At 37.5% G+C, this 72089-nt stretch overlaps 4 protein-coding genes across 4 annotated transcripts; 1 reads left to right on the top strand and 3 right to left on the bottom strand.

Annotated features, from left to right (window-relative positions):
* Positions 1 to 13884: 13884 nt before the first annotated feature.
* LOC149836065 (putative nucleoredoxin 2) lies at positions 13885 to 28471 on the top strand. The gene is made up of 2 exons (XM_090010774.1): positions 13885 to 14142; positions 27256 to 28471. Exons 1-2 carry the CDS (start codon positions 14023 to 14025, stop codon positions 28240 to 28242), a joined length of 1107 nt encoding a protein of 368 aa, XP_089866900.1. The 5' UTR covers positions 13885 to 14022; the 3' UTR covers positions 28243 to 28471.
* An 8002-nt stretch (positions 28472 to 36473) lies between these two features.
* LOC149836064 (NEP1-interacting protein-like 1) lies at positions 36474 to 43796 on the bottom strand. Its single transcript, XM_090009698.1, has 5 exons — positions 43664 to 43796; positions 42120 to 42324; positions 38360 to 38414; positions 37426 to 37578; positions 36474 to 36674 (listed from the first exon to the last, which is right to left on the bottom strand). Exons 1-5 carry the CDS (start codon positions 43794 to 43796, stop codon positions 36540 to 36542), a joined length of 681 nt encoding a protein of 226 aa, XP_089865824.1. The 3' UTR covers positions 36474 to 36539.
* A 7120-nt stretch (positions 43797 to 50916) lies between these two features.
* On the bottom strand, positions 50917 to 52144 carry LOC149836063 (putative pentatricopeptide repeat-containing protein At5g59200, chloroplastic). Its single transcript, XM_090009696.1, has 3 exons — positions 51802 to 52144; positions 51483 to 51723; positions 50917 to 51262 (listed from the first exon to the last, which is right to left on the bottom strand). Exons 1-3 carry the CDS (start codon positions 52142 to 52144, stop codon positions 50917 to 50919), a joined length of 930 nt encoding a protein of 309 aa, XP_089865822.1.
* Positions 52145 to 54214: 2070 nt separating this feature from the next.
* On the bottom strand, positions 54215 to 64182 carry LOC149836062 (calcium-dependent protein kinase 33-like). Its single transcript, XM_090010775.1, has 8 exons — positions 63651 to 64182; positions 56055 to 56198; positions 55786 to 55938; positions 55309 to 55424; positions 55059 to 55226; positions 54843 to 54970; positions 54572 to 54671; positions 54215 to 54407 (listed from the first exon to the last, which is right to left on the bottom strand). Exons 1-8 carry the CDS (start codon positions 64177 to 64179, stop codon positions 54348 to 54350), a joined length of 1398 nt encoding a protein of 465 aa, XP_089866901.1. The 5' UTR covers positions 64180 to 64182; the 3' UTR covers positions 54215 to 54347.
* Positions 64183 to 72089: the final 7907 nt, after the last annotated feature.

The following is a 72089-nucleotide window of genomic DNA, read 5'->3' as shown; positions in this document are numbered from 1 at the left end:
TCATACAAGCATGAGGGAGTGCCACTGAGGACACTGTCATTCAAGCATAGAGGAGGGTGTAGTTTGCATACTCAAACTTTTTTTGTCTTTGTACTTGCACTTTTGATGACTACTCAGAAAAAATGGGCTTTTAAGGAATGAGTTTCACCTTATATGAATGCTTTACATAATCTAATGTTTTTAGAAAATTTTTAAGCCCCATTTTTTTTTCTGACACTGATCTAGAAAAAATATGGTTTTTTATGTGGATTTCAAAGTAATGCTTATAGATGCATGTTAGAGTTTATTTTGAATCACAAGTATGAATATGCATAATTTTATTTTTGAAAAAACTAAGCAAATGAACAACATGAAAAATAAGAGCTCAAAAAGTGAAAAAGAGCATACGTTTAGTTGTTTGATATCTTCGTATTCTCTAGTAGCTGGGCTCAGACACAAGTTGAAGTGTTTGATTCTCATGTTGAAAAGGATAATGAAAAAAATACTTCTTGGTCTAAGTTAATATCTGTGTCCTATTTTGTTCAAGCAAGTAGAACCTGATGAGTGTTTACACTGGTGCCCTGAAGCCATCTGGTTTGGGAGCCACCGGTCCGAAAGCCCGTTACATGAACTTTATAGAGAGCCTGATAGATATTGAAATTGCACATGACAGAGAAGCATACTATACACAAACTATAAAAATAGAAGGTCTAGTGACTTGAGCAATTAAGTCTGAGAGTTACTTTATATTTGGTGCCCTAAGGTCGTCTGGCCTGGGTGTCACTGACCCAAAGCTCGTTACACAAGTCACAAAAACTGGAAATTTGCTATAGTGCTCAACAAACGAAAGAAAGAAAAAGGGTAAAAAATTGAAAATCAAAGAAAAAGAGCATAAAAGAAAAAAAAATCATTGCTTAGAAGCAAATTTTAAGAAAACCTGTGCAGAAAATATATGAGTGAGGATTACTAAATGATGGCATGTATATATTTGATTTTCTGAGAATAAAGCATAAATGATTATGATATTTGGAAAAGTAAAAGAAAAGGTTTTATTCTATGGTGGCCTGTAAAAGACTCTAATCATGTTTTGATAGTGTAATGACATAAAATATTTGTGAAGACAAACTCCTTAATTGCCTAATATTTATTGAAGCTGAATTTTTATGCATACATGACAAAGATGTTTGTGGGTAGCATCATTGCAAACCCTCACGAGACCTTACTCGTCCACTAAGGTAACTCAGGGGTTGAAAGGGCTTGTTGCATACATTAAATGCAACCATGATTCCTACGAAAGTGAGTTAGGTTTTTGTTTTGATTAGTTTAACATTTTTTTTTGCTTCAGTTTGCTCGAGGACTAACAAATGATAAGCATGGGGGTATTTGATCATGCATAATATTCACATTTTATTCAGCTTTATTTATGCATGATCCATGATAAAATCACATTAAAACCCCATCTTTATCATTGTTTTTGAGTATTTGCTTTAAAATCGAATTTTTGGGAAAAATGCATTTTTCAATTCGGCCCTACGCTTTTCAGTATTTTTATTAATTTTAGAATTTTATTAATTATAATTTAGTTAGAGTAAGACTTACTTAATTATTTTGAATGAGTTTTAGAAAAATAATTCTTTGAAAAACATGTTTTTCAGAAAGAGACACTGTTTTGAAAATTGGAAAAAAATTATCACTCTTTTTAAAATTTTAAATTTTAACCTAATTAGGGATTATAAATAGTGGTTTTGAGGGCTGAAAAAACATTTTTTCCAGCAGCCTCAAGCCCTCCTCTCTCTTGCCATCTCTTCTCATCTTCTTACTCCCTTCCTTTCTCTCCTTGCCGATTTCTTTACCTCTTCTTCTTCTTCTTGATCTCCTTCTTTCTCCTCTTATTCTTCTTGCCTCTAGCTCTTCTAGTCGTCGGCAATACAATTTTTTTGTAGGGGAGGTACTTGCTTGTAGCCGTGTCCAACCACTTTCTCTTCTCATCCAATCGATCGGAGGTGATCCATGAGGTGAGCCTCTTCTCCTCCATCTCCGTAGATTTTAGACTCATAGCATGCATTGTTTTTTTATTTGTTATTTTCTTTTTTTGGCAGATTCATGGCATGTAGCGTAGTATGAATTATTGCATTTAGTTTAGTATATTTATTTCAGCCATTTTATTAAAAAGAAATCGGTAAAGTATAGTTCAACATATAGCATTTTTTTAGTTGTCTTTGTTTAGTTTTTTTTTTTTTTGCATACAACATTCTAATTTTTTCTTTTCCAGTCAATTTTCAATCACTGCATTTTAGTTTGATTCAGTCACCCTTCACGTTACTGTGTTTATTCTGATTCATCCATTCTTCACGTTTATTAGATTTAAGCATTAGAATTTAATTTTAGCTTTGCTCTCTTTTATGCATTAGGTGTAGCATAGTTGTGATTGACGTTAGTAGGAACCTTTTTATTGGCAACAGACAACAAGTAGACTGAATCAATTAGGTTTTAATATGTCAATAGTCTTAGGATTATAACCTTATTTAGTATATGTCAATTTTTGTTATTATGTTTAACAATTTTTCTTTATCACCTAATATAATGTCAACCTATAGATTTTAATTAATTTTTTTAATAGGTAATGTATTCAGCCAGATCTTGATTTTTATGTGCAACACCGTTTCATTGCTTAGCCGTCTAGTGTAAACCAAGTTCAGCTCATGGTTTGATTTATATAGTTAATATAGAATTAATTAGAAAAGTACTATAGTTTCTTGAATTTGGTCGTTAACATATTTTAGCATTAATAGATTAGTTTCTTGTAGTTTGACATTAGATTAATTTATGTTTAGTTATTTACTTATTCTCTAGTGTTAGTTAATGTTTTATTGTAGTTGGATTGGGTAGATTAATTTTGACATTAGTTAAATTAACAATATTATTTATTTGATTAGAATTAATTAGTTGTTACATGTTTTGTTATTTTTCAGATATATTAGGTTGTTAGAGCATTACATAGTTAGTTTTACTATTTTGTCTTTTAGTGTTTGGTTGTTATTAGTTTGTTCATAATTAGTTCTTGTTTTTAGTTTAGTTTAGTTAATTCAAATCTTGTTTTTGCGGATTTTTTTTTAGTCATTAGTTAGTAAATTCTTGTTTAGTTTTCCTCATACTGCTTTATTTTATGTTTTTGATTTTTGCGAAGAAACGATCGGATGTGCAGTGAACCCCTTTTCATGCCCTCAAAGTGCCCTCTGAGGTCCCCTCAAGCCCTCAAAAGTGCCCTCAAGGCAAAACTCTCCTTCTGATTTATCAAACCATACAAAAGTGTACAAAGATGAAAGGATAAAGGGAAGCAAATCAATTCAAGAAGGGACTAAAAGCCTCAAGCACTGAAGACCTTTTTCCTTTATTTTTAGATTAGAATTTTATTTCTTTCATTTATTTATTCATTTGGGTTTGTAATAAGGCACTTTATTTATTTGTTTAAGCCCTCTGCAGGGGCAACACTCTCTTGTTTATTTAGTTAATTAATCTTTCATTTTTCAAGGCAATAAAACATAGTTTACATTGTGTGATGAAATACAAAGTATTTCCCATTTCCTAAGTTCGACCCAGACTCCACCACTAGTGTGAGCCGATTTTTATATTTTTGGTGTCTTGCTTTCACTTGATTTTCATTAAAAATATTATTTTAAAAATCATTTTCCTAAAACTCACACCAAGATGATTTACAACACCTGTGTCAGGATATCAATAGTCATCGGTGGATTTCTGAAGGGACATTACAGAGAAGGCTTTAAGTATATCCCAACAGCTTTTGGCAATATGACCTCATTTTCTACAATATTGATAAGTGACTACCCCACAACCTCATTGGTTTGTATAACCGAATTACCATTAGGCGAGTTTTGAGAGAAATTTCTCCCTTGGCTCCTGCCACGACCTCTGAAGGTAGACAAAGCAGTATGCTGAGTTTCAGGCATTTCAGTGGGCCTGGTATGGATTAGGAGCATATATTTTTCTTGATTAAGGAGATTATATAAATCTGTGAAGGTGTAAGGGGCCAAATTGGTGGTGATTGAGGTCACAAAACTCTCATACTTGAGAGGAAGACCATTCAAAGTTATCTGAACTAGTTCCTTATCGTCTACGGGGTGGTTGGCAGCGACAAGAGAATTAGCTAAAAATTTTCTACAGTCTAGATATGACAGTATATCCATACTTTCTTTCTTGATGAAGGTCAGGTCTTTCTTTAAAATTATGAGTCTCAAAGGAGATTGAGACCATATACTTTTTCCAAAATAAGCCAGGCTTCACGTTCTGTTCTTGTTCTCATAATTTGATCGAAAACAATCTTTGAAATAGTCATCTTGATCCAACTGAGAGCCAGTTGATCAAAACAAACCCAAATAGAATAATTTGGAATCTCTATTTTACCTTCATCTGACGCAACAATGAATTGGTCTGGTTGAGGTGAGGAGACATCGATGAACTTGAGGAGATCTTGGCTGATCATGACTGATTTGAGCTAAGATCTCCACAATAAATAGTTGTCTCAGTTTAATTTTATCAAAACGAGACTGGCGATAGCATTCCACTGGGTTGTGGGAAAGGAAAGCCACAACGAGGAGGCCATTGAACACTTGTTTGAGCTTGATAGCTCTGATACCATGAAAGATTAATAAACTTGATGGACAAACTCGATAATCACTCTCTAGTCCACCAAGAGGATCGAGCACTCTTTTATATAAGCATAATAATGTTACAAGAGTTCTGTAATACACAGTTTTGATATGACAATAACAACTATTGAAAGATAATAACAACAATTATCATTTTTGATAATATTAAAAAAAATGATAATTCTGATCTCACGTTAACTCATTTGGTTTATCCGAAACGTGAGATCAACCATGAAAGGAGTCCAACTTCATTTGACGCTGGAGTTTCTTTCTTAGAGAGATTTCTTCACAATGGTTTGATTTTTATCCTTATCTCGTTCAGTTGTAACTGCTTGATTGTTATCCTTATCATAATTGTCTAACAAATGGACTCAGGTTAAGGTATCACAACGTCATCATCAGAGAACAAAAGACACGTCAGGCTGATCCTAGAGCAACCATTTCAGTATTCTTTAACAACAAGGAGAGGAAGACACACGAAACCCTGTAAGCCCCTACTTTCAAGAGAGCCCATGAATCATCTTAAAAGGAAACAAACAAGCCGAGTAGGGTGAGGGCCCAATCACAACCAACCAACACAACCCCTTCACAGGGAGATGGCAAGGATCTTCAGTTGATATCATCAGCCATTCTTCAGAATAGGCCATAAAAAGGGTAGAGGCTCAACATTGTCGATGATGGTTGAAGGTGCAGAAGAGGACACTGTGAGTATGGACATAAAGAGTACCACCCCTTGGAGGACCAGACTCGCCATGAAAAGTGTAAAACCCTCAAAATGCCTATCGAGACTTCTTTCTACAACTCACCACATGGCCTTCCTAAAAAAGTGCTTGGAGACGTGTAGATGAAGGATGACTGCTAGGTAACTGTAAGTTACTCTTCTACCCCTCCGCAATTCAAGTGTTCAACAACCCTGGAACCAGTGATTAAGCTGGAATCAAATTCGCAGCCTGGTTTCTCTAACCAAACCCATTCGACCTCTCATCCAAACTGGATCCATTCTATGGATCTCAAGGCAGGTCTATCTCTGAGAGAATCCAATCTTCTGGTTCGCTCCAAACGCTCGTCCAAGCCCTCTCTCAAGGGGGGACATGGAAAAGAGAATGGGAAGGGGGGGGGGGGGTGGCCTTCAAGGGATTGTTCAAGCATAAGGGAGTCCCGACTTGATGTAGTCCCATGAACCGTGAATACTTGGGTGGCCAAGTCAGGAATCAACAATTGATCAGTGAGCAATGGGCAAACATTGAGACATCTCAAGAGAACCTTGAAGGTGGCAGAAAGGAGATTATCATGGCAGACATGTTGGAGGAGCAAACTCCAGGTACTCAAAAAAATTCTACCTCCCCAAACAGTCATGTCAATGAATCTAGTAACATGGAATGTTAGGGAGTTGGGTTGTAGGTGGGCCCGCCAACAAATTGTGGAAATTCTAAGTGGTCAAGAAATAGATGTAGTTTTTTTGTTGGAGACTAAGATCACTAGGTACCAAATGTCTAAAATTGAAAAGGAATTTCCTAGCTTTGGAATCCATGAAAACTTTGATACAATAGAAAACAACATAATTTTTTGTGTATGGAATAAGGATAGTGAAGTTGTAGATGGTGCTTAGCACAAACCAACTCATGACAACAATTGTGGACCTTCTTAACAAGGTTGTGGTGACCACTGGGATTTATGGGTGTAACAAAGCATTAATCAGACATAGAGCTGTGGCATCAACTAATGCATCATCCCCGTGACAACCCTTAGATTATCTTAGGGGATTGGAACACCACACTCTCCCTCATAGAACATACAGGCTCTAGAGTCGGTCACGTAGACAGTGAAACATTTAATCATATGATTAAGTCATGTGGGTTAAAGGGGATCCTAATCCTTCATTCATCAATAACATGGCAAATCATCAAAATGGTCTTTGATTTTGAGTAAGATGATTGGACATATGCTTAGTTAATGACCATTGGATTCAGCGATTCTCCATCACTGATGGTAAACTCATCCCTAGGGTGATCTCAGACCACAACAATCTCTAGGAAGTTGTTGCCCTCTATCGCAAATTGTCTCCTTCATTTAAATTTTTTAAGTGTTGGGCCCTCAAGAAAGACGATGAACAAATCATCAGTGACAGTTGGGTCCTTGAGGTTCGGGGATGCGCCATGTATATTCTTGTATCCTATTTAAAGGCCATAAAGAGTAAGTTGGTTGAATGGGTTAAGTTGTCCATAGGCTAAGAATTATGTCCATTCATGATGAACTTGAGGCCTGCCAGTCTCAAATGGAGAAAGGGGATCCAAAAATCCTAGTAAAAGAACTTCAGCTAAAAGATGACCTGCAACTCTTATGTGAGATAGAGGAATCTATGTGGAAATAGAAAGCAATATGTCACTAGCTAGAGGAAGGAGACTAGAACACATCCTTTTTCCACTCTTTTTATAATAGAAATATCATGAGAAATTGTATCACTTCACTCACTTTGGAAGATGGTTCAGTGATTCAATCTTTAGAGCAAATTAAAGCAGAGAAAGTTAGATACTTTTCATCTCTATTTCACAAGACTGAAATCAACATAAACCCTTTCATAGAGGAACATGATCCAAGGGTCAACGAGAAAGAGAATAGGATGCTTTCCTAAGAAGTATTTGAGGAGGAAGTTAAAAATGTAGTATTCAAAATGGATGCCAATAACGTCCCAGACCTGGATGGTTTTTCGAGATTCTTTTTTCAAAAATATTGGCATATTGTAGGGAGAGATGTCATAAAGGCCATCAAAAACTTGTTTCAGACAAGGAAGCTTCTTAGAAGAATCAATTGTACACACATAGCTCTCATCTCCAAAGCAACATGAGCAAATCGATTAAGCCAATTTTGTCTGATTAGGATGAGCAACTTTGTCTGCAAGATCATATCAAAGATTATGGTCTGAATCACATCATCAGTCTCAAACAACAAGCCTTCTTGAAGGGGAGGAGTATCCAGAAAAGTGTCTTTTTTGCTCATGAATTGGTGGACTCATTGTTCTCGAGCAAAAAGCAAGGAGTGATATTCAAAACGAATCTCACGAAAGTATATGACATGATTGACTGAGACTTTTTGGAAAATACCCTGCAGTTCTTTGGCTTTGATAGGGGATGGTCTATAAAGATAATGACATGTGTAAGAACCCCTTCATATGCAATGATAATAAACAGAGAGGCCAGTAAACAATTTTGGGAAAGTAGAGAGATTAGATAGGGGAATCCAATCTCTTCTTACTTGTGATGTTGAGATTTTTGTAACACCATAATCTTTCAGTATCTAAGGGGCTCATCCTTCCTACATCTATCAAAGATTTCAAGTGACACTCTATGCAGATGATGCCGTTTTCTTTATGCAAGATTACAAACAATCTATTCCAAGTTTTTTGGAAAGCATGAGCTCCTTTGAGGCTACATCTGATCTCTCAATAAGCAAGGAAAATACTGTTTTAGTTCCTTGTAACCTAGCTCACAGCAAAGCACTCACCATTTCCAATTGGAGTGGTTGGCAAATCAAGGAGTCCCCCCTTTCTTATTTGGGCTTGCCACTGTTTAAAGGACACATTAAGAAGGCCATGTGTGAGCCTCTCATCTCTAAGTTTTGAGCCAAGCTAGAAATATAGAATGTGAAACAACTCTCGATGGTAGCAAGAGTGGTACTAATAAATTCAGTTCTTTAGTCTTTTCCCCTATACTGGATGGTAAGGTATAACTTCAGAAAAACATGCTCACCTCATGTGTTGGAAAAAGATTTTTTAGCCCCGTGAGGAAGGGGGCCTTGGCATTTGCAACCTAAAAAAAATATTGTTAAATTAGCTTGGAAGATTGCAAGTAAAATGGATAATCCATGGGTGCAGTCAATTGGTGCCAAATACTTAAAAGAGGAATCTCTATGGTCCCCAAGAACAATAGAAAACTATGACAACCCATAAGAAGAAAGGCCTTTCTTAAGAGAACAGGTTCTATGCATTTTAAAGAACATGGAGGACCCAATAATGACAAGATGGAGAAGGTTAAAATGTTGGTTCCCGCCAAAGCCGAGCTTGATTGAGGCCAGCATTTGCGGGATCCATCATTTAGAATGACGGTATGGGTACACCATTCGATCCCATTCTGGATTTTACATCAATGTAGGTTGTCACTCTAAGCTGGGTCCCATGGAGAACAAAGAGTGGTGTGGGGGGGCAAACATTTTGAAATTATCTGAACAGTGATCTAAAATCATAATAGAAACTGGACACATAGACCTTGCTTCTAGTCTCACTAGATATTTAGAAGGGCGACACCAGGGACACGACGTTCCCCATGAGTTGAGGACCATTTTACAGAATTTTGATAGAGTTATTGTACAAAAACCATAGTGTAACTCTGATTATATAGTAAAATACTGAGCTAGAATGGTGAAAGGGGGATCCAAAAATCTTGAAAGGATCACCCCTAGACTAGTTCCCCAAAAGGTGAGATATATGATTTTGTAATACTATTTATGGAGTGAATGAAACTGGTAAGGTTCCACCTAACCTCAGCTTGCCTTAAAAAAAACATCATCAGTGGCTTTCCCTTGTTGCGTTTTATCGTTCTGATCAACGGTGGCAATGTCATAACATAGGTAAGTGGTGATTTGGCAAATCACCCAATCTGTTTGCACCAATGTTATCATTATTGGTGTGTATCAGTCGATACCCATTGTATTAACATAAATTTGATATGTTGCCGGCCTGAATCAACTATTTTTTAATAATTATAAAAATACCAAAAAATATTTTTTAACATTATTTTAAATTTACGTTAAAGGTTTTAACACGTGTCAGACATTATTATTGATATGTTATATTTTTTTTATTATTTTTGGACATGCAAAACAATTTAGTTGAGTATTGGTATCAGCCGATACAACTGAATCGATGGCCTAATGATTCAGGGCCGATACTGACAACATTGGTTTGCACCTAACTTTCTATAAGTTTATAAAGAAAATGAGCTCTAACATTCTTAAAAAAAATCAGATTTTAGATCTGAACTAAAAGATTCATCTGAGTTAGATATGATTGTAACGACCCAAACATGGGCCTCTCAAGCCTGGGTTCATGGACGTTAGTTCTCAAACGAAAAATACCAAAATAACCTCAAAATACCTATTTTTTTTCATAATAACTAAAGGTCCATACATCCATTAACAATAACTATTACCATCCAAAAAATGTCACAAGTACATAAGCATAATAAATATAAAATATAAAATATAAAATGAACAATACTTTAAATATCGTGTAGTCTGGTGGTAGCTGAGTCAAAAGTCTACGATCAACTCTTTCTATTGACAGCAGTCCCTGAACCTACAGTTGTAACAAAGAGAGGGGGTGAGTATACTTAGTAAGTTTTCATTTACAAATTAGACACGACCGTTATAACTGTAGTGAGCTCTAAGCTCCTAATCTTAATTTAGTTTGCTAACTAAGCACACATGTTGTTTATGGATTTTATCTTTTTTATTGTTGTCTATCATCATTATCAAAGTAGACATTCACATTCTACTCTAATCGGTTATTCCAAAAATAGCTTTCTTGGGCGTAGCAACCCATGTAGACAACTCAGAGTCTACGGCGTTGGCCAGACATATGAACCACTCACAACAACATAATCTAAAATCAGCCTAGACTATGGATACAAGTGTTGCAGCAGCTCGCCGATTGTAAGCCGAGAGCTATAAAGTGCTCATCGATATCTAGCCGAAGAGCTCGAGAGGTTATACCTGCTCCCAAGGTACTCAAGGAGCTATATCTGCCCCCAAGGTTTTGTGGTTCATGCTACATCCTACATGTGTCTAGTGGATAGTGTTTTAACCCTTAAGGGTCACTTAGAAATTTCTAAGCAAATCCCAACGTACGAACAAGATACACACTTTAAATAATGCCCTAGATCATGCCTCACCTAGTAGAGTTTCTTATCATGCTCTATGTTGTTATTCTATTCACATTATTCTTTTAACTTTCATTTGTTAAATTTAGCACCTTATACAATCATCAATGTATGTCCACTAACTACTTTTAACATGTATACATATATTGTATATTTTATGATAACATTCTATTACAGAGTCAACTCACTAAGTCACAACACTAACAATACTCCTCCCAAGGCATAAGCGTGATATTCTCTGGACAGATCCCATACTGAAACTCTAGAACTCTACACTCATTTCTCAAAGTCATACATCAACCTTTAACAATATTTTACATGCAGTAACATCATGATTATCTCTACACATGATACATTCATAATTTAAATTATGTCATAATTTAAGAAACATGCAATATGTATCATCATATTTAAGCATCATACTGAAGAGCAACGTATGGACTCCTAAGCATACTGAACAATTGTTCTATTCAAAATAAAATAAAACTAGCATACTTAAAATACATGGAATCATATTGCAGGATGCCTAAACTAACCAACATGTATTTTGTTTAACTAAGAAGGAATTTGCAAATATTCACCTACCTGGAATACTTAAATTTCAAATTTAAGGAATAACCTTAGCCTTCTTGCAAGTTCTGATATGAAATAGACAAAAATCCTGTATCATCATTTAAAGTCTCATTTTTGTAAAAAATTATGAAAATACCCCTAGAATTTTATGTCAAACTCCGACTCTGTTTACTCAGAGTTTATCATCATATCCTCTGCTAATGGATCCTACTCGAATAGGATAATCCAAGAATCCAAAAATCACTTGAATTTGATATCGGTGTGAAAAGTTATGCCTCATTTACTCATCAGGCATATCAAGGCCAAAATAGTCTTTTTACTCTTCAACCATCCCTGAGTTTATGTATTTTTTTCTCGATTCATTTCGTATTTACACCATACCAAATTCACATTCACTATAGTATAAATTTAGTTTAACTGGATCTTTCAATTGAATTTCAGATCCAAATCCACTCTTATTCTAATACAGATCATTTAAGTTTTCAACTATAAACCTGACTGGATCTTGGATCCGTTACGCCCGATCTAAACCTTTTCATGATGGTTTGGCATAAGTATGACATCAACGATGAAAATGACTTTGATTTGAACTAAACTCAACTGGATCCAATTAGTTTTGGATCATCTTTATGTACACAAGATTCGATATGAGTTTGAATCTAATTTAGATCTAAACTCAGATACGATTCGTATTGGAAAAATCGATGTCTTCACCATCTCGATTTTTACCCCGCTCTGTGTATATGTCCATATATGCTTGCGCGCATGCGCGCGCGCGCGCACACACACACATATATTCTAAAACATGACTGACTTGGTCTATCCCAAACATTGGCCTGACTCGACTCGGTCTGGACCGCGTCGGTCCACCAAAAGCAAACCCGACTCGGTCTATCCAAACTAAGATAGTCTACCACGATTATGGATCCGGCTCGGTCTATCCAGACCGAGTCAGTCTACCAAGAAAATAGACTCGACTCGGTCTCTCCAGACCGAGACGGTATGCCAAAGGTAAGTAAGTCCTAACTCAGTCTGTTCAGACTGAGTCGGTTCGTCAAAACATGTTAGACCTGACTTGGTATGTTCAGACCAAGTCAGTCTGTCAAAATAAGTCAGACCCGACTCGGTCTATTCAGACCTAGTCGGTCTGCCAAAAATGCTCACCCCTAACTCGGTCTGTCCAGACCGAGTCAGTCTGTTATTAAAATTTATTATTTTTCGATCGTCTTCTGACCCGACTCGATCTGGGTCATACCCAGACTGAGTGGCATGGCCATCTCGGTCTGCCGTTAAGCGCAGACTGAGTCTGCCCGATGCTTGGGGTCGGCTCTGTCTCCCTCCTTTACTTTGCAGCTACCTTCAACAACCTTACAGTTGCCGATGGTTACTGTAGGGCACCCCCTGTCATCCACCTGAATACGGCGACACCGTCGCATTTTTTTTTTTTTTGAGATTTGAAGCCACTAGCAACCTAGTTTCCGGTGGTGAGGGCAGAGGAGACGAACCCCTCTGTGCCTCCCACCACGAATGGCAGGCGACAGGGTTCATCCCCAGCCCCTGCCATTTTTCTTTTTTTTTTTTCTGTCACCAACAACCTGTCGATTGTCGGTTGTGAGGGTAGAGGGAACCCCCTATATGCCTCACTACCGACATGAGCGGTAGGGACAGGGTCATCCCTGTCCCTGTGCAAATCGCTGGCAACCGCACAGTTGTCAGCCCCCTTTTTTTTCAAAGAAATGAGAGAAGAGGTGCTTACCTAACCGACAATGGCATTCATCGCCGCTGCTCTTCTCCTTCTCTGTCTCTGCCCTCTTTCTGGGTGCCCTTTTTTTCTTCCCTCTTTGCCAAAATCGAAATGGCATGAAAAAGGAGACCCTTGGCTTTTATAGCCATGGGTGATGAGCTTCTTTATTAAGGGAGGCATTTTCTCCCTCCCTATCCTCACTTTTCATTCGTGAGAGAGAGGGTAGGTAACTGCCCTCTCCCCGTAACTGCTCTAAGTGGGCGTAACCCACGTGAGCAACATTGCAACAGTACAATTGCCACCACCACTACCACACATACACAGCCTAACTTGCTAACCCAAACTGAACTTGACCCAAGCAACATTGACCAACTATCATAGTCAGTCAATAAACACCTTGCTATATCCCCAACCAACACTGCACCACACATGCGGACTTAGCCCACGTCAAGCACCATTGACGAACCACATGTCATGTAGACACTTAAGCCCTAATAAGTGTGAGTTTGGACACCAAGTGCAAAAACAACAAAAATCATGCACTCCCCATAAAAGCAAAGGTCCCAAGCATATTGGGCACCTCATCTTTCTTGACCTAAGATGATATTGATACCATAAAGATATTGAGAGAGAGAGAGATATGTGTGTATGGCTTTTGGACAAAAAAACACCCAAAAGAAACACGGCAACAGTTTCAGAGTGTACGTGTCCACTGCATCAGATGCCAACAAAAGTGGTGCAGAAAGCAAAACAGAGAAAACGCGTCAGCCAGAGGGAAGAAGTGGGGCCCAACCCCATAAATCAGTAGTAGTCTGAGGCCTTATCCTTATGGCAGGCGACACGTTTACACGAGGCCAAGCTGCCCTTGGAATTCCTGCATCTGGTCACTGTCATTGTTTTGGTGACACACGAGAGAGAGAGAGAGAGATGGTGGAGGCTTTCTTTGTTTCCTCATGGGGTGTGCATGATTAAGGCAATGCAAAAGGTGGAGAAAGAAGGCTACAGAGAGTTGCTTTTATTCGTTTGTTTCTTCTACCTTTCTTTTCTGATTTCTGAGAGGAGAGAGAGAGAGACGTTGTTTTAAGCTTGTGGGAGGAAATATCCTGTGTGAGAGAGAAAGAAAGATATGGTGCAGGAGAAAGGAGAGCATGGTGCAGGCATGGAAGGACGGCATATTAATGCCACAGTTGCATCTCTCTTGGCATCCCCACAACGTGACTTCCTTATTTCTCCCCATGGAACCCAGGTCCTCTCTCTCTCTCTCTCATATACACACACATAAAATTGGAATTCATCTCCTTGGACAATAAGTACCACCCACCATATAATTTCTCTTTTTTCTTTTTTGATTTTATACTTTTGTAACTGGGGTTGGCACAACTTCCATTTAAAGAGAAAATAACAATGAACGCTTCAATGGTTGCATGCCTAGTTTGCGTGGAAAAATAGTATCTTGGTATTAGCATCAAAATACCGAGCCAACTAAACAACTGTATAGCTAAGGAACAATATCATAATGATTCTTATATCCCCAAGACAGAAGAAACATTAATTCTCCATGTAGATCTAAACTCTTAAATCCCTTTGCAAAATCTAGCTCCCATGGGAAACAATTCATCTTTTATTTCTTAGTCCATTTTTTAGTTATCTCTACTTATATTCATGGAATAAGCCACTATTGTGTGTGTGTGTGTGTGTGATATGACTTAAAGTCATCAAGGGTCATATATTTTGGAAATATGGATCGACATCCTTGGATGCATTTTGTTCCATGGGATGCTCTCAAAGGGATGAGGGTTTCTTGAATATGGTTCATAAAGCCATATCTCATGCATGGTTTTAGTTGGTCGAAGGCATTAAATCTCCTTAGCTTAGAAGTTTTTGGAAAAGGACTAGAGGCATGTGATGGCTATTTGTCTACATTACTTTGGCTTTCAAAAAAATCCTGAAAGAGGGTAATGAAAAGATGAGAGGGTGGTGTATGTTCGCCCCCGATGATTCACTGAATCCCACGTCTGTGTTCGGGGCTTTGAATGAGCACCACGTATACAAGCACATGGGGCTCGTATTTCCGTGTATGTTGACATAACTTTGCATCGGACTCTGGTGTTGTTGTAAAGACTTAAGTACCCTTTCTTGCTATTCTTCTCATAAAGTGATGGTTTGAGAAAATGACAAAAATGCCCTTCATTAAAAAAAAAAACAGTTCAAAAAAAGGACAAACATGTCCTCCATCTAGAAAGTCGAGGATGATGTTGACTCTTCAAAGTCTTCTTCTTCTTTCTCCGTTCAAAAAAAGGACAAACATGTCCTCCATCAAGAAAGTCGAGGATGATGTTGACTCTTCAAAGTCTTCTTCTTCTTTCTCCGTAAAACACTGTAAAACCCTTTCTCTCTCTCTAGAGAAGAAATCAAGGGAGGCAAAGAGTTCTTCCAGGAGAAGGCCATGAACATCAACCCTCTCACTCTCTCTCCTTTCTCTCTCTACTTCTGTGCACATACATCCAACATACGATCCTACATTGCTCCATCGCCATCTTCTTCTTCTTCCTTCTCCGTAAAACACTGTAAAACCCTCTCTCTCTCTAGAGAAGAAATCAATGAAGGTAAAGAGTTCCCCCTGGAGAAGGCCATTGACATCAACCCTCTCACTCTCTCTCTCTTATCTCTCTAGTTCTGTGCCTGATTTAGAGTTTTTGCCCTTACAGGAAGGGGGTCCGGGGGCTCCCCCCCGGCGCGGATCTCGCTGCGCGGTCAGCGGGCAGGGGTCCAGGGGGGACCGCCCCTAGCAGGGGGCTCGAGGGGCAGCGCCCTCCGGACCAAATTTTTTTTGGGCCTTCCAACAACGATTTGTAGTATTATCGAGCTTTCCTACAACAATTTGTAGTATTTTCGGGTCTCCAACGAAACGCTATAGTGATTTGCGGAAGACACTACAAATCACAAATCGCTATAGCGATTTGTAGTGTCTTCCGTAAATCGCTATAGCGATTTGTAGTGTCTTTCGCAAATCGCTATAGCGATTTGTAGATTCATCCGCAAATCGCTATAGCATTTTGTAGTGTCTTCCGCAAATCACTATAGCGATTTGTAGTGTTATTCAGTAAGCAAATCACTACCCGAATTAGGTCAAACTTGTTAGGGTCATATCTCCCTAATCGGATGTCATATTCCAAATCCGTAAAAAGTGGTGTCTTCGTTATTGAGTCTAGTTTATTTCTGTAAATTTTCATGATTTCTATTGTCATTTCATTCCTCATTTTAACTAAAAACCAGACCCCTATTATTTTGTGTTATTTGAGTTGCACAACACCATTCTTGCTTGACATCCACAACTTGATTCTGGCATGCTCCTTGTTGGATTTTCCATTGATTTCTTCCAATCAGGCTCCACAATAGTCAATGTGCAGGTCAGCCGGTGCTTGATGGAGCAATGTAAGATCTTTCTCAGATAATCCTGCAGTGCAGAGACTGGGTCTTAAATAATCATCTTCGGGGGCATTTTTTGACCACGATACCCTGTGCATTTTTTGACCACGACACCCGGAACCCGTGCCGGGGGGAGCCCCCAGACCCCTCTCCTGTAAGGGCAAAAACTCTAAATCAGGCTCCACAACGAATCAAGTTGAACGATGCTACCCACGCTGGGAGGAGCCCCCAAACCCTCCTCCTATAAGGGCAAAAACTCTAAATCAAGCTCCACAATGAATCAAGTTGAACGATGCTATCCACGCTGAGAGGAGCCCCCAAACCCTCCTCCTATAAGGGCAAAAACTCTGAATCAGACTCCACAACTCATCAAGTTGAATGATGCTACCCACGTTGGGAGGAGCCCTCAGACCCCCCTTTCTGTAAGGGTAAAAACTCTGAATCAGACTCCACAACTCTTCAAGTTGAATGATGCTACCCACGTTGGGAGGAGCCCCCAGACCCCTCTCCTGTAAGGGCAAAAACTCTGAATCAGGCTCCACAATGAATCAAGTTGAATGATGCTACCCACGCTGGGAGGAGCCCCCAAACCCTCCTCCTCTAAGGGTAAAAACTGTGAATCAGGATCTACAACTCATTTAGTTGAATGATGCTACCCACGCTGGGAGGAGCCCCCAAACCCTCCTCCTGTAAGGGTAAAAACTCTGAATCAGGCTCCACAACAGTCAATGTGTAGGTTAGCCGGTGCTTGATGAAGCAATGTAAGATCTTCTGTTGGATGTGTATAGAAGCAGAAAGAGAATGGAGAGAGAGAGAGTGAGAGGGTTGATGTTCATGGCCTCCTCCAGGGGAGATTTCTTTCTCAGATAATCCTGCAGTGTAGAGACTGGGTCTTAAATAATCATCTTCGGGGCACTTAAGTCTTTACAACCACTCCTTTTCAAGAATCATCATTTTTTTTGCACCAATGGAGGAGAGGGTACTTAAGTCTTTGCAATCGCATCAAACTCCAATGCTAATTAATGTTGACAAACATGGGGATACGAGACACACATGCTTACATACGTGGTGCTCTTTGGGACCCCCAAACATGAGATGTAGCTAACTGCCCTGTTCGGGGGGGGGGGGACATATAACCTGCTTTGTGAAAAGATCTTGCTACTTCTGAAAATGCTTAGAAGAATCTTCAGTAGGACAACCATTCTTGTTGGGTGGTTGAATAGTACTGTCAGTATAATTATTAACAGTTGTACGGAAGTACTTCATTTAATTGTTTGCTCTCATAAAGGAGGCATGTGCATATTTCTAACATAATGGCACATCCGATTGTTATATAATATATAGTTCTAGAGAAAAATTTTTGGTATGTTGGAGAAATGGTTATTATGCGCCTTTATTTCGTAATTAACTATTAATGAAGGGATGCTTAGACATACGGAACAAGATCCTTAAGGAGAAGTTTCATCTTTGCAACTTTCATTTATTGTTTCAACTCCCCAAAACAATTAAAGCATTGTTAAAACCCCACTATGAATTATCAAAGTTTGCATTTTCTATGTCCTTGTAAACTTAAAGAGAATCCAGAGTACTGAAGCTTTGGTTCAGACTGTGCTTAAAGAGATCAATTGCTGCAATAGATTAAGAAAAAACCAAATAACTAAAATTGGTAGAGCTTGCTTCAGAACAAAATAGTTCATCCAATTTAGACTACTACATTAAAAAGGCCTATAGCGATAACCTAATGAAGAAGATTTTACAAAGCAAGCACTTGTGAAAATTATGTTAGGTCCTTCCTACAAAAGAAAATTATGTTAAGTCTGTTAGACAAAGAAAATAAAGAGGTTTCCAGTTCTAAGCTGACTCAATGTGACAATTACAAGTATCACTTGGATGTTAGTCATTTTGATGGCACCACGTAAGGATAAAATGATGTGTAAACATGTGATTGCCAGCAAACGCACATGACCTCCATGTTTCTTATAAAACCTTATGTGGGGCTACCAAGGGGCTACCAACCTCTCTTTTATGGTGTTACCAGGTATGTGCACAAAGGTAGTATCCCTGTAATCTTTGTTTATATTTGCATGAAACAACATTAATGATACTTAGGTGGTCTCCGTTGAGATCAAGGGATCGCTTAACTGATCCCTTATGTGCCACAGCCAATCACATTACTGCATTTTGAGTGGTCCTGCATTTTGTTGATGTGGGGCCCATGGAATGCTCTCATTGTTGGAGTCACCCACATACAAGGACTCTCCTAGAGGTGCCCCTATCGAATAAACCTTACCATTTGGAAGAAACAATTATCTTAATTGTTTCCTAATAAAGATTAATGCTATAAAAATGGGTATTGATGAGAGACCCTTGTACAAAAAAGCAGAAAATAATCAACACAATTGATTGCTTTGGGATTTGAATCCTGCTCACCATCGCTGAAGGGCTTGCACTCATTGAGGGTAGCGATCGGCTGGGGAGACGAACATCTCAGAAACGCTCAACCGGTCCACTGTCGGCCATTACCGAACAGTCATGGCCGCATCAGGTATGCTCTTCGTCTCTCCTGTGCGTAGGCCACCCAACATTGGGTTATGGGCCCACGCCATGCTTTTTCGTTGTGCAGGCCTATTGGCATTTTTCTACGACTGTCGCCATGGGACAACACAGGTCGTAGGTTGGCTGCCAGTGTGGGTGCATTGGGAGCATCCTGTTCACGCTCCCATTCAGCTAATCCGAGTACCCCCTCACATGAATGGCTTTCACCGGAACGAAAGGGGTAACTGCTCATACCCGCTGCCGCCATTGCTGGTCGCCGACAACTGTCACCATGGGGCGACAACATTTCTGACAGCGCTTTATAAGATTAAAAAAAAAACACATAAGGATAAGTCGTGGGTTTTATTTATGGCCATTGGGTTGCAGGGGCTTCTGCCGGCATCGGGGTCTGTCGTTGGATCGTTGTCGGGTCGATGGGGGGTTCGCCGGATCACCGACGTTAGTCTGACGACATGGGCAACCAGGGTTTGAAAAACCCCTTTTCTGCTTTTCCCCTTCCCTGTGCCATCGAGGCTCCGACTCCCTATCTGCTGGGAAGAAGGCAACTTTTTGCCGGCCGTTTCACCTATGCCGTCAGACGTCCAGCGACGTGCAACATTCGTAGGGCGAACCAGCCCTTTTCTGAGTTACCCTCTACTGTCGGGCATAGTGGGAGTCACAGTCATCAACGAGCCTCCAAGATGATGTGAATCACCATTACTGACAGCTTTTTCGGCAGGTCGTCGGTGCCGGTGACCTCTGACTGTCGGCAGACGATGTGGGTAGTCAATGGGAGGGCATCATGCAGTTTGGTTTCTGAGGTTTCTTAGAAATCGAATGGGCCTCTTTGTGTTGATGGGTAACCCGGGTTGGATTGGGTTTTTCGACTCGGTGACAAGCTTGATGCAAACTCATTTTCGGTGGTTCAGGTCTGTCGGTTACCGCTTGGATTGGACTCAGACCCATAATTGTTTTGGGTCTGTGTCTGATCCGAAAAAATCAGGTTATGATTGTGTACCGGGTCAGACTCGGATCTAGTTTATACCGAGTTAGACTCGGATCCAGTTTATACCAAGTTAGACTCGGATCCAGTTTATACCGGGTTAGATCCAGATCTTATTTAAACCAGATTGGATGCATGCAGGGTCCAGGCACTATTTGGCTTGAACATGATTAGGAACTGATACCGCCCTTTTTGGGACCAGTTCGAAGCCATTTTTGACCAGTTCTTTCCAATTTTCACCAGTTTCAAAATACTAAGATCCTGTTTTCATAAATATATGAAGATACAAGGATTTTGGCATACGATTATAGGGTTTTATGAACTTTTGTTCATACTTGGCACCAATTTATAAGGTTCAGAACCGGTTCAGACTCTTGGATGACCATTTTGAGGCTGTTTCAGACCGGTTCAGGGTGTTTTTAGACTGATTCCTACTTAAGGACCCCGAGTTTTACCCATTTGAGCTTGTTTTGTTATTTTTCATGCATTCTATTTGTGATTATGCATGCATTATGTGTGACTGATATTGGAATCAAGGATAATTAGATAACTTAGTGAATTCATGTTACCAAAGTAACTGGATGCATGTATGTTGTCAATGATGTTCTATCATACAGTTTTATCCAATATTAATGTTGTACTGAAATTCATGAAATGATAAAACAACCCAAAAGAAGTTTCATCATGTTTGGAATTTAAGTAGGGTAAAATAAGGCAAGTGTGTTGAGATACATCATGCATGTGTACCCAAAGGTGTCATGTGTTGATGGTCTAGCTTTATATGAGTTTTAGTTTTACCATCTATGGTCGGTAGACATAGTGATTACGCGTGTCAGAGCTCTTACCAAAGTAGGACTCCGATGATCCCTACACTTGCCCGAAAATAAGCATATCAAAGGCCTTCTATTTATTGTTTTTTTCATCAGGTTTGTCTCGTATATGCTTTCTTTTGATACATGTCTTTTGCTATGCAGTTTTTGGTTCTGTGATTTTAGATGACTCAAATACTATTCATTTTCTTGATGGATCTAATTTTAGTGATTGAAAATAAACTATCATTTTCACATTAGGGTATATGGATTTGGATTTGGCCTTAAAAAAGGATGAGCCTACTGCCGTGACAGATCAAAGCACTGCTGAACAAAAGAGTGTCTTTGAGAAGTGAGAGCACTCGAATAGACTTAACCTATTGTTTTTGCAATCTAAGGTGGCTGAGACTATTCACAGTGCTATCCCACAATGCAGGACAATGAGGGAATTCCTAAGTGCCATTGAGGCACAGTTTGTCAGTTCGAATAAGGTTAGGACCAGTACCCTAATATCAAAACTCATATCTATGAAATATTTTGAAGGGGGTGATATTCGCCAGCACATTTTGAAAATGAGAAACATAGCATCCCAGCTGAATGACATGAAGCTGATAATTTCTGACTCATTCCTAGTGCATTTAATTTTGGCATCTCTACCTATGGAATATGGTCCTTTTAAGATCTCTTACAACACACATAATGATGTTTGAACGTTCAATAAACTGATGTCCAAGTGTGTTGAGGAAGAAGAGAGATTGAAAGGAGAGAAGGTGCAGAGTGCACATATGGCTTCTCATGGATCTAAGGTAGAACCAAAGAAAAATACATTTAAGAAAAATACTAGGAAGAAGTTAGCAAGAGAAAAGCCATCTCAAAGCTAGCAACCTGATTCTGCTCCCATAAAGTGCTTCTTTTGCAAGAAGAAGGGACACATGAAGACAAATTGCATAAAGTACAAGAAATTGTTAGAAAAGAAAAGTAATTTATCATTTGTTTCTCATGAATATAATTTATTACATATTCTTGAAAATAGCTGGTAGATTGATGCTGGTGCTACTGTTCATATTGTCAACTGTTTGCAGTCGTTCCTGAACAGAAGGGAACCAACAATGCTTGAGAACAACATCTATTTGGAGAACAAGATGCGTTCACATGTTAAGGGTGTTGGGACCTGCATGATCACTTTCGATACAGGCGTAGATTTGGTTCTTCATGATATTTTTTATGTTCTATCATATAGTAGAAATTTAATTTCAATTTCAAGGTTGGATAAATCTGGATATTGTTTTAAATTTGAAAACTCCAAGTTATTCATATACAAAAATTCAATTGAAATTGGTTCTGCTTTTATTTATGATGGTTTGTACAAATTAAACGTGAAGATCCAAACTCAGGAGCCTTTGACTTCTGAATACACATTGGTTGGGAACAAACCTAGCATGATTAATGATAAGTCCTACATGCTTTGACATCGAAGGTTGAGTCATATCTCTAAAAAAAAACTTATAAATAAAGGGATTTTAAAATTCTTAGATTTTTCTGACAATGACCCATGTGTTGATTGTATAAAGGCTAAGCAAACAAACACATATAAAGATGGTGCCAAACATTGTAGTGAGATATTAAAAATAGTCTATATGGATGTATGTGGACCTTTTACCCCTATTACATAGGCAAAAAATATTTTGTCACCTTTATTGATAACTATTCTCGGTATATATATCTCTACTTGATTTATGAAAAATTTGTTATTTTTTAAATGTTTAAAAAATTTAAGAAAGAAGTAGAGAAACAAACCGATAAAGTTATTAAGATAGTCAGGTCTGATAGAGGTGACAAATATTATGGTAGGTTTACTGAGATGAGGCAAAGAGAAGGACCATTAGCACGATTTCTCAAAGAGGAAGGCATTATGTCTCAATATACCATGCCTAATAGTGCCTACCAAAATGGTGTAACTAAGAGGAGAAATTGTACGCTTAAAGAAATGGTCAGGGCCATGTTGAATTATTCAACACTTCCCATCAAGTTGCGGGGTGAAGATTCAAGGACTGCAATACATATTTTAAATAAGATTTCTATGAAATCTGTACCTAAAACTCTCTATGAGTTATTGACAGGTAGGAAACCATCACTGTCTTATATGCACATATGGGGATGTCCTGCAGAGGCTAAGTTGTATAACCCCCACATTAAAGCCTTTGATCCAAGAACAACTAGTGGATATTTTATTGGTTATCTAGAGAGATCAAAAGGATACAAGTTTTATTGCCCATCTTATTCACCACAGATTGTTGAAACAGATAAGGCAAAATTCTTTAAAGATGGTTCAATCAGATTAAGTGCACTTTAAAATCTTGGTTTTGAGGAAATACATGATCCAGTTTCATTACCTGCTCAGGAGAACACTGAGAGATACCATATTGTTATTCCTAATAATGATGTGGTTGATCACCTGGTTGTTGATGCACAAATCCAAAATGAACCTATTGTGGATAATGCAGAAGAACACGAACATGATGAAAAGGTTCAATCTGAACTTGTACACTACAAGAAAAATACGGATCAGCGACAAACATTATCCATCACTAATCCGTTGCTGAACTATTTAGCGATGGATTGACGATGAATAACGTCCGTCATAATTTCTTGGTCGCTAATTAGTGATAGAACTGATCTGTCACTACTTCTATCGCTTATTTACAACAGATTAGCAATGACCATGATCCATCATGAGTTCGTCGCTAAATAAGCACGAATTTGGTTTTGCGACAAATACATATCCGTCACTATGTTAGCGATGGATTACATTCTGTCACAAAACTAAATATTAGCGACGAATAATATTCGTCGCTAATCCATCATAAAATTTTAAAAAATAAAATAAAATAAAATAATTTTGTCGCAATCTGAATGTCTGTGATCGATGGGTCCACTTTATGGCACTGCTTGCAACAAAACTGGCACACTGAGAAATGAGTGGCTCTCAGAGTGCACCTCATGGAGGAGTGCCTACTAACACGAACCTGATGGTGGAGATGGTCGGACGATGCTAGGTAGTTTGATTGAAGTCAGCCTTCTGATCACTAACACAAATTGTCAGTGAATATCACAGTCCGAGCTGAGGCATGTGCGCAAGAGGAGCCGATGAGTCGTTGCTATATGTGGCACCCTGCACGAGATGGGCTGACAGGCCAACTATGCACGCAACAGGAGTGTGCTCTCAGAAAACTATCAACCACATTGGGCATCGTCTGTTGAGAATTCTAGCTAAGTCACCAACACAATAGGGGCAAAAAAATAGAGTACAAACCTCATCGAAATAGAGCCCGATTTAGCACCTGAATATCGACAATCAATAACCGGCGGCGTCACAGGGTGTCTTGAAATCACCGCGGCAATGGAAACTCTGTAAGCTGTAGAGGTGCGCCAGGAAATGAGAAATTCTGGATATCACAGTGAAAACGTAGCACATCAAGAGGAAGGTTGAGAGGCTGCAGAGAAAGCACCAGAGGCGCTCTATCATCGATCTCACTGCAAATGAGGATCATGGCTCGTGGGTTGGCAATATGCCTAACGGGGTCGAGGGGGAGCAGGTTGTGGCGGGATGGCTTTCTTGGCTCACGGTGGTGGCAGAGGAAGCTATCAAAGATTGGGTTCCCTATCGGGCTGATTCGTTCGAGAAATTAGACAAGGTTAACCAATTTCTTCACTTCGTGTACTTATATAGGTTTAAAGTGCACGACGCTTTGTGCTCTGATTGGTAGAACGCTGTCGCACACGGATTGCCAATGTGGCAACCAATATGAATTTTTTACTACAAATTAGCGACGACATAACGAAAAAAAAATCCGTTGCTAATTAGCAATGAATTTTGAGAGATTTTTTCTATCGTGAATCTGTCGCTAATTACCAATGGATTTTGAGACAAAATTTTTTCGTTGCGAATCCGTCGTTAATTAGCAATGGATTTTGAGACATATTTTTTCATCGCTAAATCTGCAACTAATTCCAATTTTAGGGATGATTAGTTTTCTCTAGCTAATCCGTCGCAAATTTGCGAAAAAAATAATCCATCGTAAATTTCTGACGCTAATTAACATTTTTCTTGTAGTGGTAGAACAACCTGTTTAGAGAACCACAAGAGTTAGAAAATCTGCCATACATCTTGATTATGTGGTGTACCTTCATGAGCCTGATGATTTCATAGATATAGATGATGACCTGTTGACTTTTATGGAAGCTGTTGAAAGCAAACAATTTTCATACTAGATAAAAGCCATGAAAGAAGAGTTGGACTCTATGGTTAAGAATCAAGTGTGGGATCTTGTCAAGTTACCTAAAAGAGTAAAACTCATAGGGTGTAAATGAGTGTTTAAGACCAAAAGAGACTCCAAAGGTGACATAAAGAGACATAAGGCAAGATTGGTTGCTAAAAGATTCACCTAGATGAAGATCATTGACTATAATGAGACATTCTCTCCTGTCTCAACTAAGGAGTCAATGAGAATAATTTTGGCCTTCGTAGCTCATTATGAATTAGAGCTACATCAGATGGATGTGAAAACAACATTCCTCAACGGGGATGTGAATGAAGAGGTATACATGAAACAACCTCTTGATTTCTTCGAAGATGATCGTTTGGTTTGCGAACTTAACAAATCAATATATGGACTTAAACAAGCCTCCCGACAATGGTATATTAAATTTTCTCATGTCATCGTGACTTTTGGGTTTACATAAAACATCATTGATCGATGTATATACCTTAAGGAAAGTGGGAGTAAGTTCATCATATTGATGTTGTATGTAAATATACTACTTGCAACCAACGATATAAAGTTACTTGCATAGACAAAACAATTTCTTACATCACATTTTGATATGAAAGATATGGGTGAGGTTGCTTATGTACTTGGCATAGAGATCTGCCGAGACAGAGCAAAAGGTTTTTTAGGTCTCTCCCAAAGATTCTATATAAATAAGATATTAAAGTGATATAGGATGGAGAATTGTTCTCTTGATATATCATTCATATCAAAAAGTGATAAACTGAGCCTAAAGGATTGTCCACAGAACGATATTGACAAAGCACAAATGAGTGTTTATCCATATGCATCAGTTGTTGGCAGCTTGCAATACATGCAGACTTGTTCACGTCCAAATATTTCTTTCGCAGTAGGGATGCTTGGTAGATTTCAGTTTAACCCAGGCATATCCCATTGGAAGGCTGCTAAGAAAGTCATGCGGTATTTGAAAGAGACAAAAGACTATATGTTAATGTATCATAAGGTTGATCACTTCGAGATTATTGGCTACTCAAATGCGGACTTAGGAGGATGCCTTGATAGTAGAAAGTCTACTACTGGGTACGTCTTCTTACTTGCTGGGGGCGCGATCTCTTGGAGAAGTGGGAAATAGACGACCACTGCTGCTCACACCATGGAGGCAGAGTTTATAGCATTGTACGAGACTACTTTACAGGCTATATAGTTGAAGAACTTCATATCATAGTTAAAGGTGGTTGATTCCATCGAGAAGCCACTGAAGGTCTACTGTGATAATGAAGTTGCGGTGTCATTTTCGAATAATAATAAAAGTACTACGTCATGTAAGCATATAGAATTAAAGTACTTTGTTGTTAAAGAAATGAGAGAGAATCATCTAGTGCATACTGTTAATATTGGTACCAAAGAGATGATTGTTGATCCTCTTATTAAAGGGCTAGCACCGAGATTGTATTCTGAACATGTATTGAGGATGGGCTTGTTAAACTCTTTTTTGACATATGCATAAGAATAAAGTGATTATATACAATTTTGATTCTCATTATGGTTGTTTTTGTTAATCTCATAAGGATTAGAGATTCAACTAAGGATCTATAGAATAGATTTTAAAGTTCAATCTATTTATCAAGTCATTCTCATAAGGTATTAAGTTAAGGGTTTATCGCTGGGACAAGTGGGAGAATGTTGGAGTCACCCACATATAAGGACTCTCCTAGAGGTGTCCCTATCGGATAAACTTTGCCATTTGGAGGAAACAATTATCTTAATTGTTTCTTAATAAAGATTAATGCTATAAAAAGGGGTATTGATGAGAGACCCCTATGCAGAAAAGTAGAAAATAATCAACAGAGTGGATTGCTCTGGTATTTGGATCTTGCTCGCCATCGCTGAAGGGCCTGCACTCATTGAGGGTAGCGATCGGCTGGGGAGACGAACATCTCAGAAATGCTCAACCAGTCCACCGTCGGCCATTACCGAACAGTCATGGCCGCATCAGGTATGCTCTTCGTCTCTCCGGTGCACAGGCCGCCCAACACTCTGTGATTGGTTGGTGTCACATAAGGAGTCAGTTAGGAGATCCCTGGATCCCCTCTATCTATGAAGGCTTTTGATGGATTTACTACATCAATTAACTCCTCAAATTGCATTATGCTAGCAATGATCTACTGGTTATCACCACCAAAAAGATACATACACGTCTTTTCTATGCAGGTTGCAAAATGCAGAGGAAGAGTACTACATAATGCAGACTGCAGTGTCGGTCCCCATTAGATAAACACATCTTTTCTGTGCAGGTGAAAGTGGAGGAATTGAAAGGAAAGATATTGGGCATTTACTTCTCTGCAAATTGGAATGTTGCTTCCCAAAAATTCACTCCAGTCTTGGCTTCCCTCTACAACACACTCAAGGAACAGGGTGCCTTGTTTGAGATCATCTTCATCTCCTTTGACGAGAACATGGTTTCGTTCAACGAGTACCACTCATTAATGCCTTGGCTTGCCATACCGTTCTGTGATTTGGAGTCGAGGAAGATGCTGAGTGGAAAGTTTCAGATTGAGGGAATCCCTTCCCTGATTTTCTTGGACACTGATATGAAGACAACACAAACAGAAGGTGTTGATCTTGTATACAGATACGGTGACGAGGCGTTCCCCTTCACCACTGAGAGACTAGAAGATCTAAGGAAAGAGGAAGAAGATGGGCAATCAAAGCAGACCATTATTTCTCTTCTCTCAAATCCTTCAAATGGTAGGGACTTCTTACTCACACACTCATCAATGAAGCAGGTACCGGTTGCTTCTCTAGTAGGGAAGATTGTGGCACTCTATTTCTCTGCTCAATGGTGCCTTCCATGTTTGAAATTCACACCAAGATTGATTTCTGTCTATAACAAGATCAAACAAGCACAGGGTACCAAGGATGAATTTGAAATAGTGTTTGTATCTAGTGACAGAGGCCAGACTGCATTTGATTCGTACTATGAAGGCATGCCATGGTTGGCTGTGCCTTACAAGGATGAGATAACAAGATCACTAGCGAGGTACTTTGATATACAACGAATTCCTTGTCTTATGATTATTGGACCTGATGGTAAGAGTGTAACCAAAGAAGGAAGAAGCCTTATAAACTTGTACAAGATGAATGCTTATCCATTCACTCATGATCATGTCAAGTCCCTAGAGAAACAAATGGATGAGGAAGCAAAGAGCTTCCTTATGTTCAAGCTGCACTCAGGCCATCATCATCAGCTGGGCATACCAGTGCATAGAGTGTGGATATGAAGTGCACCCAAGATGTGTTGTAGAAGTAAAAGAGGAAAATGGAAGAAACCCCATATAGCTAACCCTGTTATCTTTGTCGTATGGCTTGATTTGAATGGTCTAATATGCTCCTCAACTTGGTGATGCATAAACAAATGCGTCACCCTCTCTTTACCATAAATTTTTGAGGGGCCAAGTGAAAAATATGTTTATTTCTTTAATACATACAAAGAGTTCAACTTAGTAGAAATAATGTTTGCTTTGTTTTCTTATTTTTTTGTCCAGTTCTTACCTTTTCTCTGAGGAAAAATGCTGGAGGATAAACGTCACCTTCCATTCAGATAATCAATAATAAAATTTCATGTGATCTCCCTCCTGTGGGAGCCAATCCGGGAGTCTATGCTTCCTAATATAATTGGTCACCCTCACCCTTCCCTTAACATAATATAGAACATCATAATTTGATTCTGTTTGTCTGGATAATAACATCATGAGCCGAAGAATCTCTTTGAGAATATAATCAATAGCATCTTTTCTGAACCCATATGGTCTTTCATTGGAAGATAATCAATAACACCTTTTTTTTACCAACCAGGGGATTCATCCAGTGCACAAGCTGAAGCATAGTGGAAAACGTTTCCAATAAGCAGGGGAAGTACTCATCGAGTTTTATACTAACAATGTCATAATAAGCAAGGTCAAAGTTGCCCCCTTTTATTCCCATGACCTTCAATTGCCGCTTGAACAATAGCCTTCCATTTGATAAGGAGCAACGCGACCCGAAGTCTTTAAGAATATAATCAATAGCACCTCTTTAATCATATAATCTTTGAAAATATAATCAATAACATCTTTTCTGAACCATAAAGTCAGTAGCATTCATCTCAAGATGAATGAGATCATCTGTCAAACAAACTCCACCTGCACAGGCGAATGATCCTTGATCATCATTCCTAGCAATGGTGGAGTACGGGGCTGTGAATAATGTTGTCTGTGTTGTTGGGAATAGGCATACATCTTTGAAAAAGATTTTAAAAATAACTCGCCTCCGTTTTAAAATACAGGATAATTCTGAAGAATGAGACTCGCCTGTCGGTACGAGGTTTAACCGTTCCTGGCACCATAATCAGGGGTAATCGAACCAAGGATCAATATGATGCTTTGCTCAATTTGTTTAAATCGATGTTTTATTCCTAAATGCACAAAGAATCAGACATGTGCTACGACTTAGAGGAATTTTTTATTGAAAAACATGATGTATGCTGGAAATATTTTGAAATATTTATAAATAAAGACATCTTGAAAATCATGAATCAGGTTGAGAAAACATTTTTGAGGAAAAAGAAAATCGATTTCTGGGCAATCCGGATGTTTTAAAAAAATCAATTTCTGAGAAAACTCAAAATGACTTAGAAAAAATTGATTTCTCTGAATTCTGAACATTGAGAAGTTATTGAAACCTGGAAAATCGATTTTAGGACTTAGAAAAGCATTTGAAAATCCATTGAAAATCGTTTTTAATAAAAAGGAAACCTTAATGTTTTGAGAGAAATCAACTTTTGAAGAAATTTCAGGATAACTTTGAGAAATCGATTTTCTTGAAATTTGATTCTTGATTTGATAAAAAAGAGGGGCGTGTAGCCTTGTAAAATTCTTTTCATGATGCATTCTAACCTAGATAATGCATGAATGCTATCTTGAAAAAAAAATGTTTTCTAAATAACTTTTGAAAAAATTATTTGAAAAGGAAGTTTAGGTGCCTTATAAAATTTCAATAAAATAGATTTGTCTCATACTCTTGACTATGGCCATAGATGTGGATTGAATTTAATCCATTTGATTCTAAAAAGAGAAAAGTATTTTAGAAAAGATTGAAATATACAATGGCTTTTGAAGATAGCCTAAGAGTGTAGGCTGTTTGTGGCTTAGAAAAAGATGATAAATATGAGTTTCGTTCGTATTCTAACTATAACCATAAATATAAAACCCACCGAGTTTATCAACTCCTTAGAAGCTAGTACACATGTCATTCGTATAGACTATGGTGAGTTCGAATATGCATGAATCATCATCCATCACATATTAACATTATTGAAAAATAAAACTATATGCAATGCAATCCTATTCTAAGCAGGAAAAGTAAATTATTATTTCAAATTTATAATTAATTTACATCACTAATTAAATTAAAATAAAGAAAAATAGAAGAAAATACAATCTTGAATATCCCTACAAAACTAAAAAAACTTGTTAGTGAAAATATATTAGCTTTTTGGGATTTATCCAACAATATCTAGAAATTGCTGAATTTATCCATATATAAGTATTTTTCCATATTTTCCTAAGATAAACATAATAAAATGTGATATAAAATTAAATAAATAATAAAAATAAACAGCTTTGAAATTTAGAATTTAGAAAAAATGACAAAAATACCCCTGAAAATAAGACTATGGCTTTGAAATTAGGGTTTTCAGAAAAGATTTTGGTAAAACTTTGGATTTAGGGCTCAAATGGATTCAAATAAACACCAAATCGGGTGTGAAGTACCTTAGCATGATTATAAACATGATTCAATATTAAAAATATAAAACTTTTTATAAAAAATTTGAAATATCACAAAAATAGTGATTTTCGTCAGTGTTTTACTCGAACCGGGACTCCGCAGACACCCTGTTTTCATGATTTAATCAAATAATACATCAAATGAATTTAAAAAACTGTGAAAATTGACATGGATAGTTATGATAACCCTAAAATTAATCTTCATTCAAAAAAATATATTTTTGATATTATTTTAATATAAAAATTGAATAAAACCCTAAAATACATGATTTTGCTTGTGGGCACATACCTATCACAGTGTCAGACCTGAATCAGGTATCAAATCACCATGGAAATTCATAAAAATTTACATAGTGATACTAGACAGCAAAACAAAAAATTTTCTTTTTACAGATCAGAAAAATCATCTTTGGTTAGGGAGATATCATTTTGGCAATATATGATTGATTCCGGCTTATATGTAACGAGTTGAAATAAATACATTTGGTTTCGGGTACAAGAAAATATAACAAATCATATTAAAAATTTATAAGCTTTTAGCAGATAAAAGTAGAAACACAGAGGAAGATTTTACCTTTTACGGATCATCGATCAAATCTTCAGTGAGGGAGATATGATTGACACAAGACGATCTAGGGTTTATACAATGCATAACAAGCTCTGTAAACTAATTCTACTTTCTGACAGAGAGAAAATAGCAAACAGACACATAAAAATATAAAAAATTTATAAAAAATACTAGACAGAATAAAAAAAATACTGGTACTTATGGATCATCGATCAAATCTTCGATGAGGTAGATATCACCTTGGCAAGTCATTGTCAAATCCACATAGCATTTTCACGGTTCAAAAAGTAGGGTTTGGTTTTCTATTTTTTTGATAGGGTTACAAAACCCAAAATAATCTATTTTTTTTACAAAAAATCACTGACATGTTCACAGTTTAACCCTAAAAAAAATCATATGTTTTGACAAAAAAATGAACATAAAATAACATTTTTCCTGTGTACCCGAAATCAAAATCCATGGATTATCGATAAAGCATTAATAAACTAATCTAAACATGAAAAAATCAAAGAAAAAGCAATAAATAATATAACGAATCTGGATTTGATGCTTGACTGAATAAAATAAACATTAATGTAATGAAATAAAATAAAAAAATCAAGGTGAGCATGGTTGGAATTCGATTTAGCCTTCGAAAGAGGGATTTGACCCATTGAACGAGCGAATCTCATCTTCTATTTGGCATAAATATAAAAAATATGGATTTAAGCTATTCTAATGGATCAAGAACATAAAATATATCATGGTATAGCATTGGATCATGTTCTTGAATTTTTTTTATGGTTTTTAGACTAAAAGCATGCTTGAATTCAACAAATAATGGGCGATAATGGTGAAATCAATGAAATAAAGCAATAAAAATGATTAAAATAACAAAATAAATTAAATAAAACCTTACCTTGGGGTTGCAACAATGGAGGAAGGCTGCTTGAGGAGAAGATCATGAATTTTTGAGAGGGAGAGAGGGTGAGAAAGCATGGGCTGGACCCCCTTTAGGTGCCCCTATTTATAGATTTTTTTTTTGGATTTGTTTAGGAAGAGTTTGAATTATTTGGGCTCTTTTTAATTGTTTTGGATAAGCCACATGGAGGGACAATTTTTATAAAGTCTCCTAACTTAATTAAATCCCTAATTACTATCCTAATTAAGTCCTAATTGTTTAAAATAAATCTCAAATGTGGTGACACCCCTCGTGGGCCCACATTTGGTTTTTTTTAAACCCTAAAAAAGAGTTAAAACAAATTTAAAGTTTTAAAATCAAATAGAATTTTAAAATCAATTAGACTTTCAAACTTCTAACCTAATTAGGACACTGACTAACCCTAAGCTAACCAAAATACCTTCAAGCGTGGCCCGACTTAAGTGGGCCCCACTTGGTTTTTCAGAAAACAATTTTAAAACTTTAAAAACAAGGGGTTAAAATAATTTTTCTCAAAAACTTTAAAAAGACACCCTAACTAACTAATATAATTTTGTATTTTTGAAATATGGAAGATATAAAATGAAATGAAATTCAAGATTAGGGTTTTGCACCCCTACAAGGTGGGCCTCGCTTAAGAAAAAGTTGAAAACTGATTTGAAAATCAAGTTTTTGAAATAAAGGATTTTAAGAAGGAAAGTTTTTGAAAGAAAGTTTGAAAATAAAATTGAGGTTCTAAATCAATCAGAGTCCTAAATGGATTGAAACTCTTTCAGATGTGGCTTCAATTATGTGGGCCCCATATCAAGGTTTTGAAAATTGAAATAATGACTAAAAAGGGTTTTGAAACAAAGTTGAAATCATCAGATGACAATCAGAGGTTTTAAAAATAGAGTCCTAAACGAACTGAAACTCTAGACTAGAGTCCTAAACCAACAAAAACTTTGACATTTAGGTTTTTGAAAGCCAAACGAAAAAGTTTTTGAAGGATTTTATCAAAACAAGTAAAAATAAGTCAGAAAATACACTCAGGGTTAGAGTCCTAATTCAATCGAAACTCTGAAATAGAGTCCTAAATCAACTGGGACTCTGTAAATGGACTAATTTTTGAAGGATGAATGAAAATATTTTCAAAATAAGTTGAATTTGAAAGTGAAAATAAGATTCAGAATAGAGTCCTAACCTTATTAGGACTCTGGGACAGAGTTCTGAAGTTTTGAAACTCTTTATTTTTGGGTTTTTTGAAAGAAAAAAAAGAGATTTTGAAAAACCTCAGAGATTAGTGAAAATAAACAAAATACGAGACCAAGGTCAGAGTCCTAATCAACTGGGACTCTAGGATAGAGTTCCAGAATTTCGAAACTCTTAGAACTGAATCTGTTTTCAAAAAATAAGTGAGATAAATGTAAAAAGAGGAAATCAGAGTAGAGTTCTGGACTGATTGAAACTCTGAGGTAGAGTCCTAAAATTTTGAAACTCTACAACGAAGTCCTGAAATTTTGAAATTTGATTGTTTGAAGGGTAAATGAAGAAATTTTTGAAAGATTCTCTCAAGAATGAAGTCAGGGTTAGAGTCCTAATCCAACTGAGACTCTGGAACATAGTCCTGATTCGACTAAAACTCTAAAATTTTGACTTCTTTCGAAAGATTTTAGAAGATTTTCTAAAAAATAGGTGAAAACAACAATAAAAGATAGAGTCTTGATCTGACTGAAACTCTAAAATAGAGTCCTAGTTCGACTGAAACTCTAAAATTTTGACCAAAATAGAAATTTTTGATATTTTTTACTGAAAATAAGTAAAAATAGAGATGAAAGACAAAGTCTTAGTTTGACTGAAACTCTGTGATAGAGTCTTAGTTCGGCTGAAACTCTAAGATTTTTGTTTTTTTTAAAGTCAGATGAGAAGGTTTTTGAAAATAGGTGAAAAACATGAATAGAGGATGAAATCGGGATAGAGTCCTAATCCGACTAAAACTCTGGGATAGAGTCCTAGTCCAATTGAAACTCTAAAATTTTGGCCAAAATGAAAGATTTTGAAAGGTTTTCTCAAAAATAGAAGCAAATGGTAGAGTCCTGATCCGATGAAAACTCTGGAAAAGAGTCCTAATCTGATTGGGACTCTGAGATTTTGTCCAAAATGAAAAGAATGAACAAAGGATAAGACTACCTCTGATTTGAAGCCAAAATAGAATTTTGAAAAAAGTTTAAAAAGTAAAAAGATAGAGTCCTGTGATCCAACTAGGACTCTAAAAATTTAAAAAATTTAAAGAATGAAGGAATCCGGAAGCTACGCCACCTAGATGGGTCTTATTCGAGAATTGAGATCAGTTCAAATTGAGTTTAAAATGAATCTAAATCATTTTGTAAAGAAAATATTTTTAAACAAAATCCTGGGGTTTAACAAAAGGCAAATATTGATCTAAAAACCTAGGTTTTTGAAATTGATTTTGAAATAGGGTTTTAAAACTCGGATCTGGATTGAAAGATTTTGAAAAAGGCAGAGTGTTGGATCTCGAAAATGCCATTCAATGCCATGCAATGCAATGACATGAAATGATATGGAATGATATGAGATGATTACAAAATGATATTGAATGATATAAAATGAGATGTAATAGGCAAACCCTGGATGAGGGATTTGAAGTCTCAGACCCCTAACAAAGACAAAGAATTGAACATTTTTCTTCAAGGATGAAAATTGACAACTGAAATTGAGCAAAAAATAGAGAGTAAATCTTGATTGTAGGATGAAATATTTGAATTTGATACATAATTTAGGCTCTGAAAAGCTCTAGCTCAGATGTCGACCAACTGGTTTTCTGAAGGATTTAGAGAGTGAGTCCTAGTGGCAAGAGGAAAGGGTTTGTGAGCGAAGGTAAAAAATTTGGGGTGTTTACAGATGCCCCTCTTTGCTACTAAGCCGGTTGAGAGCCGAGCTTAGTGCCAAAGAAAAACACACCAAATAGACATTATAGATCTGTGTATATTAAGGGGGTAGTGTCACGTGGTATGTTGCTTTTCCAACTCATTCTAGTATCTCAAAAGGGATAATGAATCTGAGACTCAATTTTTTCTTTTTTTTCAAATCAGAATACAATTTTTTTCTTTTTTTCAAATCGGAACACACTCTTGGTAGGAGACACTTTTATAAATACATAATCTCTCACTTTGAAAGTGATTTTCTTTTTTCCAAATTAGAACATACTCTTGGTAGGAGACACCTTTACAAATATAAAATCTCTCACTTTGAAAGTGAGTTTCCTATGGTGTTGGTCCTTGTAGCTCTTATATTGACTCTAAGCTATCTGTAGCATATCCTATATTATTTGCACCTACTACGTATAATGTTATACAACGATTGGTGAATTCATAGTCTGCTCACCAACCTCGCCCCAGTATACTAACTATCGGATTGAGAATGAAAAATGATACTAAACTTCAACTTAGTACCCAAGGCTTGTTATAAATGTCCCCACAATCGAGAGGTAAAACATAGGTCATGATTGGATACGATCGAGATAAGAACTCCATACAATCATATAATCTCTTTGATGTATAAATTGGCTAGGCTCTCTAGGGACTGGCTGATTCGAATGGGTAAGAAGTGTATAGACTTTATGAGTCTATCTACTATAACTTATATAGCATCGTGTTGCCAACGGGTTCTATGTAACCCACCATAAAGTTCATACTAATATAATCTCATTTCCATTGCAGGATCTCCATCTACTATAACATTTTGCCCAATTTTGATATGCTAACAAGTCAAGCACTTTGAGACATACCCTGCAATGTCTCGTTTCATACTGTTCCACCAATACTTACATTGTAGGTCTCTAAACATCTTCATGCAGCTTAGGTAAATGGTGTAGTTAGTCTTGTGAGCCTCATCTAACAACTCTACCATCAACTTTGTGTCATTAGGCAACCAAAGTTTCTCTCTCATCCCTACGTGACCATCCTATTTAAGTCAAAAAGATTTCTTCTGCTAAGCAAGCGCCTTAAGCCTGTTGTACTGAGGGTCTTCCTTTTGTGCTGCTACAATCCTCATAAGGATCTCGGGTTGGGCGGCCAGACTAGACAACCGGATAGCCCTTTGCTCGTCTGTAAAAGGCTTTCACTCGACAAAATCCTCTAGTAATCTTCAAAAATCTTTGTAATTTAAAATTCATACAAAAATTGAACATAAAAATTCATTTTTATTTATTATGAATACTAGAGAAAATTCTAAGGTATTACATGATCACGTTCTCTTTATGCAAATTTAGAAGTAGTCACCAAAATATCGTCTACAAAGAGGGCATGAGCTATGCTTTGCAAGCCATGTATCTATACAAGCAAGATGGAAGATGTGAATACAAAGAGGCAATCTCCGTACAAGCTCCCCTTGTTGGAAGTCCTTCACATTCACAAAGAATGTCATTTCTTTAGTCATAAAATTCAAGCCACAAAGTATATGCACCTACGCAGATTTATCTATATAGGAAAATAAAAACCTACCCAATAGAAAGCCTATCAGACCTACCCAATAAGAACTATTTCAGATTTTCAGTGTTTTTCAAAATTCTGACCTTACATATGTGTTCAGCATGATTGATTTTCTAGAAATCGATACTTGGATCATGCATTTGGATGAAAAAAATGGTAGTTGAAACCTCAAAAATTTATGAAATTGTAGGTTGTTGATTTTTGAAACCTTATAAAACATATCTATGCATTGGAATCAAATGCTCCAAGAACTGATTCCTATAAAAACATGCTCATAGATCACATTTGTATGGTCAAAATTTCAAAAACATACAAAAAATCTGATAAATATATTTTATTGAGTAGGTTTGGGAGGTTTTCTATTGGGTATGTTTTCATTCCCCTAATTAAAGTATCCATATTTGAATGATTAAATAGCTAAAATACCTTTAAAAGCAATAGAAGTTCTTACTTTTTGGGGGTAAAGTGAGTTTTTTTTTAAAGGTAAAAAAGCATATGCAATTTAAAAAAAAAACAAAATAAATTTAACTTTTTTTATCTAAAAATAATAATTATATATTGTAAAAGATGTTATTGCTTTTAATTAAGGGTATTCTGGTCAGGAGTGAAAAAAATGATTGAAGAAAGAGATTGATGTGATGTTAAATTACTCTTTAACCAACCTGCAAGCATATAGCACAAATTGATTGGCTATCACCATCCCCGTGTGTTGCATCAAATTTTGTTTTACCGAGTTGCTCGAGCGAAACTAGAGACATTCCCTTTGGACGTGTATCGGTTTCAAAAATGTCTCGGGCGTCCTCCAACTCGTTCACCTGCTTTTTATGAGGTTTGTTTTACAAGAGGTTAACTGTTAACTACCCACATCTTGGTCTAAATTAATGCTAGGGACATGTGAGTCATTTTTTAAAATGTGAGATATGGTTAGCCGTGAACACCAGACCAGGCCGGCCCAGCACAACTCAAGGCCTTTTAGGGCCCGACATGCCTGCCAAAAGCTCCATGCAGGTTCGTGTCGGTTTCGGGTTGGGTCAAGCCTGAAGCCCAACAGGTAAACAGGTTGGGCTGGGCTAGACCCTTCAAGTTTTCACTTTGGTGGTCCTGTTTAGCTAGTCAAGCTGGGTTGGACTTTGACCCAACTCATCTCAAAGCAGGTATGTGAAAGCTCCATGGGTATCCAGCCAGCCCGATGTCCAGCCCTAGGTATAGGGGTGTCAACGGGTAGGGTTTACCCGGACCCGATCTGTACCAAACCTTATAGGGCCAGCTATAGTGATAAATAAGAAGACCTGATTAAGACCCGGGTCTGGTGGATCTGGGTATAGTTTGTAAAATTTTATATTAAACCCGGCCCAACCTGAGTTCTGATTAAAATCCGCAAATTTTCAATGTAAAAATGATAAAAATTATTATTTTACCGGGTGTAGTTTTTATCGGGTCCGGATATATGGTTTCTCTTATGGTGAGTCTGATTAGACCCAGGTCCGGACCTAATACCATACCCGAAAATTGAGGCCAGGTCTGGTATTACCTGGGTCCGAATCAAACCCGACCCATTGACACCCCTACCTAGGTATAGTTAGAAACTGTGTATACCTGTCTTGGTAGTGCAGCATATATGGCTTGAACAACTCGTTCTTGAACAAATTTTCTGCTTGCATAACCACAAGATAACTTAATCTGCAGCAATAAAATCATGAATTAACTCCTCTTTGAAATTGAAAATGATTCAGTTGAATTGGCCAATTGGGATTCGGAGCTGAATTGAACTGAATCGGCCAACTTTGAACCAGAAAATGGCACGTGTCACAAAACTTTTAAAATAATTTAAAAAAGTTTTAAATTAACTATTTTTTAACTTTTTGAAAAATAAGCCAAATCAGCCCTGCATTGTATTGATTCCTGATCAATGTTGTCAGTATCTGTATCGGCCCTGAATCGTTTGGCCACCGATACCATATCAATACTCAACTGAATAGTTCTGTATCAGCCTAAAAATAATAAAAAATTATTATGTGTCAAACATAATGTGACACGTGTTAAAACTATTAAAATAATATTTAAAATTTAATTTTTAGTATTTTTATATTTATTAAAAAATAGCAGGAGTGAAGCTTATCAAATTTCTGCCAATACGATGGTATGGGCCGATACAGGCTGATGCTTAACGATACTGATAACTTTGATTCTGATATGAATCGGCCGATACCAACGACATTGTTTGAAATTTCTGTAGTGAAGATAAATAAACCATTTTATAATTAAAACAAACCATGGCAAACACTTATATCTTATATTTTTAAATATGATAGCTCTGCCAATTGCAAAGAGGTCAGATCTAGGGCAGTTCAGGCTTGACCTGACGGTGTATCCGTTTCTTAAAGAGTTTGACAATGGATCTGGATCAGATTAGATCTCATAATGAAATTTCGAATCCGTTGATATCTAAACCGTTTTTGGTTAGGGGTGGCCATCGAGCTGGCCTGATTAGGGCCTGATAACAGCCCGACAGGCCCAACCTTCATCTTGGCCAGAGTCCGGCCTGACTAAGTTATACTCGGGCTCGGCTCGAGTTCTGACCAAGCCCTTTATGACCGACCCAATGAATGGGCTGAGCTTGTTGGACCCTTCGTAAATTACACACGGACCCGGCCCGATGGCCACCCCTATTTGTGGTATCGGATAACCCTACCACAGTTTTCAATCTGCTTCGAACACAAAACCAAATAGACACTATCATGTTTGTTCTGGATCCTACCCATATTTGGATATATACGATCTGGATCTGAGAATACGATATTTTTTGGAATGTGTGCATGGAACGAACACAACACTAATCAAAGAAAAGATCAAGGCATGAAGAGGTAAGTTTGCCCAGTTAAGAAAATAAAAGGAGTCCTTCATATAAGAGGCCGCTGCACAGGGGGGACAGAGAGAGAGAGAGAGTCGGGGAGACCCAGCCAGTTTCTTTGTTTGTTTAAAGAGCGTCCCCCGTCCTGTTCTTTTCGTAACAGGGAGTGGAACGGTGAAAACCCGTTTATGAGACACTACCGTGTCCCTAGTTTGTTTCGACGGGCATGATTTGCAGCCGCGATGTCCCAAATCACACCTGTCACGCGGCATCAAACGTGCCCTAAGAGTTTGTGGTTTTGAAACAATACATGTGTAATCTGACATCTAGCCGAATGCCACAACACAGACACGAGTACCGGTTGTGACACGATACATTTGGCACCGCTCAAGAGATCTGCAAACAACTTATATGGGCAATTACTGGTTATGGTCATCAACATGTACAATATAGTAAAAGAAGCAATGTTTTTCATTTTTTTAATGAATCTAATAAGCTAGGGATGGCAGTGGACTGGGGGACAACGGGGCTCCGCCCCGCCTCGCCCCGTTTGGACTGGGGATGAAGGGCATGAAACGGGGATGGAGGTGGGGATGAAGGTTAAAATCTATCCCCGTGCGGGGTTGAAGGCGGGGATGGACTTAAGATTTTCTCCACCCCACCCCATCCCCGTCTCAATCCCGGCCTAGCCCCGTCCCGCCCGGTCCCCAATCCTTTAAGGGATGACTATAGACTAAGGGGAAACGGGGCCCCGCCTCGCCCCCGTTTGGACCGGGGATGGAGGACATGAAACGGGGATGGAGGCAGGGGTGGAGGTTGAAATCCATCCCCGTGCGGGCATGGAGGCGGGGATGAAGGTTCGGATTTTGAAATGGGGTGGGGGTGGAGACCCTATCCCCCGCTCCCCGCCCCGGTCCACTGCCATCCCTAATCTAAGCTTAGAAACACTATCTGAATGGTTTGTTTTAGTGGAAATCATGTTTTTTTTATCATGTTATTGTACCACATAATCTGATTTTTCAAGTATTAAAAAATCAACTACTCATAATGAACTAAAATTTCATACTCAGAAAACATAATTCTACGTTAAAATGGCATGATCCAGGATTCAACTCCTAACAAACAAACCATGTTGAGTGCACCTACTGGGTTAAGTTGACTAGACGAAGTTTGCATATATGATTTTTACTAAATATGATGGTACAATAGACAGCAGAAGCAGTATACACTAACATAACATTATACACACACACACACACACATATATATATATATATATATATATATATATATATATATATATATATATATATATATAGAGAGAGAGAGAGAGAGAGAGAGAGAGAGAGAGAGAGAGAGAGATGGTCCACCCCTTCCAAATTTGTATGTTAAATATGTTTTCTGTCAAATCTGGCTGTATAGATGTGATCTCTATGGTTGAAAATATATGATTATACTCTTGGAACAAAGCTTTTTGATGTGTAAGTAAGATTTTATAACATAGAAAAACTTTAGAATTTTTCAGCATTGATTTTTGGATATTTGTAAAATCCTATTTACACATCATAAGTTTGATCCAAGAGTTTATTCATAGGATTTCAACCAAGGAGATCACATTCATACGATGAGATTTATCAAAAGACATATCTAACATACAGATTTTGAAGGGCATTGGGGGTGGATCATCCCCCTTCTTTTATATATATATATATATATATATATATATATATATATATATATATATATATATATATATATATATATATATATATATATATATATATATAATTGGAAAATTTGTCTACCCTTGAGTGTGCCATGCCCTCTAGTAGAAACAACCCCTTCCATCACATTTTCTTGATATTTTTAATGGATCAAGCCCCGTAGATATGATATATATGGTTTGTTAGTCGAAAACATGTTTTTGCATCCAATCACATTGCATAAGCAGATTTTCTAAAAATCTTCAAAATTCAAAAGTCAGTGTGCAAAAATTTCATAATTGAGAAAATCATGTTATTACATGATAAAAAAAGGTGCGTTCTCTAGTAAATGGACCATGTTCTCTAGTAAATGGATCATCTACAGGGTCAAACTGATTAAACAAAATTCACAACTATGAGTTTTAGCTAGAGAGTACCGTACTCTATAGTATAACCAATACTCTCTCTCCTTATATATATATATATATATATATATATATATATATATATATATATATATATATATATATATATATATATATATATTCAAATTAAAATTTGAGATGGAATGTAATTAATGACAAGATACAAATAAAAAATATACAACCAAAATCATAAAAAATAGATGAAGCTAGGGATACTATTGACTGTGTTGGACACAAGTTTGATATGTCTAGTGTCGTTGCCAATGTTAGGTCATGTCAAACCGTGTAAGTGGACACGGATATATGCCAAGTGAAGTGTCCATCCACCACTAGAATAATATCAAAAAGCAATAAAGATCAAGTACAACATAACCTACTGAGAAATGACATTGGTTCTAACCACTAGGAGGAGGGTGTCCCTGGACTGTGATGGATGAGAATGCAAGAATGCAAGAGAAGAGTCTAATATCTCCATTGAAAGTATGGCGCCGGATAGGGCTCCAACCCCTACTCCATGAAGGAAGCCCACATTCTCATTTTTCCCTCCCAAGATGATGATTAGTGCCCCCACCACCGAGCCCACTGCATGCAAAATAGGGTGACAAAAGTTAGTGTAGGTTGAAACTTTTGGAAACATGGTCAGTAATTTCTAGCACAGCAAGTGGAACCCCTAAAGGACACTTGAATCAAACAGCACACATGGGGTGGGGCCTTGGCTGCTTGACAGGCAGTCAAGGTTCAATTCCTATGTGCATCGCCCCCCCTCTCTGCAAGCCAATGATTAGCATAGGTCATGGGGACAGGAGTCCTAGCCTCATAGTTTTATGATGCCGGTACAACGACCGAAGGTATGGCAGGCTGAGCCAGCGCAACCAGGTCTTCATGTCCAGTGCGGTTTCTTCGGATTATAAATCCAAAAAAAAAACAGCACACATGCATTGCTGACATGCTAGCTTAATACTGAGAGGGTGTTGTGTGTGTACCTCCGAAATACGCACTGTAGCTACAATGCGTGTTCCGGGGTCCCCACTCAGTGGGGTGTACGGGGAAGTCGTACATCATCCCGTAGGATGTACGACTCCCCCATACACCCCACTGAGCGCCACGCGGTGCTCAGTAGAGACCCAGAAACACGCACTGTAGCTACAGTGTGTGTTCCTGGGGGAACATATAACCTGCCCGCCTTAATACTGCATTCACTTGGGCTCAGGACCAGTGGAAGCAACTGTAGTTATTCTTCCATTGCAGATTTTTATTGCTCTGTTTCTTTTTTCTTGTTTTGTTGCTGTCAAAACGTCAGCAAGTTGATGAGCTTGATACCAAGAAGGCAGACACACTGCCACGTACAAGGAGTCGATACGGATACAACACACAAATACACAGATGATTTTCAAAAAACTAGGACACGAGGGCACAAATTCTTATATTTTAATTTAGAAAGATTTATTTGTTTTATTTTATGCATAAGATAATATTTTATTATGTGTCTGAAAACATTAAAATAACACTAAAATAATGTGCATCGTGTCAGGCGGGATGTCTCGTGTCAACATGATGCAGAAACCTAAATAACGTGTCTCTGTGAAGCATCAGTAAAACAGAAGTTATCATTCTCCTCATTATCACCCTCAGGTAACATGACACCCACGGACCACAAGAAACCAAAGGAGACGCCAACGAGCCGATTTATAATATTTTATATTTTAATGATTTTTTATATTAAAAAAGTAGCTTCAGAATCCGAATCGGCTGATTCTCTGAATCGTTTTGAAAATCGATTCAGGCCCGATACTGATACTGATCACATTGGCTAAGAGTAAAAACATTGCAGAGATTGTGCTTACAAATCAAAGATTTATGTTCATGGAGCAAAGCAGCACTTTCAAGAGCAGAAAAAAAGTGGGAGAAGCAGAAGCTAAACCTGTGACAAAGACGCAAGTGAAAATGGCGTAGATGGCCTTCCTCACAAGGACAGACAGACCACCACCACCATGGCCATCTCTGACTCTCTCCTCCCCAAGAACAGAAGAAACAGACGCAGAGGAACTCTCCATTTCTGTGCTTCACAGATTGGTGCAAACAGGGCAGCAGAAGAATGGGCTATTTAAAGAGAGAGAGAGAGAGAGAGATCAATTTCATTTAAGGTGCCAACCTTTGCCACTAATTACAAAAATAGGTTTCACTTTTACAAATTTCCTGATATGAACTACAAGTTTCTTGAAAATTGCCAAATATAGATCATATTTTACCAATAACTAGGGCTGAGAAACAAGCAGATCGAGCCACTCATGGCTCGGCTCATGTCAGGCCCTTAAGGAGCTTGTTCGGACTTGTAAAATGTGTTTGGCAAACTGAATATGAAAAATAGGTATTCAGCTCGGCTCCACTTGTATAAGCTGGATACTTAGTATGAAATATATTTTACATATATATTTTTTATAATCCTATTTCTTTCAGCTCTAAAGCAATGTATTTTTTTTTATAAAACAAGCAAGGTCCAACTCGGCTCGTTTATCTCGGACTCATTATGAGCTTGAACTCGGCTAGCTAAAAATGAGCCAAGCTTGAACACTTCAAGTTTAGTCAGCTCTTTTACCAGCCTACCAACATCTTGGAATTCATCCTTCTGAATTTTCTATATTGCCCTTTGGACTTTGCAAAATACTTATTTAACCTCACATAAAAAGAGAAGGTAGGTATTTTGGTCATTTGAGGGTGTTATTGTCATTTAACTCAATTTAACTAAGATTTAAGTTAAAGTTTATGGTTAATGATAAGAGTGCATCTATTTGACAGCTTTTAGAAGAACGTAGGCTAAAATAAAAGGCCTTTTTATGCGATTGAAGGTAAAAACCTGGATCTAAGTGAAAATTTCTATTCTTTTTATAAGCAAAAGGAAAACTAAGAGATTACGACGAAGGCAACGATCAAACATTAAAATGCCATGGACCGTTACATAAATTAGCAAAAGTGTCATCAATGGGAAAAGCAAGTGTTAGATGGGGAGGTGGGGGCCGGGGTCTCATTTATGGTGAAACATGATCACATGTAGAGCCATGATAGATGGTCCGAGGTGGATCATGATCACATGTGGAACCACAATAGATGGCTAGAGATTGATCTTTATTGGGGGGGAGGGGGCATCACGTGATCATGGTGATGTTGGTCCCATGTGTAGAACCAAGTTTGGATGTGAGAATTTGGTACACAAAGTCCAATTTTGGTGAAAGTCGTGAAGCCTTTTAAATAAATAAATCTCTTATGGGGTTGACTGATGAAAGGTCCTTTTTGTGCATTCATATAGCTATACAGTTGGTAATGGCAGCTTCAAAACTTGACTTTTTAAGATTGCCTTGAGTTTGGTCTGAAAATAGTTCTTTTGTCCGATCCTCATATGATTAATATGATTAATGGTCATTGGGATTCAAATTCTCTAATGAATGTCATATTGATTTGTTAAGATTAGAGGGGTTTTTTTTTTTTTTTGAAGAACTAGGGCTTGTAAACCAACCGAGCAGCTTGTGACTCAGCTCGGTTCCGATCGTCAGGAACTCGTTCCCAATAAGTTTGTATAAGTGGAGAGCCGAGCCATGAGCAGTTCATTCAGCTTAAACGATTCGAGCCCAAACTCAGGGTGTTCGGCTCGGGTGAGCTGGCATGGATAAAATATTTACATATTTTATGTGTAATATATATTTTTAGTATAATACATAAAGAGAAGAATACATAGAATATAAATATAAAGAGAAAGATTCATGGAAGATATATATAAATTATGGACTATTATGTGTAATACATAAAATATATATAATTGTAAGTGAAATATATAAATGTTATATATAGATCCTATGTAATAATTAGCATAGATTATTTTACACAAACAGGCTCATGTTAGGGTCGTCTTGTTCAGGCACGAGCTGAGCTCAAGCTTGTCTCAGCTAAACAAGAGCACAAGCCTGGTCAACTGGTAAACGAGCCGAGCCAGAACATACCCTTTTCGGTTCATTCGGCTCATTTACCAGCCCTAGGAAGAGCTTTAGAACTAGGAACTGAATGCAAAGTCTATGACCAAACATCAACTAATATAAAACCAAAGATAATATTGCATGCATATCTCATAAGAACAATGCCACAAGACTGGTACTTTCATGTATATAAACAAAAACAAAATAACAAAGTTTATGAAATACGATTAAAAAACAATATGTATCATACGGTATCGTACGCTCATGCCCTTGTTTTTTCAGAAGATTTAGTTGTTGATATCTGGCTTTTATGTTATCATATTTTCAGATTTTATTTTTCGTATATTACATGGAGAAACCGCACCCAGGATCAGAGACCTAATCGTGCTGGTCTTAACTTTCTGATCAAGTATATGGTTCATAAAAGCCAGACACTTAAATGGCAGATCGTAATGTTTCAAAAGCCTTATTCTTTTACCCAATAAGTCCATGTTCAGTTGAGAATATGAAGTGCCTCAAGTAGACCTAGACACTCCCAACATTCACTAGAATTTCAAATATTCAGTATTATATGGGTCACCATCACAGTGAAAGAAGGCAACGATGATTTCACTGTAAGGAAGGCCTTTGCTCATGAAAGATTTATGTATATCAATCATTCAACCATGTGGAACTTAGGTGATTCAATGTGCCAACATTAAAACATGCAGACCAAGGCTTCTTGCACACAGTCTCAATCTCAAACTCATAATAACCTACCAAGACTCATGGAGCCGGACTCGATCGGGACCTCAGTCCATGATCCCCATTGATGAGCTCGGTTGTCGATCGAGCTACCGAAGTTTGACCATGGTTTTTAGCCATTTACGGAGGGACCAAGCAGATGACCTAAACCAAGAAGGAACTTTTCTAAAGAGTTAACACTGAACAGGTTAGGTTGTAGTTCTTGGTGCAGCTAGACCCATTGAATAGCAAGTTTTTTTGTCAGATCACTCATTAGGTGATTTACAGTGGGTGTTAGGTTGGATGGTTATTCAAATATGGGAATTGTCATTAAATTTGCAAAAGATATCTTAGGATGGTTGGTTTTCTGTATTAAGTATACAAGGATATTTTGGACTTTAAGCTTTATAATGACCTCTAGAAACATATAAACCATGGATATTTTCAGGTATTCTGATCTAGATTTATGAGGAATGAAATTGACATTTTTTTTCGTGGAGTTGTTTTAACCATAAACTTGTAGCTTGTAGGGTAGTTTTTAGTTCAAATTTCCTTGTCTTCACGGTTTCCTGCTCTTCTAGCAATACTGCACCCATTATTACCATCAGCAGCAACAAAAGTTGCCTTTTTTACAACCATAGTTGGTTGACAAGTTGCCTTAATTGTTTTCCAAAGTGCTGGTCCTACGTAGTTCTTGTATGGTAGTCTAGATCATTGACTAAAAGTGAACTAATCTCTTTTTTTTTGAAAGGTAAGCTGGGGGTTAGGCAGACCCTTACCAGTTATACAACTATACCATTGGGATTCGAACTTGCAACATCCCAACACAGGGTGACGTGCACTAGCTGCTCCTACCAGACAAGTATGACTTTTCATCATTGTAAAAATAACCCATTTTCGTGATATGTATGCAGTAGCTGTCACAATGATTCGTCACTCAAAAGTTTCAAAAATGAGACACGAGGATGCGGATTTTTTAATTTTTTAATCAATAAAAAACTATTTTTGAATATTTTAACATTAAAAATAGTTTTGTATTGAAATAAAATTAAAACTTATATTAAAATAATGTTGTATGTGTTGATGCCTGTGTCAGCGTGTCCATCCGTGTCACCAGGGACACGCAACCAACAATGATGTGTCCGTGACATAGCACAATAGGCTCAATCTGTACAAATAAAGAATCAACATGAGATGTTGAAGTTTGACCAGCTAACCAAAGAGATGTATATCTTGGATCATAAAGGCAGGAATAATATCTCGCTAGTGAATCATTTGACCAACTTGAAGTTCATACTTTTCATTCAAGTGAAGATGCATGAGCCTTGTGGGGGTCCTTTGATCATACTAACAATAATGTAGGTTAAGGGGTTTCAGTTGTGGGGTTTATGTTTTTAAACATCCAATATTAACCTAGCTTTCAACAAGTCTAATTTGTTAATATTTGAGCTGAAAGCCCACTTGATTATCTAACAGCCCATAGATGGATATTAGCAGTATGTACTTGGCAAGGGAACATCTCTCTATTCCATGTGTCCTTGACACTGTTTCCCTAGCACATTTTAGGACATGTTTGATGGTTTGTTCATGAAATTACTGAAAGGAAGAAGGAAACAAACAGAACACTGATTTTGTTCATTTCATAATAAATGTACTAGTCCAATGTTTGTTTGAACCGTGCTCGAATGTTGTGTTTCAAATGTTTTTTTTTTTATGACATGTGCAGACAACTTGGACCGTCGTGGATAATGGGTCAAATTACTTTATTTTGGTTCATATGACCTGATTCATCCATCATTTTATATGTTTCAAGAAGTTTATTATGGATTTTCGACTCATATATAGATCCAATTACTAAAAGTATGTCTAAAGCAATTGCTTTTTGCCCCAAATATTGATCTTCAATTGGATTTTTGCTCTAAATATGGATTTTTGCCTCAAATATAAATTGGTTTTTTATCCCAAGTTTTTTTTCCCTAATATAGATTTTTGCCTTGAATATGGATCGCGATATAAATTTTTGCCTTGAATATGAATTTTTTCCCAACCATATGAGTGTTTTAACATGTTTATTATGGATTTTAACGTCGGACAAACCCGAAACCCTATAATGCATATTTATATTTATATTCATTTTATGTACAAACCAAAAACAAAAAATAAAATATATTTATATACAAACCAAAAACCAAATAAATAACCTCCTTAATCAATGAAAATAAAAATAAAAATAAAAATAAAAATAAGAATTCATATTTTTTATATAGAACGATTAAAATCCATATTCCTATTTATTTTATATACAAATCAAAAATAAAAAATACAAAAAAATAAATTATATTCATAACTTTATACATATTTGATTCAAAGCCCTAATCAATGAAAATCAAAGAAAAAAAGCCCTAATTAATAAACATCAAACAGAAAACCCTCTAATAAATGAAAATCAAACCTAATCAAAGAAAATCAAATAAGAAGAACCTAATCAAAGAGATAAAAAAAATCAATGAGAACATCAAAGAAAAAAAAAACCAAAATGAAGAAGAAGAAGAAGAAAGGGGAGACAGAGACCCCTATCCAGAGAGAGACCAATCCAATCACCAAAAACCCATCTGAAATGATGAAAAACAAATTGATTAGGCCTCACACCACTTCTCCACATCTGTCTAAACAAATCCAAACATTCATTTTTTATTAAACACTTGGTGGCCATTTCATCCATCCATCTCTGCCTCTGGTGAGGGTTTCAAAGAATTGTTTCATGTAATGGGCGTCTGGTGGGCATTTCAACCATCCATTGATGCAATATATCATTCATCCTTGCTTCTCTGGTGGGCGGATGATGAATGAAAGCATTGGGTTTTCGTGTGTCTCAAGACAAAGGGAGCAATGGAGAGAAGGGAGATGGGTCTCATCATACCATGGGGAGGATGGTGGAGGAGGAGACCGTCTCTGGTTGGGAACTGAGCAACCATGGGCGTCCTGGGTGAGCATGGTGGGAGTCTCCCTTGAGCTTGGTGATGGAGTATTGAATTCAGGTGGTCATCTTTGGGTGAGAAGAGCCTTAGCTCGAGGAGCCACCAGGCCCACCACCATCTTTGTGTCTCCCACTGGCTGGCCGCTGTACAGGAGAGACAGAGACCCTTTTTTTTCCTTGTTCCTCCCGTCCCTATTATTTTTGTCACAGTTGGGGGTCAAACGAAAAGAACGCCCGAAAACAGATGCGGCGGACGCCGTTTCGTGCATCTGCCCGTCCGTTTGATGATTTCACCATCCCCTGCGGCCCAAACGTCCCTTTCACCATCCCCCGCGGCCCAAACGTCCCATTTCGGGTGGGGGGGCGGTGCATCAAACATGCCCTTAAGGAACAATACACCCTTTCCTTCACTCAAACTGATTATCCGTGTCTCCACCTTGATGTTTCAAGTGCATAGAAGAAGAGCTCACACCTGCAACTGCAGTACAATCTGTGCCAAAGCGTGTAAAGTGCACTCCTAGTGTTCAATCCAATGTTGTCGTCGGTATCGTATCGGCCTTGTATCATTTGACCAATGATTCAGGTGAATCGGCCGATACCAATACTCAAGTGAATCGTTCTGAATCGGCCAAAAAATAGTAAGTGTCAATGACGTGTTAAAGCCATTAAAATAATATTAAAAATAATTTCAAGTACTTTTTACATTCATTAAAAAATAGCCAATATAGGGGTGAAGCGTATCGATTTTCTTCTGATACGATAAGTATCAGCTGATACAGACAATACACACCGATACTGACAACATTGGTTCAACCAAATTCCCAATGTCCCAAGTTTTTTGTTTTTGATGACAAGGAACCAAATGACTTAATGGACTGACCTTCGGTGAGGCAGACCCTGGGTGGGGCTCAAAACCACCCTGTACATGGCCCACTTTCAAAAGCTACAGACACACCAATGTGTCTGTGGAGTTTGATCCTGCATCTTCATCTCAATGCCTTCACGACTACCCCGGGCTCTACGTTGGCAACCCTGAGGTGGTCCAAGTGTCCCAAGTTTGAAACACCCTTATCGGTTTGTTCCATTTTAGGAGTCAAAGGCAAGTCCCTTGTAATCAGGACTTTTCTTTGCCAAATCAATTACACCTCAACATAATGTAAGGACATGAAAGGATCTTAAGTTGTTATGAACCAAATCAATCATCCAATATATTTCTGTTGTCTTGCCTTGGGATTTGTCCCCTGCAGTGAACTCATGAACAACTCCATCGATCTAGATTATGCTACTTCCTGATGACTTCTTAACCTCGGGATCCTCCATCAATCTCCTTACACTGGCAGCAACTTCTCCATTACCAACCATCATTAGCAAATTTGATACACCTCAACATAATGTAAGGACATGAAAGGATCTTAAGTTGTTATGAACCAAATCAATCATCCAATATATTTCTGTTGTCTTGCCTTGGGATTTGTCCCCTGCAGTGAACTCACGAACAACTCCATCGATCTAGATTATGCTACTTCCTGATGACTTCTTAACCTCGGGATCCTCCATCAATCTCCTTACACTGGCAGCAACTTCTCCATTACCAACCATCATTAGCAAATTTGATGAAGTCACGTACCGACCTCTATCCTCCGGATCCAACTTAATGAGGTCCTTTGCAATGTGCAATCCCATCTTGTAATTGCCATGAATCAGGCAACCATGAAGTAAAGCTCCCAACACTGACATGTCGGGGTCAAATGGCATGTTTATTAATAAATTGTAAGCCTCTGCTAGATACCCTCCACGAGAAAGGATATCAATCATGCATCCATAATGTTCTGCCTTTGGTTCTATCTTATACACCCTTTTCATAATAAGCACTTCCAACCATCATCAACCATACCTGCATGGCAACATGTCATAAGCATACCCATGAACATAATCCTATCAGGCTGCAAACCTAACTTGATCATCTTTGAGAAGAGAGACAGGGAACAAGTCCCACATCCGTGTATCGCAAAGCTTGTCATCATGGTATTCCATGATTCCAGATTTTTAGGTTCTCCATCTACAAACAAACGTACACGAAATCTAATCTACCACATTTAGCATACATATGAACAAGAGAATTCCTCTGCATTACAGAACCTTCAATCTTCTCTCTGTCAATGAAAGCATGTATCCATTCTCCTTGAGCAAGGGAACCCAATTGAGAACAAGCTGAAAGTGCACAAACAACCGTGATATAATTGGGCCTCACTTTAAGAAGCAGCATCTTATGAAAGAGTTCCAGAGCATCCGAAGACAACCCACATTGGACGTACCCTGATATCAAAGCATTCCAAGCTACAGCATCTCTTTCAGGAATTTCATCAAACACTTCTCATGCTCCCTCGACATCACCGTTCACCACATACCAAACCAACATCGCTGTCCTGATCGCCGTATCTTTCTCAGTAATTCCATCAAACACTTGGCATGCGGCCCCAATGCAGCCCCACCCAGAATACAACACAATCAAGGCACTAGCCACAAAAGGATCAGAACCAAAACCAGATACAATGATCTGCGCATGGAAGGTTACGCCTTCAACGAACGTGGAATCAATGGAAGAACAAGCCTTAATTACAGAAGTAAGCACATGCTTGTCAGGAGTGAAATTTTGAGTCAGCATTTGATGGTAGAGAAGAAGAGCATGGTGGGGATTGTGATCTTGGAGGGAGGCCTTGATGATGGTGTTCCACATAAAGGAGTTGAGATGCTGACCATTCTCCAAAGCAAAGCTTGACTGGTGGGCCAAGTGGGTGAAGGAAGCCAAGAGCTTGGTGGCATTGTTGGGTTGTGCTGCTGTTGTAAGTTGTGTGTGGGTTTGCTTGAGTTGTTGGAAGTGATTGATGCATCCTAGTGAGGTAGATTGGAAGTGTTTTGTGTGTGGGAAGAGGGGCTGGTTGGTACTGGAGATGTCAAAATGTGGGTGAGGGAATCAGGCTGCATTAGGTGGCAGGAGGGCATATTTGTAAATGTGCTTTGGTGTGTGTGCTATGGTGTTGCATCAATTCTAATATAAGTACACGTGGAGGTTGAAAATTATGCTTATGTTTTTTTTTAAGGAGAAAAGTTAAGCATCTATTGGAACTCTGCCAGTTGAAAGTTTTGAGCCTGTGGTCTAGGGACAGGGCTGGTAAACTAGCCGAGCTTGGGCTGTTCGGGCTTAGGTCGTTAAGGCTAGACTCTCACTCGGGCCGGATTGTGAGCTCATAGTTTTGCGAGTTAATCATGAGTTGGCTCATTTTCTAAAAAGCTTGTATTTTAAGTGTTTTTCAAAGCTTGTTAATATATAAAAATATATAAATTATGTATAATATATTTGTAATACATATATAAAACATACATAATATTCATTTGTGTATATAAGATACATAATGTGTAACAAATATATAATATGTAAAATGAGCCTCTTTGAACCAAGATTGCCATGTTCGTGCTCAACTCATTTACTTGAATGAGCTGGCTCATAGCTTGGCTTGCCAAGCTCAATTTCTGAGTGAGCCATGCTGAACTCTGAGCTGCTTATGTCGTTTCCCATCCCTAATTAGGGACGTAAATGTTTCATATTTGGATCAGATGACCTAATATCATATCCGAGTAATCGGATGTAGGCTAAATAGATTCGAATTTGAATTGAGACTTGGATGGTGAAAAGTTCATACAAGATCCACCTTTTACATGTAAACAAATTGGATATCCATTAAATTCAGATATTTGTTGGATTCAGTAGCAAAAAATCAAATCCATATCCACATTCGATTATAATCAGATATGGTTTTGGCTTACCAAATGCAGCTAGACGGGATCGAATTCGGTAGGATATCAGAAAAAAATTTATCCATTGACATCCCTACCTCTGATCTCAAGTTCAAGGATCTGATGTCGTGTGGAGAGCAGCTACGGTTATATTGTATATAACAAATAATCAGTTATATTCAATCCCCACCACACATTTCACTAGGGAACTCTGAGATATGTAAATGGGGCTCACATACACCTCTATTAAGCAAGATGTGTGGCGGTGATGAAATATAACAAAATATACAATATGATGGTAACTGCTCACTTTTTGAAGACCTAGGGCACGCTTGCAATGCCCTGTGAAAGTGGGATTTTCTCAAATTCCTGTGATTACAAAACATAATGACAGAACTTTCACACACAACTTTGACAGGAAAACACAAACATGTGAAAGTTGCTGTGATTGTCACCTGCCACTCTATACACATTCTAACTTGAGAAAGTTGGTCACAGGTGTGAACCTGTGACTAGTTTTCACAAGCTGAGATCACAACTGTGATCAAAACAAATGTGCCTCTAATATACATATTTCAAAGGGAAACACATGGTTCTTTGGCCCAACCTGGAGGTTCAAGCCAGAGATCATTAGCTTTCAAATCCAAGGATGTCAAATTTGATCCCTCACAATTGAGAACCTTCTATTTTTATGATAAAAATATAAAAATAGAACATCAAGAAAATCATGAAAAAATGCAATGCACAAAAAGGCAATAATTAAAATTTGAGTGGTTCTATATTGATGTCATGCTTTCAAAATTCATCGTGATTAGACTCTCAATAAATTTAGCAGGTGACGAGAAGACTTGGGTAAAAGCAGCTTAGCTCCAAATCCATCTTACTCATAAACATACTGTTAATCTTCTTTCGATTGTGTGCATGTCATGTTTCAATATTATAACAAAATTGATCTGAAGCTGTCAGGCTGCAGAATGCTCTGAACTAGACCACTGCAATTTTTTGATAAAATAATTTTGGGATTTATTATGTTATTATACATATCAAGTACTCCATTCAACAAATCTTATTTAGGCGACAACCACGTAAATTTGCATCATAACTTGTTCTATATGAATTTCAGTACATATGGAAAAGAAAGCTCCTCATTCATGGGTTCCTTTCCTCAGCATGGCAAGAAATTCTTCATAATTGATGACTCCATCCTGAATAGAATCCCATTTCAGAATGTTAGCTAGACATCTTTACATGTATGAACAGAATAGAGGAACACTAATAATATAGAACACCAACATAAAGACATGATAATAGCTAACTAAAGCAAAAATCTTCCAACAATTACTAGCAAGTATTCCAAGGAACAAGTTACGTTATCTGTGTCCACTTCATCAAGAACCTCCTTGATAGTGGTTTCATCTCCCATACCGTAATCTTTCATAGCTTGATATAACTCATCTCTGGTGATATAACTGGCAAAAGAGAAGGTGATAAAAATGTCAACAGAGACCTGATGCATAATTCAAATTTGAGACAACTTTCATCTTAGCTGAATGCAATCGATAATGTAACAGTGTAATTTCAGTGCAAAATTTATCACTGCAACAATCCAATGGCCTGCATTTGTGAAAAAGCATACTGACCCGCTATTATCTTTGTCAAAGTATCGAAAAGCCTTAAGCACATTTTCTTCCCTTTCCAGCCTATGCCGATGCATGGTAGCAGTGATGAACTCAATATAATCGATGGTTCCATTTTTATCAACATCAGCCTGAATCACATGAAGAAAGCATTTAAAAAATAACTGTTGTTTTTTAGCTTATCAAGTTAAAAAGGGTTACAGTTAAATGTTAACTAACAGAATCCATCAGTTGCTTCACTTCAGCTTCAGTAAGTTGTGATCCTAGCCTAGCCAAACCAGTCTTCAACTCTTCATAGGTGATAACACCACTGTTGTCAGTGTCAATGTTTCTGAACAATTCCTTCAGCCCCTTGATCTCTTCCTCTGAGATGTTTTCAGCAATAACCTACAAGGCAATTAGAGAAAGGATGAAATCCGAGATTGATTGGACATATAACTAACAAAAACTAATTAGTACTGTAGTCCACCTTCAGTGCCAATTTCTTTAGCTTGTTCATTGCCCTGAATTGCTTCATCCTAGATAGAACTGCACTGCCTATGGGTTTGTCTGACGCAACACCATCTTGCTTGATCCATGGATGATCTAATTCATATCAGCATCCAAGTTACATTCTTTTCATGAAGCATTGATGTGAAAGCAAGGGAAGCCAATCATGGAAAACAAACACAAGTATGTGACTCATTATAATTTTCTGTAACACAATATTTTCATATCAAGCTATGGATTTTGCTGACATTCATATTGTTGGTTTATGTAGCAGATGTAACTAAGGTTGGCTGAACAGGACTAAAGAGTTTATCACTGGATAACCATCAAAACATGTAAAAGCTGATGAAAATTAATTTATTGGTGATGTTACTAGTTTAGTTTCAAACTATTGCAGGCGGCAATAAACTGAATAGGAAAAACAATTGACGCATACAAGTGAAGTGAAATATCTAACCAAGAACTTGGGCAGCTGTAATTCGTTTCTTCGGATTCTGCGTTAACATCTTCCTGACTAGATCCTTTGCAGACTTGGATATAGAAGGCCATGGTTCACTCTCAAGATCAATTTGACCTTTTATGATCAAATCAAATATGTCACTCTCTGTCTCTGGCAAAAAAAAAAGTATTAACATCTGAATTTTCAAATCTACTAATGGAAACCTGAAATTAGCATGCATGAAAGTGAAAGATTCAAGAAGCTCGTGGGTAGATAAAGATGGTTACCAGCCAAAAATGGAGGCACACCACTAAGAAGGATGTACAGTATAATTCCAGCACTCCAGACATCAATTTCCTTCCCGTAGTTTCGACTTAACACCTCCGGAGCCACATAATAGGCAGTTCCGACAGTTTCTGTGTACACTTTGCCTGGAAGAAATCAATCAAATGGTCAGGTATTAGAGCTAAAACTACCATTAATTGCATGACATGTTACCTAATTGACATTGATTTATGAGATAGATTACACAAAAGAATCACTGACTTCCATGCAAGCACCATTCATATTACAAGTTTCAAAATTGTTGAGAAAACAAGAATGTGGGTTAATACGTAATACATCAACCTTCCATAATTGAGTATAAGACCATAAGCAATCACATTGACACATAAAACCTTGTTCTGAGACAGAGACACACCATACGAGAGAAACCAAGCGTGTTCTATAGGGACAATTCATCCCCACATAAGGTACTGATAATCAAGTTTAGTTTTTTTTTATTTATAACCTGAAAAATTCATCCCCACATGGAGATTTGGTTAAGCTGACTCAGCCTGCCATATCTACATTACTCATGTCAGTGGCATAAAACTCCGAGGCTAGGACCCCTGCCCCCAAGGCCTATGTTGGGTGTTGGCTTTCGCAGAGGGACGACGCCCATGGGAACAGAACCTTAACCGCCCGTCTAGCGGCCAAGGCCCCACCCCCACTATGCCAACTCCCTTGGAGAGATAATCAAGTTTAGTTGACATTCCAAATTTCATCCCTGAGCATAAATGGAAAATTTTATTGGTACCAGCATGGTATAACAGCTCGTCCATATGGCCAGGCTCTAGATGAGTGTGGTTTATGTTAAATTTTTTATTATGAAAAAAATAAAATTAATGAATCTATATAATAGGTATATATTAAAACTTAAATATTTTTATTAGAAACATGTATATGAAAATTATTAAGTCAAATAAATACTGTTTTATTCCACTTGCAGTTGAATAAGAAAGCTCTAAAAAATTAATCAACATCTTATTTACCCATCCATCTAGTAAGAGAAAGAACCACACACAAAAAAGTTCTTTTTAAAACAAATGGCAAAATGTATAAAGAAAAAAATAGCATAACATTGGGAAATTATGAAGGAGAGAGAAGCCTAGCCTGTAGGAGAGAGGGGCATGACATTTTGGTTGAGTCATTCAATATTTACTTTGACATGAGGTTAGGCAGTTTTTAATGAAAAATCGGACAAAGGGTTTCAGAAAATTAAGAGAGAGAGAGAGAGAGAGAAAGAGAGAGAGAGAGAGAGAGAGAGAGAGAGAGAGAGAGAGAGAGAGAGAGAGAGAGAGAGAGAGAGAGAGAGAGAGAGAGAGAATTTGGGTATAGAAAAGTTACCCAATTAGATATCTAACTATTAACACATTAATTTTTTGAAAAAGAAATTTACAAATGCCTAGAGAAATTTATAATTCCATTGTGAGAACTCATGATAAGGATGTCATTTGAGAAAAAGTTATAAAGGAAAAACTTTTTGGCTTCCACTACTCATATTTCTGTTTTTATAATATTAGAGATGCTTCTGCTTTTATAATATTAGAGAATTATTTAGATAAGTTAGAAGTGCATGACCATCATCCAGACAACTATCAAATCTATCCATATGTTGACCATCATCCAGACAACTATCAAATCTATTCATATGTCATTTATCTGGCATGGCATGGCATAGCATTAGGACAGAATATTATTGGGCATGGTGAATGTACTCTTAGGCGAAAGTGTTCAAATGTAACATGAAAGTAAAAGCATCATCAGTTCCTCAAAACTTAACCAATATAAATATTCAATTATATACTAGTTATTGCCAACACACTCCAATTTATTTTCCTGGAGTATCACAAGCAGTGTAAACCTTTTCTCAAGCAGGCCTTTTAATTTGCTAGATCATGCAAATGCCCACATTTATTCTTATCCATAAGTGCCTTGTAGAGATAACCAGGGACTGTTAAGAAACCCTGGTTTTTCCTCTGTTCCCTATTAAATTATCTGTGTCAGTCGTATATGGCAATTTATCCAGATCTTTTAACATTGTTTTGAAACACAATTGTTCATCAATGAAACCTCCCTGGGAGAGACAAAAAAAAAGTCATTGATATAAGGTCTTCAATTCCATGGTTTGGCACCAACAACAATGAACAAGAATAACAGGCTTGAGGACATGTCAAAGATTACACCACACATCTCAAATAAAGTTGTGAGATTCCTGCAGTTATAGGTTTCTTCTCCATTGATCAGCAACCACTATGTAACTGATAAATTTCCTCAAAACCTCCTATCACATCATTATTTTGACAGAAACAACATTCCTGTCATTCAAATCCTTTCCCATCACATTACTTTGAACATAGCATACCTTCTAGTCCTGGTCACCTGAAGTGAATCATACAGGGAAAATGTAAAAACAAGGAAAAAGAGTTCTCTTTTCCATTTTGAGATTGTGAACCATTAAAAATTTGTAAGAAAACTGCCCAAGACATCATTCAGACTCTATCACCTATTGGCAACAGAAGAAATTATTGAGAATTCTAAAACAAAATGAGATAGATGAAGGACACACATGTTATGTGGTTCAGAGTTGCAGAGAGCAACTCCTACATCCATGGTGAAAGCCACTTCTATTTTTCCTCTCTTCTTATTGTTTTGAGTGGCACACTATCTTTATTTATGCTAGAGATTACACCAATTTTTGCTTCCTACAAAATAGGAAGTCTTTCTACATTTTAGAAGATGAGAAGGCGTTGAGAACTCTACCAGCGTTTTTTATTTAGTTTCCTTCTTGGATTGGATTCTTTTCTTATCTTCAAGAGAAACTGATTCCAACTTTGTTCATAGCCTCCTTCAAGCTAAACGGGCTGCTCAGGACGTTGAGCTTGACACATAGCTGTCTAAATCTTGGAGTAGCTAAAGGCTTAGTTAAAATATCTGCAATTTGAACCTTATTTGAGATATACCAAACTTCTAATTCTCGTTTTGCCAACTTATCATGAACAAAATGAATGTCTATTTCAATGTGTTTACTTTGATTATGATAAATTGGATGAGAGGCCAAATATGAAGCTCCTAAATTATCGCACCAAAGTAAAGGGATTTTGGACTGACGAATCCCAACTTCTTGCATCAAGTACAGTAGCCAAGTTAATTCAGTAGTGGTATTAGCAAGAGCACGATATTCATATTCAGTGTTGGATCTGGATACTGTTGGTTGTTTTCTAGAACTCCAGGAAATTAAGTTGGATCCATAAAAAACCGTGTACCCTCCAGTGGACTTAGGATCATCAGGGCATCCTGCCCAATCAGCATCAGAATAAACTTAAAGAGACATGTCTGAACTAGGTTTTATCATCAAGCCATGTTTTAAAGTTCCTTTGAGATATCTTAGAATCTGTTTGACTGCAATCCAATGTCCTTCACAAGGAGAATGCATGAACTGGCAGACTCTGTTTACAACAAATGAGATGTCAAGTCTTGTAAGAGTAGCGTATTGAAGTGATCTAACAACACTTCTATACAAAGATGGATCTTCAAATTTGGATCTAGCTTGAGTGGATAAAGGGGGAGTTAATGCCATTGGCATGGAATTTGGTTTTGCTCCAATCATAGATGTGTGCATGATAATATCCAAAATATATTTCCTCTGAGCTAAAAAGTAAAAACAGACCTTTATTAGAAAATTTTGCTTCTATTCCCAAAAAGAAGTGAAGAGACCCCAGGTCCTTAAGAGCAAACTCTTTTCCTAACTGTTTGATGAGTTTTTAAATGTAATCAGAAGAATTTCCCGTGATTATAATATCATCAACATATATAAGAGCATAAACCACATATTTATTGTTTTTGAGCACATATAAGGATGTATCAGTTCTGGCCCCCCTAAAACCCATGATGTTGAGAAAACCACTGAGTCTAGAAAACCATGCTCTAGGGGCCTGTTTGAGACCGTACAAAGCCTTCTTTAATTTACAGACATATTGAAGCATTTTTGGATCTTCAAACCCTGGGGGTTGATCCATATAAACTTCTTCCGATAGAGTCCCATGAAGGAATGCATTGTGGACATCCAATTGCCTAATGTCCCATCTGTTACTTATAGCTATAGTTAGAACAAGTCTGATGCTAGTTGGTTTAATGACAGGGCTAAAAGTTTCAAAATAGTCTAACCCTTTCTGTTGATTGTAGCCCTTAGCAATCAACCGAGCCTTGTATCATTCTAAAGAGCCATCAGTCTTTTTTTTTATCTTAAAGATCCATTTGCAACCAACAGCGTACTTGGCTTGTTGAGGAGGAATAAGATCCCAAGTTTGATTTCTTGTCAAGGCATCAATTTCATCTCTCATGCCACAAACCCATTTGGGATCGGCAATGGCTTCTATAAAAGTAATATTTTCTTTATCTTGAAGCAATATGACAAGTAAGGCCTCAGGAAGAGGATACTTGGTTGCATGAAAAACCTTGGGTTTCCATGTTCCATCTTGAAGTCTAGTCACCATATGATGAGTTCTGACTGGTTGAGATTGAATCACATTCTCATTGGTTGATTTGGGTGATTCTCTACACTTATTTTCATTTTGACTGCTTGATGAGCGATCCAGACTCAAAAACAAGTCTTGATTGTCATCCTCGACTTCATCTTCAAACCTATCTTGATTGAACTGATTTGTTAACTCTATATCACGATCATGGTTTTGGCTTTTTTGAGATGTGCTGGAGATAATTATAGGAGATGGAAGAGTTGATAGAGGAAGTTGTGCTCTAGTATTTTGACTTTGATCGCTTCTTTCAAAAGGAAATTTGGACTCATCAAACACGACATGTCTGGATATGAACATCTTTTTATTTGTCAAATTTAGACAGTAATAGCCATAATATGTGGAACATATCCCAGAAACACACATCTATCTGACTTGTACTCCAACTTGTTCTTCTTATAATTTCTTACGCAAGGAAAACAAAGGCAACCAAAAACTTTTAGAAATTTGTAATCTGGCTGCCTTTTGAACAAAACTTCTAATAGTGATTTTCCTTTAAGTAGGAGTACGATTTTTCAAGTAAATGGCTGAAAAAAAATCATATGACCAGTATTTTGAAGGAATTAATGCTTGAGCCATCATAGTTAAGTCGGTTTCAATGATGTGATGGTGCTGGGGTTCAGCAGCACCGTTTTGCTCAGGTTAAAATCTGAAGCTATTTTCGCTCTCAATAGGGGTCGGTCCCAAAACATCAGAAAAAATCAAGTCCAATGGTCTATCAACAGAACTAGAAGAAGGATTAAATGGAAGACTATGACTTTTATCCTTCTGACAAGCTTCACAGATACTACTTTCAACGATATTTGAAAAGGAAAGACCAAACTTATTAATGACTTGACAAACGATATTTAAGGCTAGAATGATGCCATTGATCCATAGTAGCTTTTTCTCCAAGATGAACAACTTTGTTCTCCCTTTCAAGCTTTCTTTGGTATAAACCATCTTTACTTTTTCCTTGAAGTAGGGTTTTCCCTGTGTGGAGATCCTTCACATAGCAATTTGAGGGGTGAAATTCAAAGAAAACATGATTATCCTTTGAAAACTTCTAAATAGAGAGAAAGTTTCTAGATATAGTTGGCATATGTAATATATTATTCAGCTAAAGATTATGCTTAAAACATGTAGAACCACTGTGTTGTATAGGAAAACCTGAACCATCTCCAATTTGAAGGGCATCGGATCCTTGATAATTTGAATGGATGGAAAGATTGTTGATGTCACTTGTTACATGATGAGTGGCACCCGAGTTTGGGTACCAATTGTCATCGCCCACATAACTTGAACTTGAAGATGTGGGAGCAGCATGATAGGTTTGAGGAGACGAAGCCTTTGAGCAAAGTTTTGAAGCTGATAACATTGACGTGTTCCATGGCCTGCCTTTTCACAAAGTTTGCAGAATAGATGACCACCTTGATTTTTTTCATTTTGGTTATAAAATCGATTTCCATTTTGTCTTCCACCTTTGTTCCTTCCATTTCTCCGATAGTTCTTTCTTCTATAACTTTAACCATTTCCACGGTTTTGCTCATATGGTTGCTTGCTAGACAGGTGTGCAGCAGGTAGCACCTAATCTGACTCATTTGACTCAAGTTCACTAAGGTTCACATCTTGAGTCAATAACATAACATGTAGAGCATCAAGAGACAGGTTGATCTTCTCCTCTAGTCTCTATTGTAGTTTTGAAGGCACGATACTCATTTGGTAGCTCTCTGAGGATTTGCATAATTAAATCCTCCTCATCCACTGGCTTAGAGGCGATGGCAAGTTGATGAGCAATAGATTTTGCTCTTTGAATGAATTCATCAATGCTTTTAATCCCTTTCTTGAGATCTTGAAACTAGGACTTAAGCTGCATGATTCTGGATTTTGAATGTGCAGCATAAGATTGCTTTAAGGATTTCCAAACATCAAATGAGGTATTTAACCTCACTACTTGGCTCAGAACTGATTCCGTTAGGGATGCATAGATCCGATCATGTTTCCTCTATTCAACATATGTTGGATTCACGGCAAGAGGGTCACCGATAGTCATTGGAGGAGCCATTCTACTACCATCGATAAAGCCAATCAGATCATAGGTGTATAGGATTGACTTAAATTGAGACTCCCATAAGAGATGGTTTTCTCCGGAGAGCTTGATCAAAAGAAAATGGTGCAGATTACCTGGGACTTGAGAAAATGAGAGTTGGATGTACCCGATGATGAGCTCGTATTGGATGCCATTGATACTAAGAGCCCTGGGTTCTGATACCATAAAACGAAATGAGAAAGATGGACACACGAGTTACGTGGTTCAAAGCTGCGGAGAGCAACTCCTACGTCCATGGTGAAGGCCGCTTTTATTTTTCCTCTCTTATTGTTTTGAGGAGTGACACACTAGCTTTATTTATACTAGAGATTACACCGATTTTTGCTTCCTACAAAATAAAGAAGTCTTTCTACATTTTAGAAGATGAGAAGGCATTGACCAACGTTTTTCATTTAGTTTCCTTCTTGGATTGAATTATTTTCTTATCTTCAAGAGAAACCGATTCCAACTTTGTTTCCTTCTTGATTTGATCTTTATCTTTACTAACTTCTTTGTTGGTGCAGCTACCTTCTATTCATCGTTGCTCTCTTAACTGACGATGAGGATATCTTTCCTGTTATTTGACCTTCCTCAAATGACGTCTCCGGATCTTTATCTTCACCAAAATCTACTGGCACTAATTCTGTTAAGCAGCTGATACATAATTGTGAGATGTTAGAGGACAGACTGTGTTTGGGATATCTAAAATCTTGGTATTCTACCTAATCTAGATAACTGAATCTGGTCTTTCTAGCATCCATTGCAAGGAATGTCAGCATACAGAATTCCAGCCATGATGAGAAGGTGAAAATCATTTTACCATAACGTCTGCAGAGTTCAAAGCAGGCACAACTGAGGAGACACATATGAAAGTAAGTGCAGACCATCAAAAGAAATCAGTGGAAAGAATAAAAAAAGAACTTTTCATCAAATTCTGATTTTAATCAGAGGAAACTGACCTTCTTCAATGAACACGGATAACCCGAAATCGGTAGCCTTAATAGGAGAACTCTCGTCCTTACTCTCCAACAAGAAATTCTCTGGCTTTAGATCCCTATGAATGACACCCATGAAATGGCAAGCATTCACTACATTCACAATTTGCCTGCAAATATTCGCCGCTGCTTTCTCCGAATAGGTCCCCTTGGCGATTATCCGATCGAAAAGCTCACCACCCGAGCACAACTCCATCACCAAATGAACAGACTGTTTATCTTCATAGGCCCCCTTGAATTCTACAATGTTGGGCTGCCCAGTGAGGTGCTGCAGGATGAGGATCTCTCTCTTCATGTCCTCTACATCAGCCTTACTGATCAGCTTGCTCTTAGCTATGGTTTTGCAGGCGTAACGAAGGCCGGTCGATCGCTCGGAGCAGAGATAGACAACACCAAATTGGCCTCTTCCTAGTTCCTTGTCCATCTTATACAGAGTGTTTATGTTCACCATGGGCTTACCCAGAATGGTTCCAGAAGCATCAGATGAAGACATGCTCCTTGCAACTGGGTAACTTCCTTTCTGACTGTTCTTACTCTGTTTTTCATCTTCTTGAGGTTTGTTGGTGATTGATTTTTTGTTGTTTCGAGCTTGAGATTGTGTACTAGTGGAGCCCTTTGGCGTCCAATTGCCTGAGGAGATTGGAATTTCACGAATTGCTTTTGAGAAGCAGAAACCCATCTTTTTGTGAAGCAAATTAGTGAGCAGTTCAGTTCTTGGATTGATGAGTGTGGTTCAGAAAACAGAGAGGGTGAGAGAAAGTTGGTTGGTCTTATATTGGACTGTGGGAATGAGAATATGAAGTATAGAGCAAGGAAGCAAGGAAGATGGGTAGAGACTGCTTCAGATCAGATGCTTTAAATACTTTGTAAAGTTCACAACTGGCTTTCTAGTGCCACCTGATTCCTTGCTTTGCTTCCTAAAAAGAACGGTATATCTTATTGCTTGCATGTAGTAATAATGTAATATCAACAATCTATGTGTTTGTTTATGGTTATGGTGATTACTAAGGTTGTGAGTAACGTGTAATTTTAAAAGATAGCGTTTCCATATTCCATACTTTTTTTTAGTCCCGATAGGGTGTTGTGCTTTAAGCACCTGATTGCCCTCCGTCAGGCCTTGGGCCCTAACAACTGACAGGCCCTGTCCCCGAGATGGAGGGTGATGAGGTGGTTAATACCCACATATTTGTGCAATTATATTGCACTTTATCTTTTCACCTTTTTTTTAGCTTTGCTAATAATGGTTTTTTTTTTTAATAATCTAAGGAAAAAAACTCATCACCAACCGCACTTTGCCTCTCCTCGGGTTGGTAACCCTTGAGGTCCCCCTGCCTAGAGGTGGTCAATGGGCTGGGAGGCTGCTGGCCCAGCTGGAACCACTCCTTTGGCCTAGACCGGCCTGAAGGGGGGTGCACACAGGCTAGGCTATGGGCCATACCCGAATATATATATATATATATATATATATATATATATATATATATATATATATATATATATATATATATGTGTGTGTGTGTGTGAATTTTTATGTATATATTAATATATATTTTTATAATATATATTATCATTATACGTATATATTATATGTATATATATTCGGCCTGGCCGTGGGCCAGGGGTTTTCCAATGGACTGGCTGAACTGGGCTTTTGGCCGAGCCGGTCATTTGATGGCCCAGACAGGTCAGCCCATTGCCCACCCCTACCCCTGCCCAGCTTCGACCTTGCTGCAAGGGACACCACCGCTTGTGAAGTTTTTATACCAAACTTGAGTTCGACCTGAATTCCAATTAAGATTCATAATTTTTTAATGTAAAAGCAAAAAAAAAAAATTGAAAGGCAAGCTGGGGTTAAGGATGGCAGTGGACCAGGGGAAAACGGGGCCCCACCCACCTCACCCCGTTTGGACCGGGGATGGAGGACATGAAACGAGGATGGAGGCGAGGATGAAGGTTAAAATCAAAACCCGTACAGGGATGGACTTACATTTTGCCCTGCCCCGTCTGCAATCCCCGATCCCTGTTAGTAAAATAACTAAAATTCCTTTAGGGATGGCAGTAGACCGGGAAAAAATGGGGCCCCGCCCAGCTCGTTCCGTTTGGACGGGAGATGGAGGATATGAAACGGAGATGAAGGAGGTTAAAATCAAAACCCATGCGAGATAAAGGTGGGGATGGAGGTCAGAATTTTGAGATAGGGCGGGGGTGGAGACCTTGTCTCCCTCCCCCGCCCCAATCTACTACCATCCCTAACTGGGGTTAGGCAGACCCCTACTCATTATACAATGATACCATTGAGATTTGAACTTGCACTGTCCCAACACAAGGTGACATGGACTAGCTGCTCCTACCGGACAAGTGGAGCCCCCATTGGTAAAAAAATAATTTGTGGTATAAACTGGGTCTAGTTTATGCAATTGTTCTCGGATTCAGGAATGGTTTTTCTTATGAAAATATGGTCAGACCCAAATCCAAACTCCATACCCCATCACTTAGTCAAATCCAGGTTTGGACCCACCTATTTTAGCTGGGTCTAACCTGTTGACACCCCTATTCCATTTTTGATGAATTGATATATGGCTGTCCATTGAAAGCACCCTTAGATTGAGAGTTTTTCTATGCATCTAGTTGGCAAGGATTCATCGTCACAAATAAGAAGAAATATATTTACCAACTGGAGCTCTGCTTGTCTGGTAGGAGCAGCTAGTGCACATGGCCTTGTGTTGGGACGTTGCATGTTCAAAACCCAATGGTATAGTTGTATAACTGGTAGGGGTCCGCCTAACCTGAGCTTGCCTTTCAAAAGAAAATGGGGCGCCGCTTGTTTGGCAGGAGCAGTTAGTGCAGGTCACCTGTGTTGGGACGTTGCAAGTTGGAACCCCAGATGATATAGTCAGCTTTCTCTGTCAGAAAAAAAAAAATATTCATCAGCACCATGAGGGCTAGTTGATTACTGTATTTATGTGCGTAAAAGCAACGCTGGAAATGGGTTTGGAGCTTGAACTTTGGTTTGGATAGCTCTGATATTTAGATCCGTGCGAACTGGACCCCTTAAGCAGATCGGTGGAATCCACCTTTCTCTTTTAGCTGTCATCGAATTGCTTTCTTGTTGAAATATAGCATATTGAGATGCTTGATAACTATACCATGAGTGTGAATCAAGCTAAGACCTACAATGGAGTATTTTCATGGACTAACATGAATCCATGATAATGTAGCTGATTTCTAAGGACTAAAATGGGTTGGATCATGTTGGAACTATTTATAAGGACTAAAATGGGTTGGATCATGTTTGAACTAAAACTGTATTTAGTTTTTAGAAATATATTACTATAATTGTTTGTGCGTACAAACAACTAAGCAAAACTCTTTTTTCTTTTTCTTTTTTAGTGAATTTGACCCCATAAAATGTGATTACATGGTTGTTATGTCTGCTTTGAAAAAAAAGGAGAAATGATGAAAGATGGAGGGAAAATTCTCACTAGGAAACTCTATTGAGTCAATTTCAAGCAGAGGCAAGAGTTGCATCCACTCTACAAAGAGATACCAAGAAAAGTATTTCTCGTTAAGAAGGATCAAAGCATATAAAATAACCCTAGCATTGGGGTATTTATAGACTCCATGAGCTTAAAAAGACTAAAGCACTCCTCACTAAGCCCCTGAGTATCCCTATATACCTTCCATGGGTTCTTTGGATCCAAATACAAGAAATGAAGAGATCAACTAGATAACCTGCCTAATTACAAGATCCAGAACAAAAATGGTCACCAAAAATGGTATACTATTAATCTCACCCACTTTAAATTTGCCTTGTCTATAAGGCAATGCAGGCGAGTGTTGCTGGTCACTTTCTTCTTTATTCAGTTTTGGCCTCATAGATCTTTAATCTCCTCACATGAAGATGTGGATCATCTCAAGTCTCAATTCCCATGAGAGTACATTCAAAAGAAATTTCTACTAACTTTATTAAAATTTTATTCAATTTATGAATCATGTTTACGATTCTTTCATTACTCTATCCTACTAGAGCAATCATTATCGTCATGAGAAAAAGCCACAATAGGTGTAAGAAAAAGCATTCATCTTGACTCTAGACCTGTGTTTCACCTTTTTTAGAGTAGTTCTTCAAATGTAGAACTCATGCTATTTGGCATGTCTTTACTCATATTGATGCTAGAAAAATCATTTTTCTTGGTACGAGCATGGGAGAGTTTTGGTTTCTCCAAATTGATCACTTTATTCTTGTCTTTCACTAGTGTACATGAGATTACAATTGTGATTGATCACTCATTATTACAAAATCATAGGTCAAACTTTTTATGCTCACTATAATTTTTAATTATATTTGTAAGATTTTCAAATTTCACAAATTTGGGAAGACTTTTTAAATGCTTGTTCTTTTTTCATGATTGGATATGTAAAGAAGGAATTAAGATTGGCACGATTCAATATATGATCCATAACTAAGCATATATTCTATGGTTTCACAAATAAGGATGAAGGGTCTACTTCTTAAAGAATTTGATATGTGACAATTCGTGCATTTCTATCTTCCCATCTCCAATCGTACCATGCATGCTCATATGCTAAAAATTCCTTTATCATTTTTGCTTGGTCCTTTATGAGTAATGAAGTGAATGCGTCTTGTTCTAAAACTTTTGCACCCAAGAGTGCGTAGTGGAGATGTTCAATGGCTTCTTTAAGAAGTTTCAAACACTTAAATTCCCATGGTTCAACTCTTGTGTTGAATTGTACCTTTACATAGACAGAGAGTCTAAATCTTATTTTTAAGAGCCTTGATCTTTCATGTTCTACATTAGATTTTCCGGCATTCAATTCAAATTTCTTGTTCCACAATTGTTACTTCAACTCAAGTATTCTATATTTGAGTTACATGAATTTCCAATTCGCCATTGTGCTTGACAAGTGTGAATCTTGAATTTTCTATAGCAAGAAAACTGCTTCTACTGCTAAAAAGATTATGTTATCTTATGAGTTTAGGACAAGGTTTAGGTCAAAATTGAGTTTATTCTCAGTGATATGTGAGTTGGCTAGGCTATGAGATTTTTTGGTCACTTATAGTGAAAATTAGGTAGGTGTAATTAGCTAGATTCTACAAGTTTATTCTATGACAGAACTAAGTATCTATAGTCACATAAAAGTAAGGTATGATCAAATGGCTATAAGTCAATATTGATAATGAATTTTGGGATAAGGTAAATTGGATTAGATTAAATACATGTACGACTAGTATTTCAATTTGGCATATAGGGTATAGGGTTAGGATTTGGGTAAGGCAGTAAGTTCAGGTTCTCTTCTCTCTTGTTATAGTTTTGAGTAGAGTATAGAAACAAAGCAAGATATAAAAAAGTAGTTATACCAGAACAAATTTGACCTCAATTGAAACAATTCAAGACTATAAAAATATGTAGACATTCTAAAAAATTCAAAAAATTTATTGGTAGAATTTTTTACAGCAAAAAAACCCTCCAAACAGATTTTACAAGTTGGAGTAGCAGAAAATTACAGGAACAAAAATTCAGTTTGAATTTTTTCCGACTTTGTGAAAGTTCTGAGAGCTAACCAGAAATCCGATTGAGGCAAAAAAAATCTATATTAAAATTAGAATGTAAAAAAGATATACCACAATTTGCTGCCTCAGATGATGCTCCAGTAAATACCAGAAGTTGAAACAATTTGATATATTTTTTGCAACTTTCTACAGAAACAAAACTTATAAAGACTCTTACTTCAATGGGATCAACACCAACGAGGCTCGATCCAACTTCCTGTACGGTAAGAGAGCTCTTCGATTTATATGGATCTACACAATAACTCCAAATATCGTGGAAAAAGGAAATCTAACTGGCGAAATACTTCTCCAAGTTCAAAAACTTTTACAATTCAGCAAAAACAACTAAGTCAACATCAAACTATAGATCTAAAGGCATCAAAATGATGGTCCATGATCCATAGGTCAATCAATCATGAAACTCATGCTTCTATGAATTTATTCAAGCATCTAACAATCCAAATTCATGTATATTCACTTTAGATTTCCAAATAAACACGATCATATGCTAGAATCATGCAAACCCAATCAGCCCAAAAGCATATCCACGATGAAATGAAATTGATCTCATTATTCTTAACCTGACCTTCATGTTGGATGGTGACTTTCACGAGTTTGGGTTTCAAATCTCATGAGTTGATAAAGAATGATTCAGATCTGAGGTATTTTGTTTCAGATCTACAATTATTTCATGATCTAAAGTTGTTCTAATGTTGATCTTTCAGAATCCACTGTCGAATTGGCCGAACTTCACATCAATTTCATGTATTTCACGTGAAATTCATGAAAACTCCAATTAGCTTGCCTGATTTGCACGTCACTTGCTTGATGCAATTCTCAATAACTATTTTTAGGTTTTTCTAATATGATGGGTTGGTGAAGAATCCTTGTTGTTTCAATGAGATGCTTATGTTTTCTCTCGGCAAGACCATTTTGTTGAGGGGGTTTTGGACAAGATCTTTGATGTACGATGCCATTTAGTTTAAGATAGTTTTGATTTTTTTTTACATGTATTCTCCTCTATAATCGGATCTAAAAATAGCTATGTTGTTTTGAAATTGATTTTGAATAAGAACGTGAAATTCTTTAAAATTGGAGAAGACTTCGGATTTGTTTTTAATAAAATACACCCATGTATATCTAATAAAATAATCAATAAAGAGAACATAATAGAAATAACCTCCTTTAGACATAACGGGTGTCGGTCCCCATACATTTGAATGCACTAGTTCAAAAGGTCTTTTGAAAACAAAACTACTATGTAAATACGAAAGCAAATGCATTTTTCCAAGGATACAATCATTGCAAATAAATATTTTTTCATTACAATTTTTTTTTAAATGAAAAAATATACAACTTGAAAATACTAGGATGACAAAGACTTTTGTTCCAAGTCTCAGTATCTTTAGATTGAATGTGATTACAAAACGATTTGGATGGCAAAGAAAAAAACTTCATTTAATATAGATATCATCTTCTATGGCCTTGCCCAATTCGTTTCTCGGACCGGAGATCCTTTTCATAGAAATGGGTTGGTGAAAAAAGGTACTACATCCAAAATTGGTAATTTGAAAGACCGAAAAGATATTTAAATTGAGTTTTAGAATGATTTTAATTTTTGGAACATAAAACTCTTTATTTTGACCATAAACTTTTTTAAGGTTTCCCGTTCCTTCAACATCTAATGATGTTCCATCGGCCATGAAAACAAAGGATTTAAAAGTATTGAGACTTGGTTTTGACAAGAGAAATGCATCCGGAGTCATGTGGAAAGAGGCACCCGAATCAAGAATAAAAAGGACATACCTGAAATTGATGAGATTGTGGCCCTAGAGGTGGAAGGTGTGGAAGAATTGGTTCTCATGAATTGTTGGAGAGTTTTGGTAAGTTGTGCAATGGAGTCTTTTATATCTTCATCTCTCTTTGATTCTTCGCTTGAATTGCTTGGACACTCTTCAACGGAAGTCACCTTTCTTTTGAGCTTAGGACAATCTGATTGAAGATGACCCGGTTCATTACAATGGTGATAAATAATTTTTCTTTCACCACCATTGTTATTTTTCTAAAAATGAGGTGGTTTATATGTCCTCATATTGTTTCCCGGTCTTTATACTGCATAGACCTTATCAATATCTTTTTATAAAGCCAAGCGAGTTTTTTCTTTGCATAAGTCGGCTAAAATTTCACTAAGAGAGGTAGACGCCCTATGAAGAAGGGATCCTATTAATTGTTCAAATTTGGGATGAAGCCCATGAATAAATTGAAAAAAAACTCTATCTTTTCATTTGCTCTTGTCTCATAGCAATAGCACTTCCTTCCCATTGTGGTTCGAGAAGGGCAAGTCCATCTCATAATGAGGATAGAGCACTATAGTAGTTTCTGATGCTCACGTCCCTTTGCTTAGTTTCTCTTATTTTTTCTTGCAAAAAGAAATGCCTAGTAAGGTCTTTTTGAGTATACATACCTTTCATAAAAAACCAAACTTCTTTTGCTTTCTTGAATTTTGCAAGATTAGAGCATATTTTGAGCTCCACATTATTCATGAACCATGCCAATATCTTGGCATGCTTGCTTTCCCAAACTTCCATTTTAGATTGGTATTCTTGAATAGCTTTGGTCTTCTTTTCTTCATTCAAGGCATTTTCTTCAGTTTCTTCCTTCTTTGTAATATTTAATTATGGTTATGAAATAGTTTCACATACATAACCCCAAAGACTTTTACCTTTGAGATTGTTTTCCATGGCGGCCACCCACATCCTATAATTTGTTCCATTCAATTTGAATGAAAGATCGATCTTTGAGCCTTTGTCAGCCATCTTAGAGGAGTTTGA

The sequence above is a fragment of the Nuphar pumila genome, chromosome 6, assembly GCF_984573655.1.
Source record: "Nuphar pumila chromosome 6, dmNupPumi1.hap1.1, whole genome shotgun sequence".
NCBI classification, from domain to species: Eukaryota; Viridiplantae; Streptophyta; class Magnoliopsida; order Nymphaeales; family Nymphaeaceae; genus Nuphar; species Nuphar pumila.
The sequence above is the reverse complement of the archived record's forward strand: the minus strand, read 5'-3'. Positions and strand labels throughout refer to the sequence as shown.

Excerpts from the sequence above, each read along its gene's own strand:
- LOC149836063 (XM_090009696.1), bottom strand. The coding sequence starts at position 52,144 with ATGTGGAACACCATCATCAAGGCCTCCCTCCAAGATCACAATCCCCAC. Across the intron at positions 51,724-51,801 it reads GGTTTGGTATGTGGTGAACG|GGTACGTCCAATGTGGGTTG; the intron begins GTGATGTCGAGG and ends CTTTGATATCAG. Across the intron at positions 51,263-51,482 it reads TGTGGTAGATTAGATTTCGT|GGTGTATAAGATAGAACCAA; the intron begins GTACGTTTGTTT and ends TATTATGAAAAG.
- LOC149836062 (XM_090010775.1), bottom strand. The coding sequence starts at position 64,179 with ATGTCTTCATCTGATGCTTCTGGAACCATTCTGGGTAAGCCCATGGTG. Across the intron at positions 56,199-63,650 it reads ATCCGTGTTCATTGAAGAAG|GCAAAGTGTACACAGAAACT; the intron begins GTCAGTTTCCTC and ends GATTTCTTCCAG. Across the intron at positions 54,672-54,842 it reads TTTGACAAAGATAATAGCGG|TTATATCACCAGAGATGAGT; the intron begins GTCAGTATGCTT and ends CTCTTTTGCCAG.
- LOC149836065 (XM_090010774.1), top strand. The coding sequence starts at position 14,023 with ATGGTGCAGGAGAAAGGAGAGCATGGTGCAGGCATGGAAGGACGGCAT. Across the intron at positions 14,143-27,255 it reads TTTCTCCCCATGGAACCCAG|GTGAAAGTGGAGGAATTGAA; the intron begins GTCCTCTCTCTC and ends TTTTCTGTGCAG.
- LOC149836064 (XM_090009698.1), bottom strand. The coding sequence starts at position 43,796 with ATGGAGAGTTCCTCTGCGTCTGTTTCTTCTGTTCTTGGGGAGGAGAGA. Across the intron at positions 42,325-43,663 it reads CACTTGCGTCTTTGTCACAG|TGGGCTCGGTGGTGGGGGCA; the intron begins GTTTAGCTTCTG and ends TTTTGCATGCAG. Across the intron at positions 36,675-37,425 it reads TTTGTGCTATATGCTTGCAG|GACTTCCAACAAGGGGAGCT; the intron begins GTTGGTTAAAGA and ends GTGAATGTGAAG.